General features: G+C 43.7%; 1 long non-coding RNA gene across 1 annotated transcript; it reads right to left on the bottom strand.

Annotated features, from left to right (window-relative positions):
- Window positions 1–18,955: 18,955 nt before the first annotated feature.
- On the bottom strand, window positions 18,956–58,340 carry LOC108583472. Its single transcript, XR_001898164.3, has 3 exons — window positions 57,509–58,340; window positions 21,480–22,189; window positions 18,956–20,626 (listed from the first exon to the last, which is right to left on the bottom strand). It is a non-coding gene; the product is annotated as an uncharacterized LOC108583472 (long non-coding RNA).
- Window positions 58,341–72,089: the final 13,749 nt, after the last annotated feature.

The raw sequence follows: 72,089 nt of genomic DNA, 5'->3' as shown, positions 1-72,089 counted from the left end.
AGTCCTGAGCTCTGCCATTCTCCACAGTCCCCGCCTGGCTGCCTCCTAGGGCCTGGACACCAGAGATAATTAAGTTTGCAACCCTTAGCATAAAGGGAAGGCCATCGGGGTCCACGTATGCTGCCTCCCAGGCTGGTTCCTTCTGAGGGCTATCAGGAAAGGAACTGGTCCAGGCCTCTCTCCTGGGTCTGCAGATGGCTGTCTTCTCTCTGTGTCTCTTTACGAGACTTTCTGTCAATGCCTCTGTCTCTCTGTCCAAATGTTCCCTTTTTATAAGGACATCAGTCATGTTGGATTAGGGCCCATCCTAATATGCTTGTTCTAACTTGAGTACTTCTGTAAAGACCATATGTCCGAACAAGGTCACACCTAGGGGACTGGGGAATAGGACTCTAACATATTTTTTTTGGAGGGGAAACAAGTTAACCTATAACAGGTGGCTTTAGGAATCGACTTTATTTGTCCAAATGAGTTATAGTTATCTTGCTTTCTCCTCCGTGACATCGAACTCTGCTGACACCCTAGGTCAGGGATGACTTGTATATCACTGCTCTCACAGCAGACATCATTAACTGATCATCGAACTTTTGCATGGAGCCTGGCTGTGACCTCACAATCCTTCTAAACACAGCGCTCCTGGTACCTACTACAAATCTGTTTATTGTGTCTGACCTGTACCTTGCTCTGTTATGTGTTGCTTCTGTCTTGATTGGTTCAATTCTGTTTCCTCTGCTTAGGAATGCTCTTAAAGCCCAGTTCAGGTGTCTACTTTCTCCCTCTGTATAGCCTTCCCTGATTATCCAAGCAAAGAATATCTCTCCTTCCACATGCACCAATGCACTGGTTCTGAAATTTTCCCTGTAGGAAGGGTCCTCACTAGAAGAAAGAGACTTGGAGATGGGTTTGCATAACTTTGCCCAGGAGTCAGAAAAGCCCAATTATTTACATCAAAGTAAGGGGGATGGGCTGGTGGAAATGGGAAGGAGGACCAACCCCCTGCCCCCAGCCCCTTACGCTCAGTCCTTAGTACTCACCCCACTTGTCTCATTCATTGTATCCTGCAAATTACCTGTGCAGAGAATGAGAATTTATATCATCCTGAAAAGGACCAATCAGCCTGCTTTCCCTTTGAAGGAGGGTTTTGGCCTATTCCTGGAGTGGTTTGAGGGGAGGGTGGACCTTCCCCAGATACATATAAATTACCCTCTCCTTCAGAGAGTGGAGACCTAGCAGTTGTGTTTTCCTAAGACAAGGCCTTCCCTGCTCTTAAGAAATGGGAAATTCAGTTTTTGGCTTTCTAATAATTTGAGCTCTGGGTTCTAGTATCACATGGAGATTTTTTCTGATTGGTTACTTACGGGAGGGAGGGGAGGTAAACCAGGAGGGAGGAGCTGATCCCTCCAAGCCATTCTCCAAAAGTAGAGCCTGGATGAGATTCAACAGCAGCCTCCCCAAAGATATTCTGAACCTAAGAAGTGGTCTTATCTGGAATAAGGATTTTTGCAGATGTGGTTAAGACTAGGGCCTCAAGGTGATGTTACACCTGGATTAGGGCCCTAAAGCCAATGACGAGTATCCTGATAAGACAGAAAAGGAGGCACACAGGCCAGGCGCGATGGCTCACACCTGTAATCCCAGCATTTTGGCGGATGAGGCAGGTGGATCACCTGAGGTCAGGAGTTCAAGACTTGCCTGGCCAATATGGTGAAACCCCATCTCTACTAAAATTACAAAAATTAGCTGGGCATGGTGGTGGGTGCCTGTCATCCCAGCTACTTGGGAGGGGGAGGCAGGAGAATCACTTGAACCCAGGAGGCGAAGGTTGCAGTGAGCTGAGATCGCGCCATTGCACTCCAGCCTGGGCAACAAGAACGAAACTCCATCTCAAAGTAAATAAATAAATAAAAATTAAAGAAAAGAAAAGGAGACACACAGGAGAGAAATCGATGTGAAATGGAGACAAAGATGGGAGCGCTGAGTCTGCCATCCAAGGGACGCCCAGGGCTGCCAGCAGGCATCAGGAGCCAGAGAAACAGGAACCGTTAACACTTAGGGAACCTGTCCGAGTCACGTAGCATCAAAGTGTGTTACTGGCAGCAAATCCATATGGATCTGTAGCAGCCTCATTTCTTGCCTCCTCTGAAGAAAGAATTCAACTGAGGGGCATAAGGCAGAGTGAGAGACCAAGGCAAATTTTAGTGCAGGAGTGAAAGTTTATTAAAAAGTTTTAGGGCAGGAATGAAAGGAAGTAAAGTACACTTGGAAGAGGGTCACGCGGGTGGGTAGAGAGTCAAGTGTGTGATTTGACCTTTGACTTAGGGTTTCATACTTCCGGGGTCTTGTGTCCCTTCTCCCCTGATTCTTCCACTGGGGTGGGCTGTCCGCGCGTGCAGTGGCCTGACAGCACTTGGGAGGGGCCGCATGTGTGTGTGTTTACTGAAGTTGTGTGCATGCTTAGTTGAGGCGTGTTCCTAGAAGGTCATATACCAGGTAAACTCTGCCATTTTGCGTCTGAGTGCTCATGCTTGAGCCAACTCGCCCACTCCTGAGATCTTATTGGGAAGCCGCTGATCACCAGTTTCAGGTGTTTCTGTCTATTGGGAGACAGCCTTTCCCTGGTGCCGGCTGTCACCAATTATTATTTTAGAAAGACAGCTTAGTAACCATCTGACCATCACCTGATGGTCGCCTGACACTCCTGGTGGGGGTGACCCTCTCCTGCTCTGCTCGTATCTGACTAACTACCGACTGTGACAACAGATTTTCCCGCCAAGCCTCAGAAGGAGTGTGGTCTTGCCAATGCCTTGATTTCAGGTTTCTGGCCTCCAGAAATGTAAGAGAATACATTTCTGTTGTATTAAGCCACTAAGTTTGTGGTCATTTGTTACAGCAACCCAAGGAAACGAACACACTGGGTCACCATTTTTATTGACCTCACGGTAGTGAACACACTGATTAAAAGACTCGGGGTGAGACAGAACTGTGAGGTCCACAGCAGGGGTTAAAAAACGATGGTGTGTTTTTGTGCCCTTCACAGCTTCTCAAGCCCCATGTGCTGTCTTCTCCAGGTATCCTCCAGGTTTGCTGTCTGCCCTGTCAGATCCTGAGAGGGCAAAGGAAGATAGCTTTTGGAGGAGGGAGAGGGAGTGGGGCAGAGTGGGCACTGGCGGGAAGGAGAAGAATGGGGGTTTGGGGAAAAAGGAAGGAGAGGGCTGCGTGCAGAAGCTCATGCCTGTAATACCAGCACTTTGGGAGGCCGAGGCAGGAGGATCACTTGAGGCCAGGAGTTCTGAAGCCTGGGCAACATAGTGAGACTTCCATCTCTAAATAAAATAAAATAAAATAAAATAAAACAAAATAAAATAAAATAAAAAATTAACTGCACATGGTGGTGCACACCTGTAGTCCCAGCTACTTGGGACGCTGAGGCAGCAGGATCGCTTGAGTCCAGGGAGGCAATGAGCTGTGACTGTGTTACTACACTCCAGCCTGGGCAACAGAGTGAGATGCTGTCTCTAAAAATAAAAAAGGAAAAAAAAGGGTGACAGGAGCTGTGAAGTCTGAGACCCCCCAAAATGAGGCTGTTGTTCAGGTCAGGGTTGGTGGTTGTGAGGGGTACTGCAGGGTGCCCCAAGACCAGTTGGGTCTGAGTCCTTGCCCATCTGATTCCAAATAGCTCCTTTGTGCCCATTGCAGACCCTGAAATTCTACTATTAAATCCCCTTGGAAGACCTGGGGTGGAGGTGAGTTCTATAGCAATTACAACTCAGTGTTGTCTTCCTTTTTAAATCACATCTGCAATGCAGGTTGGCTACATCCAATTCCGGCATTTTAAAGCCTGAGTGACAAAGACACATGTGAAGCAATCTGAATACATAAGCCTGGATTTCTATGACATTTTCTCCTAACATTTATACTTGTCTTGTTCATCTCTATTTCCATGACAATATTTTTTTGTCTACTGCTTTCATTAGGGAACACAACATTTTAAAAGCAAATTACCATTATGGAATCTTTTACAAACATTCAAATTAGTTTTAAAAATGTTCATATTTCATTGGTTGAATATTATTTAATTAATGCTATAGAAACTCCAAAGAACTAAAAATAGAACTAGCATTTGACCCAATAAATACTACCTGTGGATATCTACCCAACGGAAAAGAAATCATTTTATCAAAATGATATCTGCACTTGTATGTTTATTGTAGCACTATTCACAATAGCATAGTTATACAGTCAACCTAGGCACCCATCAACGGTGGATTGGATTTAAAAAATGTGGTACATATACACCTTTGAATACTTTACAACCATTGAAAATGAATTCATGTCCTTTGCAGCAACATGGATGCAGCTGGAGGTTATTGTCCTAAGTGAATTAATGAAGAAACAAAAAATCAAATACTACATGTTCTCACTTATAAGTGGGAGCTCAAAAATGGGTATACATGGACACAAAGAAGGGAACAATAGATACTGGGGTCTCCAAAAGTGGAGAGAGAGGGAAGAGGGCAAGGGTTGAAAAACTGCCTATTGGATACTATGTTCATTGTTTCAGTGATGGGTTCAATAGAAGCCTGAACCCCAGAATTATGCAATATGCTCTGTAACAAACCTGCACATGTACCCCTGAATATAAAATTTTTTAAAAAGCCACAGAAACTCAGTAAGAAACGCTGGCATCACATGGGTCTGGGAACATATACAATTGATATTGGTCAACTTCCAACTCAAATGGCGGGTGGGGACAGAAGTGAGTTTGTGACTAGACCAGAGCTTCTCAACCTTTGATTTGAATGATGAGAGTGTATCTGGGGAGTTGGGGAGGGGGTTTTATATATATAGGAACACATCTGGGGAAAATATCATGGGAACAATTGGGGGGTCTGATTGAAAATGCAGATTCGGAGTCATCTGGCCTGAGGTGGGGTGTGCAAGGCTGCATTGATGAAGCCCCCCAGGCTGTGCTGGTCCTGCTGGTCTGGAGATCACACTTTGAGGAAAAAGGGGGAAGAGCAACTTCTCAGCCTTAGTGGTCAGTACGCTCCGGGTGGGGAGGGAGAATGAGTCAGTTTGCAGTGGCCGTCAGGAGGACTCCTGCGCTGAGCCCACTTCTGCTTTCCCATCCATTCCCCATTCATTGCTTTCAGTCCTGGTCTTGGAACCATATGCAGGATAAATCACTAAATCACATAAGCTTCATGAGAATAGGGTCAGCTTAGAGCCTTGCAGGTAGCTAGAATGCCTTAAAAGTTGTATTTTTTCAGGTTTATTAAGGTGTAATTCACATACAGTAAAAATCGCTTTTTAAATGTGTACAGTTCAATGAGTTTTAACAATATATATAGCCATGTAACAGCCACAATTGAGAGATAAAACATCTCCTGCAAGCAAGAAAAGTTCCTCTTGTCCCTTTTTTGTTCAGTCCCCTTTCTTCACCCACAGTCCTTGGCAACCACTGATTTGATTTCTGTTCTTACAGTCTTGCCTTTTCCTGAACATCATATTCATGAAATCATACAAATTGGGTCTGGCTTCTTTTACTTACCATAATGTTTTTGAGATTTATTCATATTGTTGCATAGATCAGTAGTTCATTCTTTTTATTGCTAAGCAGTATTTCATCATATCCATTAATTAATGGGTTTGGGGGTTATTTCTACTGTAAGCTAATATAAATAATGCTGTCATGAACATTTGACCACAGAACTTTGTGTGGACACAGGTTTTCATTCCTCCTGGTAAAAGCCTGGAAGTGGAACCACTGGGCCATGAGGTCAGGGTATGCATCACTTTACCAAAGACTGGCAAAATGGTTTCCAAGAGAGTTCCAGTTGCTTCACATTCTTACCACAGCTAATATTGTCAGTCTTTTTCATTTTAGCTATTTTAGTATGTGTGTTATAATATCTCACTGTGGTTTTCATTTACATTTCTTTAATGACTAACAGTGTTGAGCATCTTTTCATGGGTTTATTTGCCATTCCTACATCTTTCTTGGTGTAGTATCTGTTCATATTTTTGCCTAATTTTTAAATCAAATTCTTTGTCTTTTTGCATGGTAAAGAGTTCTATATATTATTCTAGATACAAGCCCTTTCTTTATCCAGACTTTCTCATTATATTTTAAAATGTTGCCCCTCAAGAGCCTTTTTAGACACTTTTTCCTAATGTTTCCCTCCATCCACTATGAAATTTAATATAACAGACATACCACATATCTATTTATATACCATGATCCTTTGCAGGCACACATATCATTATGATATCTAAAATTTTTAGCCCCCAAGAACAAATTTTTGCCCCCTCAATGGTATTGCCTCCATTGAGAATGCATACAATTATCAGATATGTGTTTTGCAAACATTTGCTCCCAATTTGTGACTTGTTTTTTCATTTTTCTTAATATCTTTTGGAGAGCACAGTTTTACATTTTTATGAGGTCCAATTTATCAACTTTTTTATGACTTACGCTTGTTGTTTTCTATCCAGGAATTATTGGTCAAAACCCAGGTCACGTATATTTTCTCCTAGAAGTTTTAAATCTTTAGTTCTTACATTTAGTTACTTACATTTAAGTAACCATTTCAAGTTACTTTCTGTATATGCTGCAACAAAAGGGTTAAGGTTCCATTTCTTTTGAAATGGATGCCCCATTTTCTAGCACTATTATTGAAAATACAATATTTCCCCATTCAATTGCCTTGGTACTTTGTCAAAAATAAATTGATCATGGAGGTGTGGTTCTATTTCTGGACTCTTCATTCCATTCCATTGATCTATATGACTTTCATTATGCAAACACTACACCATCTCATCCGCAATTAGATAGCATGAATCCTCTAGCTTTGCTGTTCTTTTTTGAAATTGTTTTGGCTATTCTAGGTCATTCATTGTTTTATGTAAATTTAGAATCAGCTTGACAATGTCCACAAAAAGCTAGCTAGAATTTGGACTGGGATTACATTGGATGTACAGAAATATTTGGGGAGTGTATTAGTCAAGGTTTTCCAGAGAAACAGAACCAATAGGATGTGTGTGTGTGTGTGTGTGTGTGTGTGTATAACATATATCTTTATATTTATTATAAGGAATTGGCTCACATGATTATGGAGGCTGGAAATTGCAAATTTGAAGTGTGGTCTGGCAGGCTGAGACCCAAGAGGGCTGTTGGTGCAGATGAGGTCTGGAGGCAGTCTGCTGCAGAATTCCTTCTTGCTAGGGTAGGTCGAACTTTTTGTTCTATTAGGGCTCCAACTGATTGAATGAGATCCACCCCCATGAAGAAATGCAATCCACTTATCAAACTCTACCCATTTAAATGTTAATCTCATCCAAAAACATCCTCCAAGTTGACACCTAGAATTAATTATCACAGGGAGGATTGACATTTTAACAATACTGAGTTTTTTTATCCATGAACCTGGTTTATCTGCATTTATTTTGGTCTTTTATAAAATTTTTTTTCAGCAATGTTTTATAGTTTTCAGCATATAAATCCCACATACATATCATTAGGTTTATCCATAATTATTTCATGCTTTTTGAAGCAACTGTAATTTTTTAAAATTTAAATATTCAATTGTTCGTTTCTAGTATGCAGAAATGTCATTGATTTTTGTATAGTGATCTTGCAACTTGTGACCATGCTAAACTCACATAGATTTCTTTAAATGTATATGATCATATTGATTATAAATAAAGACAGTTTTATTTCTTCTTTTTGAATACACGTATTTTTTATTTCTTTTGTTTTCCTTATTGCACTGACTAGAACCTTTAGTACGATGTTGAACAGAAGTGGTGAAAATGGGAATTTTTTTCTTTAGTTTTTGACTTTTTAAAATATTAACCAGGTCCTCACCAGACAGATAATGAGAATTTTTTGAATCTCTATTATTAGATCTTTTGAGATGATCATTTCATTTTCTTCCCAGCCTATTGATGTGGCGAATTTACACATTTTTGGATGTTAATCCAACCTTGTATTTCTGGGATAAACCCCACTTAGTCATGATGTAGTATCCTTTCTATATATTGCTGAGTTTTATTTGCTATGTTTTAATAAACATTTTTGAGTCTATGTTCATGCGTGACATTGTCTGTAGTTTTCTTGTGGTATCTTTGTCTGGTTTTGATATCAGGGCAATATTGACCTCAAAATGAGTTGAAAAGTATTACCTTCTCTTCTACTTTATAGAAAAGTAGTGTTTCTTCATTGAAAGTTTGGTAGATTTCACCAGTGAGACCATCTGAGCTTGAAGTTTTGTTTGTGAGAAGGTTTTAAACAATGAATCAAATTTCTTTAAAAGTTATATGAAAAGCTATTTCTTGTCAGATAAACACTGGTAGTTTGTCTCTTTTAAGGCTTTTTTCCATTTCATCTAAATTGTCAAATTTGTTGGCAAAGTCACCCTTAGTATTACCTCTTTAACATTTTAATTTCCATAGGGTCTATCATTGTGTACCTGCTTTCTTTCCTAATATTGGCAATTTGTGTTTTCTCTCTTCTATCTTGATCACTCTGTCTAAAGGTTTGTTGATTTTATTGATCTTTTCAAAGAACCAGGTTTTTGCTTTATTGATTTTTCCTATTTTCCTATGTTTTATCTTATTGATTTCTGTCCTAATTTTTATTTGCTTTCTTCCATTTTGGTTTAATTTGCTCACTTTCTCTCTCCTTCCTTCCTTCCTTCCTTCCTTCCTTCCTTCCTTCCTTCCTTCCTTCCTTCCTTCCTTCCTTTCTTTCTTTCTTTCTTTCTTTCTTTCTTTCTTTCTTTCTTTCTTTCTTTCTTTCTTTCTTTCTTTCTTTCTTTCTTTCTTTCTTTCTTTCTTTCTTCTCTTTCTCTTCTCTCTCTCTCTCTTTCTTTCTTTCTCTCTCTCTCTTTCTTTCCTTCCTTCTTTCTTTCTCTCCTTCTTTCCTTCTTTCTTTCTCTCCTCTTTCTTTTCTTCTTCTTCTTTTTTTTTTTTTTTTTGGACAGAGTTTTGCTCTGTCACCCAGACTGGAGCACAGTCGTGCGATATCAGCTCACTGCAACCTCTACTTCCTGTGTTCAAGTGATTTTCCTGCCTCAGCCTCCCAATAGCTGGGATTACAGGTGCATGTCACCATACCTGGCTAATTTTTGTAGTTTTAGTAGAAACAGGTTTCACCATATTGGCCAGGCTGGTCTCAAACTCCTGACCTCGTGATCCACCTGCCTCAACCTCCCAAAGTGTTGAGACTACAGGCGTGAACCACATTTTTCTAGTTTCCTAAGGTGGAGGCTGAAGTTATTAATTCGAGATCTTACTTCTTTTCTAATGCCAGTACCAGGGGGTCTATGGAGTCACATGGTCCAAGCTACAGGACTTGTAGCACAACCTAGACCTGCTGCAGAGCCCTCTCTTGCTTTGAGCCTCACTTAAGACTGGCATCTTTCCTCATAAGTCATTGAATGGGCAAGAGCGGTATTCCCAAGTGTGGGAGTATGCATCCTTCAATTCAGACTGGTCTACCAAGCACTGGGGTTTTTTCCTTAGTGGTAAGAGTTGCACAGAACAATAACTTTACTTTATTTTGGAGGGGATTGATATTGTTTGGATGCATGTGCCCACCCAAATCTCACGTCAAATTAGAAATTAGAGATTTCTAATGTCGGAGGTGGGGCCTGGTGGATCATGGGAGCATATTTCTCATGAATGGTTTAGCACCATCCCCTTGGTGCTGTCTTGGTGACAGTGAGTGAATTCTCCCAAGATATGATTGTTTAAAAGTCTGTGGCACCTTCTCTCTCTCTCTTCCTCCCTGCTCTGGCCATGTGATATGCCTGCTCCCCCTTCTCCTGCCATGATTGTAAGCTTCCTGAGGCCTCCCCAGAAGCAGAGCAGATGCTAGCACCATGCTTCCTGTACAGCCTGCAGAACCATGAGCCAATTATACCTCTTTTCTTTGTAAATGACCTAGGCTCAGCTATTTCTTTGCAGCAATGCAAGAATCACATAATACAGAGATGCTCCACTGCTGCAGACCACTGGACCCTAGAAACTTTGCTGATCTATGCCTGGGATTTCTTACTTCCCATCCTTTGGACAGCATGTATCTTACCCAGGCATCCTGATGACTTGTCTCTTCTTGCTCATCTGATCCAATTAACATATCACTGATACAGAGAAGTAATTTCAGGTTCTTTGTGAAGTGTCCAGATGGCCTAGGTCACATTATGGACTACATTATGGCAGAAATCAGAACTACCATAGTCCAGGGCAAGATTATCGATGTATGCTATTATCCATTGGATATAGATGCAAACAGTTTCTGATCCTCATTTGTGATGGGCACGTATAGGGGGTTAAATGATGCACCTCCCCCCACCCCACCAAAGAAAAGATATGCCCACCTGGAACCTAGAACTGTGGACTTATTTGGAATGAAGGTCTTGGCAGATATAATTAAATAAAGGGTCTCAAGATAAGATCATCTTGAATTAGGGTAGGCCCTAAATCCAATGATAAATTTCCTTATAAGAGAAGAGAGAGGAATACATACAGGAGAGGACAGAGATTGGAGTGATGTGTCTACAAGCCAAGAAATGCCAAGGGCAGTCGGCAGCCACCAGGAGAGGAAGGACTCTTCCCTAGAGCCTCCAGAGGCAGCCTGCTGACCCCTTGACTTCAGACTGCTGGCCTCTAGAACTGTAAGAGAATAAATTTCTGTTGTTTTAAGTCATTAACTTTGTGGTAATTTGTTATGGCAGCCCCAGGAAACAAACATAGTATTGGAAAGAACACGTTTGGCAGATCAGAAATAAATAGCCACATAGCCAAGGTTGTGTTACTCTGCTGTAGTAAACAGACCTCCTTTGGCATAGGAACTGCAATTCAGCTACCACTTGGTTGATCCTTTCGTCCATCATCTGCAGTGAGAGCTCTGGCATCTCAGCTTCATTTAATGAGGGCCAATGTGAGCTTTTTCCAAGATTCTAAGAGCCATCCCAGCTATGTATTAGACCCATCCTTGGAAGCCTCGCCAGGGTGTTAAATTCCATGTCAAAGGAGAGCGCTCCCTTGTCAACAAATGTTCCCTTATTCAGTGATAAATTCTGTCCACCTTGACCCAGCATCCCCAGGATCCACTCCTGGGCATGCCCTCCCAGTCCTGCCAGGGCATGTCCACTAGTACCTGCAGAATCTTTTACTTAGAAACGTTCCCATTTCCCATTCCTAGGCAGGCCTCACACAGTTGACTCATGCTGAGACTTGGCCCTACAAATTAGCCTGGTGGCTGGGAGAGGAGGTGACAGCAGATACTGAGGAGGCTCAGTGCTGCTTTATAATAATCCTCATTTGAGACTTCTTGGATAGTCTCCTAACAGGGGGGATGGGCGACTTCTGCAGACCCAGAAGACCCAAAGTTCTCAAGTGCAGGTATTCAAATGTTCTTACTCCAAGTTCCAGATTCCTGCACCTTCTCCATCAGAGGCCTGACTTTGGTGTAGAAAACTTGCTTAGGCTGAGAATCAGAATTTAAATTTCCCAAAAGTTGCCACTCTCATCCTTAAGTCCTTTCCTCATATCCCTAAGGCCAGGGCCTGGGAGTCAGCTGACTGCCTCCAGCTGTGGGAGATGAGAGTTCCTATAATGCTGCCAAGGGACTCTCAGACCCTCGTGTTTTGCTTCACATTGTGATTCACATTGTGATTGATGGCCCTGAGTCTGTCTTTTCCTCTTCTTAAGGCAAGATTGGCATTCACTGGTGGGCACCCAATTCTACAGTCTTTATAAGAACTCTTTTTTTCCACACCTCTCAAACATCAAAGCTCTTGCACAGGGCAGTGAACCTCTTCCACCTGTGTCCCACGCCCTGGGTGTGGTAGAATCTTAGCAACAATCACTGCCTGCCATTTACCACTGTACATTAAGCACCGGTGATGGGGCTGTGATTTCTAGCCATCTAGGAACTTCAGAATCCTACCCTTCTCATCTATTTCCTAGGATCACTCCTGGTACCAAATATATTAGCTTAGATTCCCTAGAAGCAGAGCTTGAGAAAAGGATTCAAGGAGCACATGATTAATCAGGAGAATTCTTTTCAGGAAAATCCTCTATGGGAGGGAATTAGGCACAATAAGACAAGGGAGAGAGCAGAGCAAGGAAGCAAACCTTAAGCAAAGCCCAGTCTTGGTCTGAGCCATGGTGATAAGAGCCCTGAGCTCTAAATCACACTGATCAGTCAGTCATTAGCTGTGGGCTGCCCTTGCTGTGTTTTGGGGTCCAACTTCCAGGTCATGGTCCCTCTCATGAGCTGAAGGCAATTCTCCAGGGAAGGGTGCAGCTGGTGCAAACTCACTGGAGTCCAGAAAGACAATCTGGGAGCGGAAAAACAGCATCCTACAGACCCCATGTAATTCATAGCCTCCATAATTCACAAGTTCTTTCTCCATGAGGTGGTAAGTGGCAATTTTGTATTCTTGGAATGCCACATACCTATAATGATAGTAATTTTTTTTCAGTAATGTTTCTGACATTTTTACAGAGCATGCACTTTGGCCTTCTTCAAAATAACTTTATCCTTTCCCTTCTCTGGCCCAGAGTTATTGATTTTTAGGTGGTTATTTTATTTTATTCATATTTTTTTTTTGAGATGGAGTCTCTCTCTGTTACCCAGGCTAGAGTGCAGTGGTGCAATCTCGGCTCACTGCAACCTCCACCTCCTGGGTTCAAGCGATTCTTCTGCCTCAGCCTCCCGAATAGCTGGGATGATAGGCATGTGCCACCACACCCAGCTAATTTTTTGTACTTTTAGTAGAGACAGGGTTTTACTGTGTTAGCTAGGATGGTCTCCATCTGCTGATCTTGTGATCCACCCACCTCAGCATTCCAAAGTCCTGGGATTATAGGTGTGAGCCACTATGCCTGGGCTATTTTATTCTTTTTTTTTTTTTTTTTTTTTTTTTTTTAGCACAAACTCTAGCACAACCACCACCCTTTAATCAGTGCTTGGATAATGTTCCTACAAGATTACAAAATATTTTGAATCACAAGATCGGTTAATGTTAAAGATAATATGCACTAGTCACTACAGGTACTGTTGGAAGTTGTGATAGGGGAACAATAGCAAGGGTCACACAATAATGACAAAGGACAGCATGTCCTTCTTTTCACCAGCTAGCGGCATTGCCATGTTGCACTAATGGAAATGCAGTTTCAACTCACTGGCCTACCAGTTTGAAAATTATGGAATTATCAATGAGTTGTCAATTCCCCGTTTGGGAGGATTTCACATTTTGTATGTAACATGGAGACATTATTATTTTTATATTACATAGTTTCAAAATTACATCATTCAAATGCACATGTGGTGTTGTGTTCTAATACTTTTCTGGATTTGTCTTTTATATTTAGCTTCCTAATCCAGTAGGAACTTACTTTTATATATGATGTGAGGTAGGGATCTGATGTTTTCTTTCTGTTTTCCAATGGGACTCTAGATGTCACAATTTCATGTATCTGAAACGCCATCATTTTCTTGATTTTTCCTGTAAATAGGCTTCCATTCTAGGCTTTATATTCTGCTTCTTTGATTTCTTTGCCTGGTCTTATCAGCTTCATGTTCTTGTACCCACTTAATGGTCTGTTTTAATATTTGGTAGAATATGCAAACACTTGTTTTTCTTTTTCAAATTTTTCTTGTCTATTCTCTTGCATTTTCTTTTTCAATTGAATTTTAGCATTCGCTTGCCCAGTTTCATAAACAATTCTGTAGGGATAGTGATTGGGATGGTATTGAATTTATAGTTTAATTTCAGGGGATTTGACATTTTTACAATATTGAGTGTTTCCATCCAGGTCTATGGTTATGTCTTTCCATTTATTCAGGTCTTCTTTTATGTCCCACAGTAAATTTTTATAGTTTTCTTCACATAGGTCCTGAACGTTTCTTGGTAGGTTTATCTCTAGGTATTTTATATATATTTTTTGTTTCATTGTGAATGAGACTAGAGGGTTTCTGGCATTGTACTTACACCATAACAGGATTGTTTAGGCTTGTAGAAAAAGAAATGTTTCTTGATGCTGAATGAAGGTGCCTGTACTTCACTGTGGCAAATCAGTGGATAAAACTGATTGCAGATGTGGGTTCCCCTTTTTTTTTTTTTTTTTTTTTTTACTGTGCAATCCTTCAGTTTTGACCTAGAGCTAAATGCTGCTGCAATCTCCTGTTTGGGTATGGGGGTGGGTGTTGGCTCCATTGGTTCTAATGAAAACCAATTCTGAACACAGTTATTTTGCTAATTTCTCTGCTGATCACTCCACCCCCTCTTCTTTGTATTTGTTTACTCTGAACCCAAGTACCCTGGATCTTCTCTTACTTTCTCAGCAGCTCTGGCCGTGGTGGTTGGCTGTGGTTTCCTCCAAGCCTGCCAACCCAGTTCCATCTGCTTTCCATCTTCCAGGAATTGCGGACAAGTTCTTGTTTTTCCACATGTGGTTATAGATTCATTTTGTCTTTTAAATATGGCTTTTCTTTTGAGGAATTGGAGTGAGAGGACAGGTAGCTGGCTAGGCCTGGGTTGTCCTCCTGAGTCTATCTTGTGTATTCATTTTTCTTAAGTCAGGAGAGTCTTAGCCGTGTTTCCATGGTGATGCGGTGGCCAGTAGGGGAGAAGATGCAGAGAATAGGTGACAATGGCTGCAGCGAAGTCCCTGGGAGAACATGAGGAGCCGGGCTTGAAGGTCGGGTGCTGGGCTAGCTTTGGACAGGCAGGACAGGTCAAGAGCAGGCATAGCTGTAGGTGTGTTCCCAGGTGTGGTGGCAGGAAATGAACTGTGCTTCCGTTTGTTCCTTCTGTGTTCCCTGTGAGATGGAACTCGAGGTTGTCATAAGCAGAGGGAGAGAGTTGAAGAGTAGAGCCAAGGAGCTCTAGACAAGGGAGGATGTTTGAAATCACCCCCTTGGAGAGTGTGACAGAGAGCCGCTTAGGGACACAGAGGCTTCCTGGGTCACCCTGAGGCCACCCCTAGGATCAGGTGCCCAGCCCAGAGAGGCTGCCCTGGCCAGTCCAGAGCTACTCTTAGGAGAGTGCTGGTTGGGATGTTGAGAAACTTGACAAGGTTCTGCTTAACCTTTACTACCAGGAATTCTCTTCACAAAGCCCAAGTGGACCAGAACTCAGCGGACTGGGTTCAAGTCCTCATGCTGCCGCGTAGCAGCTGTGGGATGCTGGGATGCCATGGCCCTCTCTAAGTCTCTCGTTCTCTCCTTTATTGAGGCAGTGGGGGCATTGACCTCATGGGGCAGCTGTGAATAATTCACTGTGAACGACACTGGGACACAGCAGGGCGAGAATGTTGAAAAATTTGGTGGGGGGCATTGTTATGAACTGGGTGGGGATACTTATGTCCTTATCATTTCTTTCTACTTATCATCGAAAAACATTACTGGTAAAATCTGGAAAGAGAGTGATTGAGATGGGTAATACCATCACCCTCCGGGTAAGCTATGAAGCTGCCTCTTTTTTCCACCACACTATGGGGGCCCTTTCCCCCAGTGCCTTGGTGTACCCTCAATGCCAGCATGTCCAATTTCTCTTCCGTCCTCTGCTCACAGATACGGATCTGGTATCAGGCATCTACATCTTAGGGGCCATTTCTTAAACAGTTGGGGGTCTGGAGGGGACACAGAAGCTCTTCCTACTGATATTGCAAACTACTCTCCCGTCCCCAAGCATCCAGTTTTGACATGGAAACCTCTTGAGGCCAGGTTGCTTTGCAAGGTAAGCCCAGAACATTCAAGTCCGAGCAGAAGACCATGCTCCTTTGAAACTGCATTTCGGCCATTTGGTTGGGGATTGGACAGAGGTGGTGTTTGAGATTGGGTGCCTTCTCCCCGCAGGCTCACCAGGCAACCACAGATTCCACTTGCCCCTGAAATAGATGGGTTGCTGGGGGGTGCCCAGGCTTATCCCTGTGTGCCCTCCCTGACAGGTGAGCTGTGACAGGGCCTCTCTGTTTGGGCATAACCAACCTTATCCACAGAAGTTCCCAAGCATTGCTGGCTATGTCTGTACCTCACTCCTAGAAAGCAGGAGCTGCTCAAATACAAGTTGGTGTAATCACAGGGAAAGTCGAGCTTTGGTCGGCACAATCTGAAGTTTCTGCTGCCTGGGCTGTCAGCTCAGAGACAGCGCTGTTTGTCAGCACCAAGCTCAACCACTGAGTGGGACTTTCTGGAGCGTCCCAAGAGAAAACCGAGACTTCAGTAGAGGACACAGAAACCTGTGCCCAGTGGGGGCAATCGGGAAACTTCAATGTGTGACTCGTTCTTTTCCAAAATTCCTCTTTTCCCCTTATTTAATTTTTTTTTTTTCAGAAAAACGTGTGATTTTATATGCTTTTCTCTGCATGTATTAAACAAATTGCACAGCTGAATAGCTTTTCTTAAAACCTGGACATTCACCAAAAAGAAGTTTGCCAGCACAGACAATTAAGCTTTCTTCTTTGAACAATGGAGTGACTGACTGGCACATTTGAAATGCAAGCGTGTTTTTTTATTCCACTGTTCATCCTTCAAGCTGATAAACAGCAACAATGGGAAACAGCTGGGACAGGAAAACATTTGAGTTTGTATTTTCAAAGCAAGCAAGAAAGAAACCCGTCAGTGTGGGCCAGATCCCGTCTTCCGCCTGAGGGCGAGCCGGCATTTGGGGAGGGAAAAAATACTATACATATTTCTAATCAAACATTACATATTTATTAATGTGCAGCTGGTGCATTGTATTCCGAGGGTTGGTGGTGGGGGTGTCTCTCCCCCCACCCCCACGCCACCCGCCTTGTTCCTCTAATGTGTCTTGCCTGGCAGGCTGGTATTGTTCTATAACTGACATTACTTTATAAGAATCAGAGCTGCGCACATTTAATAGGAGTTACGGAGACAATTGCTCTCTGAGCGGTTGGGGTCTCTGTGACGTAGGTGCCATCTGAGCCTCAGTTTCTGTTCTGGGAGTGAAGGGATGGGCAACGGAGGTATTTTTAGGCAGATGCACCTGGGATACTGTGTATGGGAAAGTCCCCAGCACCTTCACTGCCACCCCCACACCACACACTGGGTCCCGTCCACGAAGACCATGGCTCCTGCCCACGTGTCTGTGCTGTCTCTAAATGTGGGAACAAATTTATTTTGATGCTTATTGAGATTAAACTTGCTGTGCATTTCATCGGGAGCAGGGGTTGGATCTGTTCATTAGGTGGGGAGGCTCACCTTGTCAATTTCCATTGAGCGCTGGCACAAGCGATCACTTTATCATCATTTGTCAGCAGCCTCGACAGGTTTTACTCAGCTCTGATTCCTCCCGGGCCCTGCTGTCATAACTTCATTGGCTTTATGGTAGCAGCTGAGTTCCCTTAGGTAATTGTCTAATAGATCTATTTTGCCTTAATATTAGTAATTCACTAAATGTAAAAGAACGCAGAAGAGAGGCTGAAACATTAAACACCAGACATGCCACACACTCCTGCAACAACCCCAGCCCCACCCTAAACTACTATCTCCATCCATCTTTGGAAATCCCATTACATTGAGTAGGAGGGGATTGGTCTTTTTCAGTTTTGAAAAATCAGAGCTGAGACTTCAGCCTCCCTCTGGTCTTGTGGGCCAAAGGAATTTAGCATGGGAGCGTGGAAAGGGCTCCGGGCCAGGGCTTGGGGGCATGTGGCTCCTGGGGCCCAGAGCTGGAAGCACCTTTTTCCTTTTTGGGCCTCAGTCTTCCCATCTGTTTACCAGCAGGACACCAAGGTTCTCACCCTCAGGATCACGTGGGGGCCAGGCGGCAATAGAGATGGGCGACTGAGCTGGATGGGGACGGTGGCAAGCTGGAGGGCACATGCCTCTCTGCCTGGAGGGGCAGCCACTACAAGTTGTCTTGGGCCAATGCAGGCCTGGTGGACCCAGAGGCTTGAGTTTTTATTTTATTTTACTTTTTTTTTCTTTTCCTGTTTTTTTTTTTTTTTTTGAGATACGATCTCACTCTGTTGCCCAGGCTGCAGTGCAGTGGTTCGATCACAGCTCACTGCAGCAATTGTAGTCCTCCTAGGCTTAAGCAATCTCATGACCTTAGCCTCTCAGTAGCTGGGACTACAGGTGCGTGCCACCATACCCAGTTTTTTTTTTTTTTTTTTTTAAGAGATGGAGTCTCACTATGTTGCCCAGGCTGGCCTTGAACTCCTGGACACAAGTAATCCTCCCTCCTTGGCCTCCCAAAGTGCTGGGATTATAGGCGTGAGCCACTGTGCCCCACTGAGGTTCGGATTTTTAAACAATAACTAGGATTCTAAATTTTATGTCTAGTGTTTTAGTACTGGCACTGAATTTAAAAAAGCATTCTTAATAAAATAAAATGTCTGCTGGCAATGATGAGTTATGATGATGACAATGGTGATTAATGATAGCTAACATTAGTGAGTGCTCATCATGTATCAGAGTCAGTTTTGGACTGGTTTCATCCTTACAACAATGCTAAAAGACATGTCCTGGTGTTGTCCCTGTTTCACAGGTGAGGAAATGGAAGCACAGTGAGTAACGTGCCCAAGGTCACTGTCTTTGCTGCTCAGTTGATCAGGTAATTGACTTCCAGGAAATTAGAGATCTACTAACAAGGTATCCTGGGCCTGCATGGAAAATATGATGTCAAGATAGATTTCCTGGCAAAGGCCAACTTATTACAACATTCCACTTAGAAAAAAAAATCTATGCACTTAAAAAAAACCACTGCCAGGCACAGTGACTCATGCCTATAATCCTAGCATTTTGGGAGGCTGAGGCAGGAGGATTGCATTAAACCAGGAGTTTGAGACCAGCCTTGGTAACACAGCAAGACTGTCTCTACAAAAAATATTTAAAAAAACAGCCATGCACGGCGGTGCACACCTGTAGTTCTAGCTACTTGGGAGGCTGAGGTGGGAGGATAGTTTGAGCCCGGGAGTTCGAGGCTTCAGTGAGCCTCGAAACATTGCACTCCAGCCTGGGTGACAGAGTGAGACCCTGTATCAAAAAACAAAAACAAAAAAACCAATTCACTTGTTTTCTGGAAGGTTTTACCTCTATACTACCACTGTCCTTCAGAACCATGGGTTTTCCTTAAGTAGCAGGGAATAACCATGTTGATTACTAAGTCGTAGGCCAGAAGGAAAGAACTTGACTTGGGATTTCCTGAATTTATCACAGTGTACCTTCTTTCATAGACTAAAACTGTGTCTTAGGTTTAATGAACTGTGTGAAAACTCTGGCTGGTCCATTCCCCATAACTCAGCCCTTTGACCTCCTGACTGGACATTTCCCTGAAATATATTAGGTCCGGCCGGGCATGGTGGCTCACACCTGTAATCCCAGCACTTTGGAAGGCCAGAGGATCACCTGAGTCCAGGAGTTTGAGAACAGCCTGTGTAACATAGTGAGACCCTGCCTCTAAAAAGAAAAAAAAAAATTAGGTCCTTCATAATCATTTGTGGGATGAATGCTTTAATTAAAAATTTGAATATAGGGTGTTTTAAACAGAATTTCTTTCTTTCTTTTTTTCTTTGTTAAATGGCCACTGTGTTTATTTCCTGTCATTATCTCTGGATGTCTTTTTTTGCACAGACTGTCATAGACCAACATAATGTGTGCATACATTTACATGTGGTTCGATATACACATATGCACCTGCAATGCTTCTGTGTGAGTCAACATACATGTATGCACACACTTACATGTAGTTCAATACACATGTGCATGTGCAATGCACACACCTACATGTGGTTTAATGTACACGTGTGCATACACTCACGTGGATCAACACACGTGCACACACATGTGACTTACACATATGCACACTTACATGTGGTAGAACATACACACATGTAAATCCTTGCATATGGCTTAACACACATGGGCAATGTGCACATTTACACATAGTCCAATGTATACATGTGCACATGCTTACATGTGATTTGACATATATGGGGTACTTCATTTGGTTCAGATATACCTGCAGGGTGGGGATTTTATTGCATCCCTGAGTGATTCCTGTCCCAGGCTTAGCAGTGATGAAATGAGTTCCTCTCACCCTAGCACCAGGGAGAAGGATTGGGAGCTATTTCTTTTCCTCACTTGAGCCAGGATCTGCGACTGTCCTAGTGAATGTTTGACATTGGCCAACACTCAGCATTACCAGGAGGTGGTGGACGATGTTCACTGGTCAGCATCACCATTCCGGGAAGAACCCTTTGACTGTGCACTGTTCTATGCATAGAGTGTATCAGGAAAGTCCAGTTCCAACGTTGCTGATGGGCCAATGAAGGGAGGCAGGGTTTTCTGGGCTGCGATGTGGAGGTCAGCCACACAGTGAGCCAGTGTCCCGTGTGTACATACAGCATGTGTACATGCATACAATGCAGTGGATGCTGATGAGGGTGTGCAGGCCATTATAGGATGGCTCTGGGAAGAAAGGAGCATCTCTCATGCACCTGTGCAGGTGCAACGTGTCCTCTGCTGGCTTGACGTGGGCACTCCCCAGTACCAGAGAAAGGCAGCAGCCTTGTGGCCCTGCAAGCCCTGGTTCAGGAGGAGGCTGGAAGTGTGCTCTCTCCGGCTGAGGATGGAGGTATCTCCCTAGGGGAAGCAGGGAGTGGTCAGTACCTTGGGGAGTGGGAGCTATTAACCCTTCAACCTGGCTTGCATTTCTTTCCAGGATGCCCTGTCCTTTTGTAAAGGAACTGGCAGATCTTCAGGCAGGGGGTAGCAGATTCTGTTAGACTACCACAGTGGCAGTAGGCAGGGTCGGAGCAGGAGGTCCTGTCCCTCAAACCCACTACAGATGCAAAGGTAGAAAGATCAAAGCATGTGCAGTTGAGGAGTGGGGCATGGTCATCCTAGAAGATAACTGAGTATAATAATAATTGTTGATGTCACCCCAGCCCTCGCTATATATCCATTTCTGTTCTAGGTGCTTTTCATAGATAATTTCTAAACCTGCCAACGACTCTTTGAGTTGATATCTTTAATATCTGGGTACATTTCTCCATTAAGGTAACCAAGAAGTTAAATAAATCCATGCACATACAAGTCCATGGCATGTATGTGCAGACTCCGTTTTGGAAGCCAGAAGACCACCACGTCCAGTCCTCCCCGTTCCTCCAGGACCTGCCACTCTGGTGTCCTGGTTCTTAAGGCTGGTGGAAAAGTAAGCTGGGTTCAGGGACCAGCCTGTCTTGCTCAGGACCTCCAAGGAGGCCGGAGTTGTTTCTCCCGTTTGGAGAGGAAGAGCCTAGCCTTTCTCAGTCCTTTTTGATTTCTGGGAAAGAAGTCGGAAGGCGGCCTCGCCGCCTATCTCGGTGGCGTTCAAGGTTATCCAGACAGCGGTCCGCGGGCCTCATTTGCAAGGCGCTGCGCGGCGCATGCAGAAGCAGCCGCGGGCCGGCGGGGCGCGCAGATAAGGTCTGGGGGCGCGGGTTTCGGGCTGTACCTGTATTATCGCGGCTTCCTTAAGCTCGGATGAATATGTAAATCTCCCGCCACCGCCTCCTGGTGCCGCAGCCGCAGCCGTGGGGGCCGCCTCCGCTGTAGCAATTCCGAGGGTAAAATTGATTAATATTTGTTTTCAAAATGACACGCGGTGATGTATGGGCCCTTTTACAACTTAAATTAATACTTTAAAGAGATGAATGGTCTCTACCGAGGGTGTTAAAGTTCAAGCCCAGAGAATTTGCATATTTATATTACAGCCAACTGATAGTAATTGTGGGAACAGCCTGTAATGCTGTTCGTTTGTCATTTTCAGCGGGGTGTGCGTCTGCCGGGGACCTCATTAACTCAGGAGGCCTCAGCCCCTCCGCCCTGCAGGACACGGGCTGGCGGCCCGGCGCCCAGGGCCTGTGGTCAGGGCACAGTCCTGCCTCGTGGGCTCCCGGAGGCTGAGTGCCTTCAGGCCTGGGCACCTGGCTTGGGAGGTGAAGACAGGTGCCTTGAGTCTGCCGACACCACCTCCTGCTCGTCGGTAAATCCCTTCTTAATGTAGCCAGAATCCCTTCTTACTATGTGAGATGCCAACCACCCTCTGAGCTACCTTCGAGTCACTTAAGTTACTTCCCTCTTAGCGAAGGTTCTCCCAGAAGCACATCTTCAGACAAGTTCCCCCCAAGTGCTTTCTCCCGGAGGCAGTCCCAGGAAGCAGTGCTAGAGGAGAGAAGGAGCACACACAGGGTACGTCATCAAGCAGGTGACAGCTATGGGCAGCTGGGGTGCAGTCCTGCTAGGGAGCCTGCGGCGGCACTGTGGGACACACTTTGGGATTGTCCCACCTGGAGGTGGGGAAGTTGCGGTCTTCTCTTCAACTCCATTTGTCACTGGCTGAGGGCTGTTCCCTGGGGGTGTTAATTCCCAGCACCTCCTGCTGCCTGAGAACCTGCTGCAAAAGCCCAGGGGTGGAGAGTCCCGGGTGCTGCCACCAGGCAGATGGCCTGTGCGGGATGGCGGGTGGTGGGGAAGGCCAGCATCTCCTAGCGGGCCTCTCCGTGTCCCCCATCCCCACTTGTCCTCCACTCAATAGCCAGGCTGATCCTTTAGAAACAGGAGTCAGGCCAGGTCACTCTTCTGCTCAAAACTCTTCCCTGGCTTCCTCTTTCTCTTTGGAGTAAAAACCAGATTCCTTGCCGTGGCCGGCAAGGCGCCATGTGGTCTGGCCCCGCCTTCCTCACCGACCTCGCCTCCCCCTCCAACCCTCTCTCTCCCTCCCCTGGGTCCACAGCAGCCTCCTTGCAGTTCACTGAACACTCCAGCCATGCTGCTGCCTCAGAGCCTTTGCTTCCACTCTTCTCTTTCTCGGGAACCTGCCTCTGCCTCCCAGTCACTGGGCATGACTCAGTCCCCCACTTCTACTCAATGGTCACCTTCTCAGTGATATTTCCTCTAACCTCTGCAGTTATGATTTCACCCCCTCACCCCCTGGGCCCCTGCCCCACACTGCATACATCTTCTCTGCCCTGCTCACTGTCGAACTGATGATATATTGATTTATCTTGTTTATTGTTTGTCTCTCCCTCTGGAATTTGAGCTCTGTGAGGGCAGGGACTTATATTTTCACTATGTCCCCAGCACTGAGCACAGTCCCTGGAGTGTCATAGACACGCAGTAAATCTGTGTTGAATGAATAAATGAATGAATGAAAGTGGGCCCAGTAGTGACTGTGTGGTGGCTCCCACTGCCTGGGTGTGATGGCCAGGGTCAGGCCAGGTGAGGAGACCCAGCAGACAGGACTGGCTTCGTGTGAGTGTGACCCATGCAGGCACCATGCTTAGTTTAATGCCCTTAGTTTAATGTAACTGTCTAGAAAGTTTTTAGAGACTGTATTTTTAGAGCAGTTTTAGGTTTCAACAAAACAGAGCAGAAGGTACAGAGATTTCCCGTATACACCCCACCCTACACCACCCTAGACATGCACTGCCTCTCCCATTAGCATCCCCATCAGAGGAGTCCATTTGTGTCAGTGAACCTACATTGATGCATCATTATCACCGGACTCCGTAGTTTACATGAGGTTCACTTTGGGTGTTATACATTCTATGAGTTTGGACAAATATATAATGACAAGCATTCATCGTTATAACATAGAGAGGAGTTTCACTGCCCTAAAAATCCTCCGTGCTCTGAGTATTCATCCATCCTTACCCCAACTCCTGACAATCACTGAGCTGTTTACTGTCTCCACATTTTTGCCTTTTCCAGTGTGTCGCAGAGTTGAAATCATACCATATGGAGCCTGTTCAGATTGGCTTCTTTCAGTTAGTCACACGCATTTACAGTTTTTCCATGCTGTTTCGTGGCTTGGGAAGTCATTGCTTTTCAGTGCTGAGTAATATTCTGTTGTCTGGATGTACCATAGTTTATTTATCCATTTGCTACTGATGGACACCTGGCTTGCTTCCAAATTTTGGCAATTATGAATAAAGCTGGTATAAACATCTGTGTGCAGGTTTTGGACAGACATAGTTTTTCAACTTTTTTTTTGGTAAATACCAAGTAGTACTATGGATTGCTGTATGGTAATGGTATGCTTAGTTTTCTAAGAAACTGCCAGACTGTCTCCCACAGTGTCTGGACATTTTGCATTCCCAACAGCAGTGAAGGAGAGTCCCTATTGACTCCATCCTCGCCAGTATTTGGAGCTATCACTGTTCTGGATTTTGGCCATTCTAACAGGCGCATAGTGGTATCTCGTATTTTAATTTGCATTTCCCTGAGGATATATGATGCGGAGCATCTTTTCATATGCTAGTTGCCATCTGTGTATCTTCTTTGACGAGGTGTCTGGTAGAGTCTTTGGCTAATTTTTTAATTGAATTGTTCATTTCTTATTTTTGAGTTTTAAGAGTCCTTTGCATATTTTGGATACTAGTCTTTTATCAGACATGTCTTTTTCATTTTCTCCCAGTCGGTGGCTTGCCTTCTTATATTCTTGATGGTTGTCTTGAAATTTTTAACAATTTTAGAATAAAGGACTTTGCATTTTCATTTTGCACTGGGCCTCACAAATTATTAGCCAGTCTGGCATGCAGGGTTACTAGAGGTTAATTCATTCTACAACTGTGCTAAGCACTGGATCTGGGAGGAAACTTTGCAAGGAGTTTCTAGCTAGTGCTGACATTAATGAGAGTAGTTTCCCTCTTAGAGGTATTTGTGGGGACAGAAGAGCCCATTTGTTATCTAATGTGTTCATATTCAAATTTTGTCAATTATTTCAGTAAAGACCTCTAAGGCATTTTCCTCCCAAATATAGATATATATTTGAGACAGGGTCCGACTCTCTTGCCCAGGCTGGAGTGCAGTGGTGTGATCATAGCTCACTGCAGCCTTGAACTTTTGGGCTCAAGTGATCCTCCTGCCTTAGTTTCCTGAGTAGCTGGCAGGTGCCACCACACCCCACTAATTAACTTTTTTTTTTTTTTTTTTGTAGAGACAGGGTCTTGCTATCTTGCCCAGGCTGGATCCACCCCCACCCCAGATATAACATGCAGCTGAGAGCCAAGAGTGGCATTCACACCCCTTTCACCTGGAACAGTGCCTGAGCCCCCAGGTCCTGCCCTCCCCTTTGTCATTCATAACATTGGAATTGCTAGTGGTTCAGGGCAGTGGCTTTGGAGGATGTTCCTCCGCCTGGATCTGTCTGATAGTTTCCTTGTGATTATATTCAGGGAATGCACTTTTGGTAGAATGCTGGACGCATCTTGGGTGAGAGCATCCTTTAAGATGGCTGAGTGTGTGTCCTGACCGTGGTGAGGCTTTGTGACCTCTGGCTCCAATATACCTCTCCAGATCACCTTCCTGCCCTGAGGCCAAGAGGTCGTCTTCTCCTGAGTCCATCTGATAGAGTGACATGGGTCTGGAGCTTGAGTCCCAGGTTCAAATTCCAGCTGTGACACGTCTCTGTGACCTTGGGTACATTACTTAATGTTGATTACACTGGACCTCCCTTTGCTTAACTGTGTGATGGGGATATAGTCCCTGCCTCCTATGATTGTTATCTGAATGAAATCAACTGATTTATGTAACATATTTGGGTGGTACCTGAAGTAGCAAATGTAGATGATAGTTATTAATGCAATTTCCTAAATATTTCTTGTTCCCTGACTTGCACAAATGCGGTAGAATTGCACTTTCTACTCCCCTTGAAGCTAGGGGAATGGTACTAGCCCTGGCCAATGAATTATTTGCAGAAATTATGGATGTCACTTCCTAGACCAGATTATTTAACTGCAGTTATAAGATACCCTCTGAGTTCTCTTTCTTTGTGGCACAGTGACCATCAGCTTTTGAGACGGTGGCTGCTTCACTTGCCCTGGTCTTTGAGTAACTATAACAGGCAGCATTTCCTCCCTCCCTTCCTCCAATGCCAACCTGCAATGAACAAGTAGCATGAGCAAGAAATAAAACTTGGCTGTTTTAAGCCACGAAAATTGTGGGCTTGTTACTGCATCATAACCTGTTTTATCCTGCCTCATACAGCACTGCAAGAGTGTTGGACATTGTTACCATCACTGTCATTCTTAACATTATCCTTCCTATTTTCTATGACCATCTTGCTCAAAGCCTTTCTACTACGTTGTGATGATCTGTTCAGGTTCTACCTCCTCTTCCCATCCCTTACTGTGAGTTCCTTAAGCACAGGATCCATGTCCTTTTCTCTCTCTCTCTCCTTTTAAATTAGAGACAGAGTATTTCTCTGTCACCCAGGCTGGAGTGCAGTGGTGTGATTGCTCATTGAAACCTTGAACTCCTGGGCTTAAGTGATCCTTCCACCTCAGCCTTCTGAGTAGCTGGGTCTATAGTAGGTGTGTGCCACCACGCCTGGCTGTTTTTTCTTTCTTTTTTTTTTTTTTTTTTTTTTTTTTCAGAGACAGGATCTCACTCTGCTTCCCAGGCTGGTCTTGAACTCCTGGGCTCAAGCAATCCTTCTGCCTTGGCCTTCCATAGTGTTGGGATACAGGCGTGAGCCACTGCGCTCAGCCTCTTTTTGTCTCTGGAATCCTAAAACCCCAGAATAGGGCCAGTCACAGACTTGATGGTCCGTGCTCAGTAAGTGATTGTTTAAATGTCACTGGAGAAATCTGAGTTATAACTATCCTTAAATGGCTTGGCTTTGATTTCAGCATTTTTAATTGTGCAAACAATATTGTAGCAACAGCCATAAAAATAAAAGGCAAAAAAAAAAGTCGTTTGCAATTTTTCTAAAATTAAGGCCTTGTCCCATGCTTTTGTGTCTGTCTTCCCGAATGTATGGTTTTGCAGTTGCGTTTTCAGCCAGACAGCACTTTGTATCCTGTTTTTTTCTCCACTTCAAATACTGCCAGGGCCAGGCATGATGGCTCATGCCTATAATCCCAGCACTTTGGGAGGCTGAGTTGGGGGGATCACTCGAGCCTAGGAGTTTGAGACCAGTCTGGGCAACATAATAAGACCCCATCTCTAAAAATAATACTTTCAAGAGGACACATTTCTATCTAATACGTAAGACCTTTATTTTAGAGGCTGCATATATTCTGTGGGGTAGATGCAACCCTCATGACTTAGAGGGGCTCTGAGTTTTTGAACATTTGAATGTTTTCCAATTCTTTGCTGCTTCAGCCAACACTGCTGTGAATATCTGTTCATCAGGTGTTTTCACTGACCCCATACCTCTTCAGGAAGGATGGATCTGAAGACACTCTCAGACCCCCCACTTTGAATACAACATTCTAGTGTATCATGTCTTCTTCCCCCATCTCCCATGCACAAGGAGAAAAATATTAGGGGGTTGTCTAAGTACCTGCTCCCATCACTAAAAGATTTAATCGTGTTATTAAAATAAGTTCTGTCACTTTTAAACTTTGCCTAAAGTTTTCCTTCTTATTTGATGAGTCATCTGCTCATCTTTGGAGCCCTTTCTGAAACAGTCTCATGATTTGCTTTTCCTGGTTTCCATTTCAAGCGATGTGGACATAACATTGCTCAAGCCCAGGTTAACATAGGTTGTAGTTTTTAATTTATCCCATTGTTTACTTTCTTAAACTGCTTCTCTTTGTATTCTTTCTTGTATTCTCTTTGTTCCTACCATCAGCATTAGCAGTTGGCATTTTTTCTTGGGACTTTTTGTCATGGAGAAACAAGCTTTCAACTTTTCACGAGAATGGTCCTGTATGGATAAATGAGTATTGAACAACTAAGACAGGTGTGGTCCTGGGGTTGTTGGGAAGTCCACTCTGCTCCCTCCTAACTGGGTGGCACAGGAGGCCTCTTTGGACCTCAGTCAAATGGCAAATCAGCCACTTTATTGATTACTCCAGTAGGAGGTGGTGTGCGGTGCCTCCCCAAAAGTTCAGAGCAGAGCATGTACGTGGGAGGAAAGGTCAAGGCTCCGGTCCATGGCCCCTGTGCAACTGTGAGTGCTGTAAGCTTAGGGCCCACATCTGTACTGCTGTTTGTTGCCAGGACCCAGCTCAGGGCCTGGCTTAGAGCAGATGCCCAGTGATTGCTGAGTGAATCACTGATTGATAGGAGAAGGCTTCCAGAAAGAGCGGGCATCTGTACTGGGTCTTGTCAGGTAGAGTCTGTGGAAGGGAGTAGGGAGGGAGGATGAAGAGAGAAATGGATTTCAGCAGGACCTTATTCAGCCCATAGCACAGACTGTGTGTGTGTGTGTGTGCGTGCGTGTGCGTGTGCGTGCATGTGCACGTGTGTGTGTGGCTTGGCTTCAGTTCCACTTGGGGTTGGGTACAGAAGTCATTCACTAATTCATTCAACAAATGTATTTAACCCAACAAATGTTGGGAAAACCAACGTTGTCTCCTCTCAGTTCTCACCATGTGCCATGTACTGTGCCAGGGCACAGTTGTCACAGGGCCTTCCTTGACACTGAGAAGGGTCAGGCATTGCCAGATCCAAGGTCATGAATATTTACTCCTATGTTTCTTCTTAGAGTTTTATAGTTTTAGCTCTTACATTGAGGTCTTTGATCCATCTTAATTTTTTTTTTTTGGAGATGGAGTCTCGCTCCGTTGCCCAGGCTGGAATGAAGTGGCACTATCTCAGCTCACTGGAACCTCCACCTCCTGGGTTCCAGTGATTCTCCTGCTTCAGCCTCCCTGGTAGCTGGGATTACAGGTGCCCACCACCATGCTTGGCTAATTTTTTGTATTTTTAGTGGAGACGGAGTTTAACTATGTCAGCCAGGCTGATCTCAAACTCCTGACCTCGGGAGGTGATCTGCCCGCCTCGGCCTCCCAAAGTGCTGGGGTTACAGGTGTGAGCCATATAAAGTGTGAGGTAAGTGTCCAACTTCCCTCTTTTTTATGTAGCTATCCAGTTGTCCCAGTACCATTCGTTGAAAAGACTGTTCTTTCCCCATTGGATGGTATTGGCACCCTCATTAAAAATCAGTTGACCATAGATATATAAGTTTACTTATAGATTCTCAGTTCTCTTCCATTGGTCTGTATGTCTGTCCTTACACCAGGAGTCCACTGTCTCGATTACTGTTGCTTGTAATAAGTTTTGAAGTCAGGAAGCGTGAGTCTACCTTCTTTCTTCTTTTTCAAGATTGTTTCAGCTGTCTGTGGTCCTTTGAAATTCTATATGAAGTTTAGAATCCCCTTGTCAATTTCTGTAAAGAAGTTATCCGGGATTCTGAAGGGGATTGTGTTGAATCTGTCCATCAGTTTGGGGAGTATCATCATCTAAGTAATGTTAAGTCTTCTGATCATGACCATGGGATATTTTCCCAATTATTTAGATCTTCTTTAATTTCTTTCAACAATGTTTTGTAGTTTTCAGGTACAAATCTTGTACTTCTTTTATTACATTCATTCCTAAGCATTTTATTCTTTTTGGTGCTGTTGTTAATACAATTGTTTTTAAAATGTCATTTATTAACTTGTTCTTTACAAGTGCAATACAAATTGATTTTTATGTATTGATCTTCTGTCCTGCAACTTGCTGAATTCATTTATTCATTTTAATAGCTTTTTAGTGAATTCCTTAGGATTTTCTGTATACAAGATCATGTCATCTGTGCATAGAGATAGCTTTACTTTTTCATTACCATTCTGAATGTTTTCTATTTCTTTTACGTCTAATGCCCTGGCTAAAAACTCCAGTACAATGTTGAATAGAAGTATTGAAAGCAGAAATCCTTGTCTGGGTCCTGATCTTAGGGGAAAGCATATTGTCTTTCACCATTAAGTATGGAATTAACTGTGGATTTTTGGGTAGATACCCTGTAACAGGTTGAGGGAGTTTCCTTCCATTCCTAATCTCTTGAGTGTTTTTCTATCATGAAAGAGTGTTGGATTTTGTTAAAAGGCTTTACTGTGTTATTCGAGAGGATCTTGTGATTTTTGTTTTATTATATGATGTATTATGTTAATTGATTTTCAGATGCTGAAAATCAACTTAGCATTCCTGAATAAATCCCACTTGATCATGGTATATAATTTTTCTTATATGTTGTGTATTTGGTTTGCTAATATTTTTGTTGAAGATTTTTACATGCATATTTGTAAGAGATATTGGTCTGTAGTTTTTTTTTTGTTTGTTTGTTTTTTCTTGTGATGTTCCCTCTGCCTATAATCTTCCTAGATTCCCCACCAAGAGTTCAGATGAGCCATCTAGGCTCCCATGTGCTACAATAGCCTAGGCCAAATTACCAGCTGCCCCCACTGGGAAGAGCACCAAAGCATCTTTGCAAACATCTACCCAAGTGTCTGGGGAGGCAGGACTGACTGGCATTGGCTGACTGTTGGGTGTTTTTACATGTATTATCTCCTTTGACCCTCTCAGCAACTTGTGAATGTAATCATGTATGTTCATGGTACAGGTGGGGAAGCTGTACATGGTAGATCCATGGACTGCCCCGAGAACAAATGCTTTTGATGATCTCTCACTATACAACAGATCTGTAGTCAGTTTTATTTCAGTTCATTGTTATTTCAGAGAATAACGTAACAAACATCCCTACTTGCACCATTCAGCCACTAACATTTCTCATATTTGCTTGCAGTATTTTTTCCTTCAATGATATAAAGTATTATAAATAAAGCTAAAGGTCATTTAACTACTCGCCCGCTCCAATTCTCTACAGACCATGATTCTTCCATTTTGGTGGTTATCCTTCTAGATAGACCATTTTTGTACTTTTATATATGTAAATATGTATTTAAAACAGCAGACACTGTTTTTTGCATTTATGTTGTTCATAATTTTTGTTTCATGCACACAAATATTTACATATCTTTATGAATTTGGAGTTTTTAGGTTGTTGTTTCTTTTACAAAAATGGATCATTTTGTACATACTTTTCTGCTTTTTGCTTTTCTTACTCATCAGTATCTTGAGGAAATTCTCTTCTGTTTGGCATAGCTCTAATACATTCTTTTTAGTGTCTGTATAACATTAATATTATGCATCCATTTGCCTTTTGATAGGCATCTCCTAGTCTGGTGAACAACTGTATGACAAGCACATGTCTATTCCCAGGTACCAGGGTTTTAATTTTTATAAGATACATTTCTAGGAGAGAGAGTTTCAAGTCAAAGGATATATGTATTTTTACATTGGCTGTTGCTGGAATGCATTCCAAAAAGCCTAAAATACTTCCCATTTACCCTGGTTTTGAACAAGGGTACTCATTTTCCCACATCTCCTTGGGAGTAGATATTACTTAATATTTTTGCCAGTCTGGCAGATGAAAAATGATCTCTCACTGTTATTTCAATTTGTAAGCCCTGTATTTGAACATCTTTTCATGTGCTTTTTGACCTTTTGAATTTGGTTTTCTGTGATTTGCTAATTCATGACCTTATCTCAATTTAAAATTAAAAAATAATTTCTCTATTGGTAACAGTTCATTAATACATTATAAATATTAACCTTTTTTCTTTGTCTTGCACACATTTTCTTGGCTCTTTTATGGTCTAAATTGACTGTGTGATCTGGATGCTGTATAAAAGTTTTAATTTTTATATTATAAAATTTTTTGATCATAGAAAAATTATTTTTCTTCTGAGCTTTGGGATTTTTCTAAGAAAATCACCTATATTTATTCTCGGAATTGTTGAAAGACCAAAGGAGTAGTATACTGCTGGCTCTGTTATGTAAAACTGTAGTGATTCATTTTGGTGTGTAAGGGCCAATTCAATGACGATGATGATGGTGATTCACTCAGTAAATATTTATTCATGCTTTACTATTAATTAATGAGGTTCCTTATATAAGCACAATATATGTATTATTTCATTGATTTCTCATAACATTCTGTGAGGTGGATGCCATTATTACTTATTTCCAATTTATAAGTAGGAAAACTGAGGCCTTTTGAATCCTCACTCCCTCTCTCTACAACCCATACTCATAACCACTGGGTGTTTAGTTAAAGAGGAGGGTGGGGGTCTGCACAGCCTCAGAAACAGGCTTTGACAGAAAAAAAAAACAGGCTGTTGATGGAAACAGAAACTCAAAGGGTGGTTGGTATGGGCTCATTAGAAAGGGCTGCACTTCCAGGGGATGAAAGCTCTACCAGGATGGGGATCCTGCTAATCCCAGATTGACATCTACCCCATGTTATGTACAGCTCCTGGTTTTATGGGCCCAGAGGCAGGGCTGGTGATTAGGGGCACTCCATGTGCCATATTGTCAGCTTGATCAATGTCAGTGTCTTGGATGGCTGGCAACCCATGCTCTACCTACTTGCCGTGGTTAACTTTATGTGTCAACTTGACTGGGCTATGGGGTGCCTAGATATTCAGTCAAACGTTATTCTGGATACTTCTGTGAGGGTGTTTCTTGATGAGATTAACATTTAAATTGGTAGACTGAGTACAGTCAACTGGCCTCTATAAATGTAGATGAGCCTCATCCAGTCAGTTGAAGACTGAAATGGAAATAAAGGCTGATCCTCTGCCACGTAAGAAAGAATTGTCCAGCAGATTACCTAAGGACTTCATCTGCACAATTGGCTGCACCTGCTTGCCCACACTGCAGATTTGGAGTTGCCCATTTCCATAATTGTATGAGACAATTCCTTATAATAAATTACTTTATCTATCTACACACACATACACACACACACACAATTGCTTCTTTCTCAGGAGAGCCCTAATACACTGCTGAACTGAAGATATTTGCTATGCTCCTCAGGTGGTGTGCATGGAACAGGCTCTAGTTCTAATGGGAAGGACATCTGTAAAGTTTCTTTTCTGCTAGGTAGGGGCCACTAGTTTACAAAGGCAAAGACTTTCTTTGGGCAGCAGCATGAGAGATTTGGACTAGACACTGTGAAGAACTTCCAGGAAGTAAAAAGTACTATGGCACAGTCAAAGGGAAGAGTAAAAGGAATTCTGTTTGTTTGTGGTTGAGGGCATCGGGGCAAGAGAACAGAAGGATGAGTGATATGATCTTTTTAGAGCTTTTCTGGGTTTTTGGGAATGATCCAGAAGGCAGCAATTTTTGCCCCTCACAATGTGACCACTAATAATGTGACCACCTAGAAAGGGTCATGTTTTCATTCCCCATACTTAAGAATGAACACTCCTGCTAAATTGCAGAGATGCTGAGAGGTTCCCAGGGTCATGATCAGATGGGATTACCAGGCTTGGGCTGGGTCTCCCGGGATGCGGACAGTGAGATGGACAGCTCCAGCCTCAACCCTCTGGTGGGCTTTTCTGTAAAGCGTGCACATTCTCAGGACAGAAAAAAAGGAAGGGAAGGGATTTTTATATTTTTCATGTGAGAACTCCACTCCAGGCCTGGGTAGGTGCTTTTCTTACAGTGAGAATGTTTTTTATTTTAATTTAATTAATTAATTTATTTTTGAGATGGAGTCTTGCTCTGTTGCCAGGCTGGAGTGCAATGGCGTGGTCTCAGCTCACTGCATGCAACCTCCACCTCCTGGGTTCAAGCGATTCTCCTGCCTCAGCCTCCCAAGTAGCTGGGACTACAAGCCCGCACCACCACATCCGGCTAATTTTTGTATTTTTAGTAGAGATGGGGTTTTGCTATGTTGGCCAGGCTGGTCTTGAACTCCCGACCTTGTGATCCACCTGCCTTGACCTCCCAAAGTGCTGGGATTACAGGAGTGAGCCACCGTGCCTGGCCTACAGTGAGAATGTTAATCCTCATATTATCTCTTTGAGGTGGGTGTTGCTGTCACCATTGAAAAATACACATTGGTTTATATGATTATTGCAAATTTAATGCTTGTTTCTTGTAAGATGGTTAGAGAGCGTCTAGGTATATAAAGTAAAAAGTAGAATCTCTGCCTCCTGTTCCATGCCCCTACCCCTTATAGTGACTATCTTGAGTAATGTTGAAGGCATCCTTTTCAACTTTCTACAATACAGATACAAACAATATGTGCACATAAGGGTTTTAAAAAATAGTGTGGGAGAATAGACATAACATACAATTTACTATTTTTACCATTACTGCCATCCTTCTCCAGAATGTTTTCATCTTTCCCAACTGAAACTCTGTTTCTATTAAATAATAACTCCCCATTCTCCTCTCTCCCAGCCCCGGCAACAACCATCTACTTTCTACATCTATAAATTTGATTACTCTCAGTACCTCCTGTAAGTGGAATCATATAATATTTGTCCTTTTGTGTCTAGCTTATTAACTTGGCATAATGTTTTCGAGATTCATCCATGTTATTGCATGTATCAGAATTTTATTCATTTACAGGGCTGAATAATATTCCATTGTCTGGATATACCACATTTTAAAAAACCCATTCATTCATCAATGGACATTTGAGTTGTTTCCACCTTTTGGCTACTGTAACAATGCTGCTGTGAACATGGGGGTATTAGATATCTGTTTGAGTTCCTGCTTTCAATTCTTTTGGGTATATGCCCAGAAGTGGAATGAATAAATCCACATAATTCTATGTTTTATATCTTTGGAACCTGTGTACCATGTTCCACAGTAGTCAAACCATTTCTCATTGTCACTAGCAAGGTGCAAAGGTTCTAATTTCTCCAATGCTTCTTATTTTCTACTTTTTTGATAATAGCTATCCTAATGGGTGTGAAGTGGTTTCTCATTGTGGCAACGAAGGCTTTTCATTTCACAAAATGGAATCGTATGACGTACGTTGGTCATCAACCCTTCACTTAAAAAGTCCAGCCTGGTGCCTTTTTTTTTTTTTTTTGAGACAGAGTCTCGCTCTGTCACCCAGGCTGGAGTGCAGTGGCCGGATCTCGGCTCACTGCAAGTTTCGCCGCCTGGGTTCACGCCATTCTCCTGCCTCAGCCTCCCGGGTAGCTGGGACTACAGGCACCCGCCACCTCACCCGGCTAGGTTTTTTGTATTTTTTTTTTTAGTAGAGATGGGGTTTCACCGTGTTAGCCAGGATGGTCTCAATCTCCTGACCTCGTGATCCACCCGTCTCAGCCTCCCAAAGTGCTGGGATTACAGGCTTGAGCCACTGCGCCCGGCCGCCTGGTGCCTTTTTATAGCAGCACATACAAGTTGCCTCTTTTATGGTCCATATTGTTATTTTACAGATGAAGAAACTGTGGCTTGGTGATTTCAGAAGACACAGCAGTTCCTTCTGGGAAAGGGGCTGGAAGCCCCCCTATTCAGCTACTAGAGCTGCGTAATACCTGAATTGGCGGCAGAAAACAGCCATTCGTTCACCTCCTCTGCAGGTCAGGAGTGGGAAGAGAGCTTGTCTCTATTCCCTGATGTCGAGGGCCTCAGAAGGAAACCTTGATGGCTGCTGTATTTTTGACTGCTGCTGTGACAAATTACCACAAATGTGGAGACTTGTGTCCTGTGGGCTTGCGTGGGTATCTGCTTAGAGTCTCACAAGGCTAAACTCAGAGCATGGCAGGGGAGAGTGCATTTCCTTGTTCATTCAGGCTGTTGGGAAACTTAATTTCCTTGCAATTGCTGGGCTGTTTCCTTGCTGGCAGTACTCCAATGAAGAGGCAGCCTGCATCCCTTAGCTTGGAGCCCCATTCCTCTGTTTTCAAAGGTAGCCACAGCAGGTCGAGCCTCTCTTCCTTTTAAGTCTCTTCTGCCCTTCCTGATTACATCTCTCTGCCACTCCAATTCTGCTTGCCAGCTGTCTGGCAGCTGAGGAAAGGTTCTTTGCTTTTATAAGGGCTCATGTGCTTAGATCGGGCCCACCTGTGTAATCCAGGCTGCCCTCCCCACCTCAAGGTCCACACCCTAAATTCCATCTGCCAGTTCTGCTTGCCATGTGATGCAGCAGATTCACAGGTTCCAGGAATTAGGGCATGGTGATCTTTGTGAAATGGCGGGGGGGGGGGGGGGCATTATTCTGCTGGGTGCTGGACTCATTTGAAGGCTCATTCATACACGTGGCTGTGGTTAATCTTGGCTGTTGGCTGAAACCTTGGCTGGGACAGCCAGCTGGAACTCCCCATATGGTCTGTCCATGTGACTGGGCTTTCTTACAATGTGGAGCCTGGGTTCCAAGGGTAAGAAGAAGGGGAGAAAAAGTGAGGGAAAGAGAAAGAGAAAGAGAAAGAGAGAGAGAGGGAGAGAGAGAGAGAGAGACAGAGACAGAGAGAAGCTCTATGTCCTAGCCTTAGAAGTCACATAGCATGACTTCTTTCTTAGTGAGTTTTAAGGAAATAGAAATAGACTGTAACTCCTTCAATTCTTTTTCCTTTTTTATGTTTTTGTAGAGATGGGATCTTCCCATGTTGCTCAGGCTGGTCTCGAACTCCTGGTCTCAAGCAATTCTCTCGCCTCAGCCTCTCAAAGTGCTGGGAACAGGACCTTTCCAATCCTTGATGGGATGTGATGATGTTCTCTTCAAGAGCACATGGGACTGAAAATATTTTGGAAAATACAGCTTGCCATATCCTCCTAGATAGCACTAATGACAACAACACAACATTCACTGAGTTCTTACCAAGTCCCAGGCTCTGTTCTAAACATTTTACCTGTGTTCTCTAATTGTAACCCTCACTGCCACCTTGCAATGTAAATACTCGCCTTGTTCACCTATGCAGATGTGGGAACTGAAGCACAAAAGGGGAGCCCTAGCAGGCTTGGTTGATGGCTGGGTGTAGGGGAACAGATTCCTGAAGAAGTAGAGCTGGGGGAAGTGAGGCTGGGGAACGTGAGGGAGAGGAAGCATGCAGGGAGGAGTCTGGGGTAAGAGTGGTGGGCAAGCCTAGGCAGCTCCACACTGGAGCCAGGCTTTGAAGGACAGATCAGACTTGGGGCAGTGGTGGTGGGAAGGGTGTTCTGTGTGTAGGGCCTGGACTGAATCAAAGTATGCATCGGGGGGGAGTGGGCACATTGGCTGAGTATAGAGTAAGTGGTGGGGTATTAAGGAGAAGCAGTGGAGGCTGGGAATGTTGGCTGGGATGTGCAGATGTTCTGCTGGGGGCCCGGGAGCCAGAGCAGGTGTCAGAGCAGCACTGATGACAAGAAGGGCTTTTCTGTTCTGGAAGGGCAGTCTTGGGGTCAGGGACAGCAACTGAAGTTGGGGTCATGTTTGGTATGAGGCCATATCTTTATCTCCAAGCAATGCCCGCTCCCCATTCTCTTCCGTCCTGGAGGGAAGAAAGTTTTGTGCATCCCCTAAAGTCTCCACACAATGTGCTGAAGGCCAGCTGGGCAGGGGGTCAGGGGGAATGCACAGTGAGCTGGGCTGCTGAAGCCTCGGGCTGCCTCCCTCTCCTGCCCAGCTGGCAGACTTGCCTCATCGTGCTCTGGCGGTGGTGGCAGGGCTGCCTGTGTCCCCCAGGTTCTGCAGGGCTGTCTCTCCTCTGCATGCCTCTCTCTGCCTCTGTGTCTCTGTTTTCCTCTGCAGTTCTCATCCCCTCCTCCCACGGGCAGTAATGTGTCTCTGTCCCAAGTCTGAGCCCCCTTTGAAGATGAAGAGATGGAGGCCCAGAGAATCTTGGTCCCAGGCCTCTTCAGGAAAGCTGACTTCAGGGCTTTCGGGCAGTCAGTGTGCTGAATTCCCTGTAGAACCTTCTGTGCTAGACCGAAAGCCATTCAGCACAGCTCATAGTACTTGCCGGGATAGCTCTGAACTCAGAGGGGCATCAGAGGCACCCCCACCCCTGAGGAGCATGGTCGAGCACTGGTAAAGGTTCAGGCTCTGCATCCACATGCCTAGGTGCCAGAGCTCTGCCACTCACTAGCTGTATGACCTTGTGCCAGTCACTTGATTTCTCTGTGCCTCAGTTTCCTTATCTGTAAAATGGGGGTTACAATAGTATCGACCTCATGGAATTATGTGAGGATGAAAAGGCTTGATGCATATAAAGTGCTTTGGAGAGTTCCTGGCCCCTGGTAAGAACTACAAAAATATTTCTAGGCGGGTAAATGTAAACATATTTTTTAAAATATACTATAAAGCCTAGTAGTTTAGAGCATAGGCTCTTCAGTTTGATGCATTCAGCACTTCCTGTGAGATCTCAGGCAGGTTATTTAGCCTCTCTTAACATCTCTGAGCCTCCATTTCCTTATCTGCAAAATGGGAATTAAACAGTTGGAATAAGGATCGAATGAGATCATGCAACTGAAGTGCCTAGCAGACAATGAGCGCTCAGTGAACAGGTTCATCAGGTCCTCCTCCCACACCAGGCCAAGGGCAGGAAGAGCTGCCGCTTTGGCCAGTAGAGGATGGGTGGAGGTGGGTGGTATCTAATTGGAGCATCGGGGCAAGCCTGGTGGGAGCCTGACCCTTCCTCATCTACCTCATCAAGATGGGCGACAGGTGCTGGGGACCTGAGAACTAGGGCTTTCCATACTGACCTGGTCAACAGAGCTCCACTGGCCTTCCTCTGGGACATCTGAGCCAGGAGCCGGAACCCGGGAGCTGGCTGGGGCATGACTCCGACCTCTGAACTATGAGGTGCACTTGGGGTCTCTGCTCCTTTTGCACTGTGTTTTCTTCCTGCATGGCCTCCAGACTGGCTGTGCCTCATCCTCAAACTCCAACCCACATCCCCAGGGGCTGCCAAAGGTCTCTGCTGCTTGTCCCACTGTCGGTTCAGCCTATGCAGGCTTTGCCCTCCTTCTCCAGACCTCATTTCCAAATTGAAAATCTTGGCATTGGACGTGACTTTCAGGTATTTGTCCCTTATTCCCTTCGCCTCTTTTGGGGAATCTCCTTCCCACCTCCATGGGGGCTGCCAACCAAGGGTCCTGCCTCCCTTCCCCGGGGCAGATCATGTGACTTTTGTGGGCCAATCAGGAGACCTCTCCTGCCTGGAAACAGGGATTGGTCCGGAACTGAACATGTGATTCCAGGACGGCCAATTTGAGTTCCTTCTGGGGAGATTGCTAGGGATGCGGGGAGGGAGAGGGTCTTCTGAAATCAGCAGCTGAAGAACCATCCTTCCTGTGATTCCTGCTGGTGTGAGAGCTGATGCAGAGGAGAGCTGAGACGTGGAGAGAGAGGTGGGTTGTTGAGGACACTGCTTGAACCTTCAGCCATACCTGAAGGTGGTGTTTGGCTCCCAGTTACATAAGCCAATCAATTAATTCTCTCTGGCTCGCTCGCTCTCTCTGTTTTTTTTTTTTTTTTTTTTTTTAACCCAGAGCCACATTTGGTGCCCCTTCTTCTACCATCCATCTGCCCATGTCCCTTCCTAATCTTGTTCTTTTTCATCTCCTGATCCTTCACTGTGGTTTGCGCTTTTAGACTACTTCTTGCCAATGGTCATCAAGAGTAGGAGAGGAGATGAGGGAAGGGAAGACAGAGTGGAAGGACGGAGGTGATGGAATGGGGAGGCAGAGGTGTGTCATGCGAGTCCAGGGAGGCTGAAAACCAAGGATGTGGCTGCAGCAACCTCACAGATGTGCCCAGCTCCCATCAGCCTGCTCATTTTAGAGAGAAGAAAGTAGACACAGAGAGGTCGAGTGACTTGTTAAAGGACACACAGCTAGGAAGTGGAAGAAGCGGGATTAGAATCTGGGCTTTTGACTTTAAACTCTGTTAACACAGAACCTCAGGCTGTCAGAGGGAAAGGGCCCTCACTCAAACTTCTCATTAGGCAGATTAGAAAACCTGAAGCCCAGATGGAATAGAGGCTGGGTCACTGTCCCGCAGTGGTGATTTTTGGGATGCATGGCAGAGGTGCAAATGTGTATACATCCACACATAGGCACACACACAGGCACGCCCTCCTATCTGAGTTCTCAGGTAGTCAGTAAAACCATTCAGGGTGATGGGAATGGGCGATTTGGAGGCACAGTCAGGAGCATAAACAAAAGCTCTTTAATAAAATATTAAACAAAGGCCAGACCCCTTTCTCACCCATCCCCACCGATGTCTACTCCCCAGAGGCCTCTACATTAACTCCCAGCCTTGTGTCCACACCAGTGCCCCATATCTCTAAATAATGCATGTCTGCCACTATTTCCTGATTCATCAGTTTTGGACATTATCTATTGACTTTCCAAGATGATGGATGAGAATTTCTCTCCCACTCATACCCCCTCCACTCCGCCACATTATCCCATTGTTAATTTTCAGTGCTTCTAGTGGTTACTTTTCTAACTTGGAGGACTAGACCTGCCCCTTGGTTTCTGGGTCATGCAATGCTAGAAGCATCTCGTGAAGCTTTCAAAGCTCTTCTTGGTAAGATGAGGCTCTCCAGGCCCTTGCCCTCCCTGCAGCTCTGCAAGCCCTCTCTCCTGGTGGCCAATCACATGCCTGCAGGGACCAGCCAGTCCTAGCGTCATAGGACTCTGGGCCTTGGGTCTCTGAGCTCACGTTCCATCACTCGCCTGAGTCTTTCCTCTCGTGTTCTGTCCCCCATCCCGGGCTCTGCCACAGGCCCCTGCAAGGAGAGGGAGTATCAGCCTGGTCAGAAATCCTGCGGCTTTCCTGGGGACATTCTGCTTCTTGGGGTCTTATGGCCCAAGGGTTTCTAATGTTACCTCCCCACTCCTTCCGCATCATCACTTTGAAATAGAAATGAAGGTCTCCAGTGGGCTTGCTCTTCTTATGAAATTATCTGGCTTCATTATGTCATTGGAAAAAGAGAGAACCAAAACACCTCAAAGACTGACAGGCAGTTTGACAAGTGTCAGCAGTCAAAGTCTGAATCCGTCCTCTGAGTTTGCAATCACTTAGCTCCCTCCCCTTTACCTTTAAAATACGAACAATGAGGTCTTTTGTGGGGTTTGTTGCTTCTGCTGGGCCCTTCTGAGTCACTGCATATTTTTATGTGTTCAGTAATATACAGTGTGAGTCATTCTGCAGCTTGGGGGTATTTTGGGACTTGTGGTGTTTTACTAAAAATTGCACAAAAAATCAAATATTACAGAGGTGATAAAAAATACAGCAAATTCATATGACCCAGCTCAGTGTGTGTACAATTCCAGGATGGGAAAGAGAACTGGGGCATGAGGTCACTGTCAAGGGTTCTTTGGGGTGTGTGGTTACGATACAACCCATTTTTTGCTGAAGTCAAATAAGGGGGTGATTTTAACATCCCTAAGAAATCTTCTTAGGCCAAAGGTGGAAGGCGCCAGTCTTCCTCCCATTCGCAAGAGTTCAGAGAGGAAAGGAAGTTCCTCCCTCAATGAGAGCTGTTTCTTCCAGATTTTCCAGTTTCTAGACTAGGGTGTTGGCTGTGGGAAGGGGGTCGGGTGGAAGCGGGGATGGAGAGGATGGTGCTGAAGCTGTTTCCCCGAATGAGCCATGGCTTCAGCTCACCCGGCTCTGACAGAGCCCCCATCTCAAGAAGCTGGGGCGACAGTGGCTGAGTCAGGCTGGTCTGAAAGGGCTGAGGCGGGTGCATTTGCCTTGAGAAACTTTAGGGGGAGATGAAGGAATGCTGAGTGGGGATTCCATCATAATGGAGAAACTGAGTCACAGTTGAGCAGCTCCTGACGGGTGATGTGTCATGGAACCAGGCACTAAAGCAGGGATGAATATCACTTTCCCCCCACCAGAATGTCCTCCTTACTGCCCTGCTCCCTCTATTATACTACACATCCTGGATAAGCCACTTCGCCACTGTGGGCCTCAGTTTCCCCATCCACAACAGTGAACTGGATTATTGACAAGGCTGACCCAGCTGGATGCTCTGCTTTTCTGACATGATCTAGGCTGCCGAGACCAGAACCCTTGTTCCTCCGGGAGCCCAAGTGTGCAGGGCACTGGGGCAGGTCCTAGGTTGTGAGGTGTGGCCCAGGTATTGGGGTTTCAGCATTAATTGCATTCTGAGCACATGTCCACCTCTCAGAGCTGCGGGGCCTGTCTCTTTCTATTAGTTTAACAAGCCCTGGTATTAATGAGATTGCTCTATAATTGAACCTTTTCACGGGTCCCTCGGTAATGAAATTATGCTAATTTGCATTCAGCACCACCAGGCATCCATCACGCGGGACCAGCCGGGAGCGGCCGGTGAGGCGGCGTGAATGCGCCGCTAATTATCACCGAAATGAACAAACCCAGCAGTATTATTATTTCATCTTCTGCCCCTTCCCTTCCTCACTACCCACCTCCCCCACTCCATCTATATTTTTGTCTTTTCATTCACATGACTGCCCGAGCAGGGGTGGGAGAGGGTGGGAGAGGGTGCCGGGGAGGATGCCGCCTCTCCACTGTGTGGCAGCATGGACCAGGGAACAGCACAGGCCCGGGGCCGCCTGCGGGCTCCGTGGGTGCAGGCGTGGGGCATGTGTGCACGTGTGTGCGAGAACCCATGCTGTTTCTCAGCCTGTGTGCAGCGTGTGCTGGTGTCCGGGTGTGCAAACCATCTGCATTTGTTCGTGAGGCTATGTATGTCAGAATGTGAACCTAACCTTGGATGTGTGTCTGTGCTGTCGCGATGCAGGCATGCTTCTGTCTGGGCAGGTCTGTCTGCTTGTGTGGGAGTGTGTGTGTGTCCTTGTGAATGCAGTGTGTGTGTCACTCTCCTGGCTGGGGGTCACAGTGTGTGTCTCTGATGAGGGCCTGAGTGCGTGTGTGTGTGTTTTTGCCAATGTGCATATCTGTTTCAGTGGGAATCTCAGCAAATATCTGTGCTAGTGTCATTGTGTGTGAGTGTGCGGTATAGACGTTAGTACGTTTGTGCATGAGGCCTGGCACATCAGTGTGTCTTATAAGATGTGTGTTTTGGGATGACTGTTGTGGTGTCTGTGTGGTGTGTCGAGGTGTGGCGTGTCTGTGTTGGTGTGAGTAGGTTCTCAGTGTGTGTCTCTGTGTGCCTATGTCAGTGTTCAGATGTGTGTGAACATGTGTGTAAGCATCTGGCTTTGTGTTCGGGAACATCCACTTACCTGGCCTCGGAAGGGTGACTGGGAAACCCAATGGCCTGGGAATGATGGCTCACTGAAACTGCTACACCCAGAATGGATCTTGGTGAAGGGACTGGGCCACCATGACAAGGGGGCAACTACAGTGCCCTCCTTCCCATTTGCTGTGCCCCAAGGAATCCTCCTGGTCTCTCAGGTGAACCAAGAATAGTTCAGACTGATTTTCTGGCCAGGCCTGCTGGATGGAGGCTTGGAAGAGACATTTTATTTGATTCAGAGAAAATATTTTGATATTCCTTTCTAACCTGAGTATGTGCAGTAAGATTCACTCTGGCTTCGTTGGGTAAACATTTCTTGGGTGCCCCTCTGTGCCAGACCTGCTGGGTGCTTGGGGCTAATGGACTGGGAGGGGAAGAGGCCATTGAAATCCTCTCTGGGTGTCTATTAGGGCAGAGGCGAAGCTCCTGATAAGAATGTGTCCTGGCTCTGCCAGCAACCAGGTATTGACTTTGGGCGAAACTCTCTCCCTTCTCAGAGACTCAGTTTTCCTGGCTATAAAATGGGAGTGGGAGAGACACTGGCTAAGATGAATTCTGAGATCCCTTCTAGCAATGGAATGCCATGGCTCTGAGAGTTGTTGTATTGGGGGAGCTACTTTTACTGTGTGGTGAATAAAAGTCTGGACTTTGGAGACAGTCAGCTCTGAGCTTGAGCAAGTTAATTAATTTTTCTGATTCTTCATTTCCTTTCCACAAAACATTTGTAATAATATATGTTATATGTTTGTGTTGTGGCTAAATCAATAATGTGCTGGTAAATGTATAACAACCAGCTTGATAAAAAAGTTGCATGTATATATGTAAGTTAATTATAAAACTTACCGATATAAATGAATGTAATACCGAATTTACAAATAATAAAGCATATAGTTCTTTTTATGATAAATTCCATATGGCCAATTGATTCTCCAAGAATGCTTTTGTTGATTTTTGTCAAACTCTCCTATTCATAGACAACCTACAGTTGCAATTGACAAATGAGTATAGTTCTGACATAAATATTTGTTGGTAATTTTGTTTTTTTTTTTAATGAGGAAGATATAAGTGAAACAACTAAAATATCTATTAAAAATTTCATTTTTTGTCATTGGCATAAGAGACTTCTTGTTGAATTGATGATTAACATAATTTTCCTTTTTTTTTTCCTTTTCTTTTCTTTTTTTTTGTCCAGAGACGCAGCCTTACTCTGTTCCCCAAGCTGGGGTGCAGTGGTGTGATCATAGCTCACTGCCACCTTGAATTCCTGAGATCAAGCGATCCTCCTGTCTCGGCTTCCAAGTAGCTAGAACTATACACGTGTCACCCTATATGGCTAATTTTTTAAATTTTTTTAAGAGCTGGAGTCTTGTTATGTTGCCCAGGCTGGTCTCCTGCTTCAGTCTCCCAAAGTGGTGGGATTATAGTTGTGGACCACTGCTCCCAGCTCTCATCAGTTTCTTAAAGTCCAGATCATCAATAAATCAATAAATCAAGCCCTGCTTTGTGGTGTTTGCTGATTTCCACCGTGTAAAGACTTCTACTATGGCCAGTTTAAAACAACACGATGTCACTAACCCTGAAGTGGGGAAGAGATGCACAGGAGCACACAAGCACATACTATTTTCACTATAAAGATACAACAGATATAAATAACCCCAGGAGCACGGATCATAGGATAATAATTAGAAAGTGATGAGTTTAAGAATTACTAACTTTTGTTTTTAATATAATTTATTTGATTGTAAATTTAAATGATTTAATTTTTAATGGTGGATATATTTAACAACCCACTGACTTTTTTTTTTGTTTTTGGAAAATTGAACTATTGACTCTTGCAAGCTGGTATGAACGAGCTCTAGCATAGACACTGAATGGAATAAAATAATGCAAGACCTAATACATTTTAGTTACTCAAAATAATTTAGCTATTATTATTAGTAGTAGTAGTAGTAATAGTGACACTACATAAGTAGTATTTTACAGGAAGTAACACTACTTCTTATCAACTAAGAGATATCTGCCCTGTAACATGTTGATTTAGTTATAATTTGTGACTAATCTTCTTCATTTGTGAAATGGAGTTCACAATCCTTTCCCTATTTCCTAGAAGTCTCAGTGAAATGTATGGAAACGCTTTGGAAATGCTATGTGTCTGGAAACTGGGTAGGGCCAGGTAGAGCCACAGAGAGAACAGCAAGTATAGGTAGCTTATACTTGTGTGTGTGTGTGTGTGTGTGTGTGTGTACAAATACTTTTAAGATACTGAGATAAAATGTCAAACACTGGAGTGCACATGTCTGAAGTCTACAATTTGGGCTTTGACAAGTGTGTGACTGATAACATTTCCATCACTGTAGGGGGTTCCTTAATGCCCTTTTTCAGTTCAGGCCTTCCACTCCCACCATAGGCTATGAATGTTCGCATTTTTGTCAACATAGATCCATTTTGCCTGTTTTTGAACTTCATGTACAATTCCATCATTTAACAATGGAGAATTGCTCTGGGCAATACATTGGTAGGTGATTTTGTTATTGTGTGAACATCACAAAGTGTACTTACACAAACCTGGATGGTATAGCCTACTACATACACACCTAGGCTATCTGGTATAGCCTATTGTTTCTAGGTTACAAACATGTAGTGCATGTTACTGTACTGAACGCCATAGGCAATTGTAACACAGTGATATTTGTGCATCCAAACATAGATAAATATAGGAAAGGTACAGTGAAAATACGAAATAATCTTAGGAAACCAGTATCATTGACTGAGACATCATTATATAGCGCATGACTGTAAATGCAATCATACATGTGTAATCTTTTATGACTGGCTTAGTTTGCCCAACATTATGTTATTGAATCTATCCATATTTAGCATGTATCAGTAGTTCATTAGTTTTGCTTGCTGAGCATCCCATTTGTAATTCACTTATTAATGGACATTGGGGTGGTTTCCAGTTTGGGGCTATTATAACTAAAACTTCTGTGAGCATTCTTGCACATGTATTTTGGGGGCATGTATCTTTTCATCTCCCTTGGGTAAATACTACCTTGGAGTAGAATTGCTTGGTCATTGGTAAAGTATATGTTTACTTCAGACACCTACCTAGAGTGGTTGTACTAATTTATACCCCTACTATCAATGTGTGGGACTTCTGGCTGCTCCAGATTTCTGCCAATATTTAGTGTTGTCAGTGTTTTTAATTTTAGTTATTATGGTGGGTGTGTAGGTGTATCTCATGTGGTTATAATTTGTATTTCCTTGAAGATCAATAACATTGAGCAGTTTTTTGTATGTGTATTCTATGCCATTTACATATGTTCCTTCATTAAGTGCCTTTTCAAATTTGTGCTTGTTGTTTATTGAATTATTTATATCTGTTATTATTGAGTTGTAGAAATTCCTTATATATCATGATTTTTAGCCCTTCATCAAGGATTTGCTTTGCAAATATTTTCTCCCAGACCATGGCTTGCCTATTAATATCATTAACAAAGCCTTTTGATGACCATTTTAAAAAGTTGATGGAGTCTAAGTTATTATTTTTTCTCTATTGTTATTGTTGTTTATATCTTGTCTAATGAATTTTTGCCTACTCCCCAGGTAGTGAAGATAGTCTTCTATGCTTTTTTTCTACATTTTAATAGTTTTAGCTTTTACATTTAAGTCTATGATCTAGCTCAATTTGTGTGTAGTGTGAGGTAGGGGTTAAAATTCCTTCTCTACCATCCATTTATACAGTTGTTTCAGCACTATTTGTTGAGAAAACTTCTTTCTTTAAGTTGCCTTGATGACTTCCTTGAGAATCAAATGGTTGTATATGTTTGAATCTTCTTCTGGGCTCTCTATTCTATTCTATTGATTGATTTGTCATAGTTTTCATTACTATACTATTTTGGTTATTATGGTTTTATAGGAAATCTTGAAATCAAATCATATGAATGCTTCAATTTTGTCTTTTTTTCTCTCTCAAAATTGTTTTGGCTACTCAAGCTCCTTTGAATATTGATGTAAATTTAGGAATCAACTTGTGCATTTATACAAAAATAAACTTTCTGGGATTTTGATTGAGATTGTCTTGAATATTTATATTAATTTTGGGACAATGGACATCTTAACAACATTGAACTTTCAATCTATGAACATGGTATATCTGTTTATTTAGGCCTGATTTCATTCCCCACAGCAAAGGTTTTTAGTTTTTGTTGTGGAGTTTTGTTCATATGTTGTTACATTTATTCCTAATTATATTATGTTTTATATATTATGGCAATGGTATAATTTTTCAATTTATTTTACAATTGTAGTATTTTATTTACTATTATATACAAATATAATTGTTTTTTGTATATTAACCTTGTTTCCTGTAACCTTACTCAATCCACCTCTTAGTTTGAATAGTATTTTTGGTAGATTGCTTAGGATTTTTCTATGTAAACAATCATTATCTAAGGCAGCTCAGGCTGTTAAAACAAAATACCATAAACTGGGTGGCTCAAACAACAAACATTGGCTGGGCACCATGGCTCATGCCTGCAATGCCAGCACTTTGGGAGGCCAAGGTGGGTGGATCACCTGATGTCAGGAGTTCAAGACCAGCCTGGTCAACATGTTGAAACCCTGTCTCTACTAAAAATGCAAAAATTAGCCTGGCGTGGTAGTGCACCCCTGTAATTCCAGCTACTTGGGAAGCTGAGTGGGAGAATTGCTTGAACCTGGCAGGCAGAAGTTTCAGTGAGCCAAGATTGTGCCACTGCACTCCAGCCTGGACAACAGAGCAAAACCCCGTCTCAAAACAAAAAACAAAACAAAACAAACAAACAAAAAACCAAAACCACTAGACATTTATTTCTCAGTTCTGGAGGCTGGTAACTGTATCACCAGATTTGGTTCTTGGTGAGGGCTCTCTTTCTGGCTTGCAAATGGCTACCTTCTCTTAGTATCTCCACATGGTGGAGAGAGGACACTCAGATGTTTCTTCTTCTAAGAAGTCGTGGCACTACTTATCAGGGCACTGATCCCATCATGAGGGCTTCACCGTCCTGACCTCACATAGATCTAATTACCTCACAAAAGTCCCACCTAATACTATGTTAAAGCTTCAACATAGCCTCCTCCTCCTGAGGAGGAGACACAAACATTTAGTCCATAATAATAATGTAATCTAGAAATAAATGTAACTATTTATTTTTGATATTTATGACTTTCAATTAGTTTTCCTCTTCTTTAAAAAATAATTTTTTTTTTAAGCCTACAGCATCCGGTATTCCCTTGAAGTCTCCCTTCCAAGCACTAATCAGGCCTGACCCTGCTTACGTTCATAAGATCAGATGAGATAGGGCGCATTCATGGTGATATGGCTAACAGACACACACACACACACACACACACACACACACACACACGCACACAAGATCTTTTAAGATGAAAGATGTTGCTAAAAAAATTCTTTTTCTTACCTCCATTGCACTGAGAAAAATCTCCAATACATATGGAATAGAAATACAGAGAAGAGACATACTTGCCTTGTTCTTGATCTCTGGGAGGAAGTATTAAACATTTTGTCATAAGTATGATGCTTATGGTAGGTTGGTTTGTTTGTATGTTTTTAGTTTCCTTTTATTACGTAGAGGAAAGTTTTCTTCTATTTCTAGCTTCCTGCTAGCTTTTGAGTGGGTATTAAATTTGTCAAATGATTTTTATGAATCTATTAAGATGATCATATAGTTTTTCCTCTATTTTGTTAATGTGGTAAATTACATTGCTTGCCTTTCAAATATTAAATCAATCTTGCATGCAGAGATACATTTCATTTTGTTGACGTAATGTATTATCCTTTTTATATATTGCTGTATTCTATTTGTTAATATTTTGTTAATTATTTGAACTTATGGATATGAGGGAGATTGTACATATTGTGTAATTTTCTTTTATTATAATATCAGCATCTAGATTTTTTGTGGTATCTTATCTTTTTATTGTGGTAAAATAAATGTAACATAAAATTCACCATTTTAACTATCTTAAAGTGTACAATTCAGTGGCACTTACAATTTGCATAATGTTTTGCAACCATCACCATGATCTAGTTCCAGAATATTTTCACCAACCCCAGAGAAAATTCTGTATAACAACTTCTCATCCTTTTCTGCCTTTTGTCCCGTAGCAACCAGTAATGTGTTTTCTGAACCTATGGATCTGTCTTTCTATCCTGGATGTTTCATATAAATGAATTATACAGTATATTGCCTTTGTGCCTGGCTCTCTCACTTAGCATCATAATGTTTAAAACATGCATCAATGTTGTAGCTTGTACCAGAACTGTATTACCTTTTACGGCTGAATAATATCCCATTATATGAATATCCCATCTTTTGCTTATTTATTCATCAACTGATGAACACTTGGGTATTTTTCCCTTTTGTCTATTGTGAATATTGTTACTATGAACATTTGTGTACAAGCTTTTGTTTGAACACCTATTTCCAGTTCTCTTGGGTATATACCTAGGACCGGAATTGCTGGGTCAGATGGTAATTCTATGTTTAACTTATTGAGGAACTGCCAAACTGCTTTCCAAAGTGGCTGCACCATTTTACATTTCCACCAGCAGTGCATGAGGGCTTCACATTCTCCATATTCTCACCAAAACTTGTTATTTTCCATTTGTTTTATTATAGCCAACCTAGTGTTAACTCATTGTAGTTTTGATTTGCATTTTGTTTATGATTAATGCCATTGAACACTATTTCATATGCTTCTTGGGATTTTCCATATCCTCCTAAGAAAATGACTATTCAAGTCGTTTTCCCACATTTTGATTGAATTGTCTTTTGCTTGCTGAGTTATAAGATAATACATATTGGATACCAGATTTAGCAGATATAGTATTTGCAAATATTATCTTTCATTTTTTAGATTTTTATTGCTGTCTTGATAGTGTTATTTGATGCAGAAAAGTTTCTCATTTTGATTAATTCCAATTTATCCATTTTTTTCTTTTGTTACTTGTGTTTTCGGTATTATATCTGAAAAGCCATTGCCAAATTCAGAGTCATGAAGACTTAGCCTTACGTTTTCTTCTAAGAGTATTATTGTTTTAGCCTTTACATTTAGGTCTTTGGTCTATTTTGAGGTAATTTTTGTATAACGTGTGAAGCAAGGGTCCAAGTGAATTCCTTTGCATGCAGATATATAGTCATTCAGCATACTTGTTGAAAACTCTATAAAACTTTTTCCCATTGAATGATCTTGGTTGGCACCCTTGTCAAAACAATTTACCATAGATGTAGTGGTTTTATTTTCATGTTTTGACTATAGACCATTCTCAATTCTATTTTATTGATCTATACATGTATCCTATGGCAGTACCCCTCTATTTTGATCTATGGCTTTGTGGTGAGTTTTGAAAACAGGAAACATGAGTATTCCAGATGTATTATTCTTTTTCAAGATTTTCTGGTTATTCGGGGTTCCTTGCGATTCCACATGAATTTTAAGTCAGATTTTTCATTTTTTGCATAAAAGGCCATTGGGGTTTTGATAGGGATTGCATTGAATCTGTAGATTGCTTTGGGTAATATTGACATTTTAACAATTTTAACTCTTCTGATCTATAATCACAAGGTGTTTTTTCATTTATTTAGGGCTTCTTTTATTTTTCAGCAATGTTTTACAGTTTTTAAGTGTCCAAGTCTTGCATCTCCTTGGTTAAATTTATTACTAGGTATTCTTTTTCACACTATTAAAAATGGAATTGTTTCTTTTTTTTTCTTTTTTTTTTTTTTGAGACACAGTCTCACTCTGTTGCCCAGGCTGGGGTGCAGTGGTGCAATCTCAGCTCACTGCAATCTCTGCCTCCCGGGTTCAAGCGATTCTTCTGCCTCCGTCTCCCGAGTAGCTGGGATTACAGGTGCGTGCCACCACGCCTGACCAATTTTTTTGTATTTTTAGTAGAGACAGGTTTCACTGTATTAGCCAGGATGGTCTCCATCTCCTGACCTTGTGATCCACCCACCTTGGCCTCCCAAAGTGCTGGGATTACAGGCATGAGCCACTGTGCCCTGCCGTAATTGTTTCTTAACTTTACAGATTATTCATTGCTAGTGTATAGAAATACCACTTATTTTTGTGTGTTGATCTCGTATACTACAACTTTGCTGAATTTATTAGCTTCACTTGATTATTTTTGTAGATTCTTTCAAGTTTTCTATACATAAGATCATGCCATTTGTGAACAGAGTTAGTTTTACTCCTTTCCAATTTTGGTGACTTCATTTCTTTTTCTTGCCTAATTGCTCTGGCTAAAACTATTTTCAATTTTGAATATAAGTGATGAAAGCAAGAATCTTTTTCTTCTTCTTGATCTTAGGGGGACAGCTATTAATTTTTCACCTTTGACTATGATATAAGCTGTGGGTTTTTCATAGATGCCCCTTAACAGATTGAAAAACTTCTCTTCTTTTCCTAGTTGTATTATGAAAGGATGTTGGATTATGTCAAATACTTTTTCTGTATAAGTTGAGAAGACTGTGTGGGGTTTTTTTCCCCCTGCATTCTGTTGATGTGATATATTACATTGATTTTCATATATTGAGCCATTCTTTCATTCCAGGAATAAATATCACTTGGTCCAAATCCAAATATACTGTTGGATTTACATATACATTCATAAGGTATATTACCTGGAGCTTCCTTTTTGTTGTGATATTTTCATCTGGATCAGGTGTCAGGGAAATGCTGACCTCATAGAATAAATAAGAAGTGTTTCCTCCTTTTCAAATTTCTGGAAGAATTTGAGAAGGACTGGTATTGATTCTTCCTTTAATGTTTGCTAGAATTTACCAGTGCATATGTCTGGTTCTAGGCTTTTCTTTCTTGGGAGATTTTGATTAACTGATTTCATCTCTTTACTTGTTATAGGTCTGTTGAGATTTCTATTTCTTCTTGAGTCAGTTTAGGTAATTTGTATGCTTCTAGGAATTTGTCCATTTAATCTGGGTTACATGTTTGGCATATAATTGTTTACTTAATCTATTTTAAATTCCTTTATTTCCCAGTAAGGTCAGTAACAATGCCCTTATTTTCATTCCTGTGATTTCTTCTTTGATTCATGCGTTATTCAGAAGTGTGTTGTACAATTTCCAAATATTTGGGGATTATTAAATTTTGTTATTGATTGCTAGATTAATTTCATTGTTGTCACAGATTATACTCTGTAAAATTTCAATCATTTGAAATTGATTGGATTTATTTTCTGGTCAAACATATAGTCTATTTTGGTAACTGTGTCATGTGCACTCACAAAGCATGTTTATTATGCAGTTATTGGGTGTAATACTTTCATAAATTTCTAGTAAATCAAATTGGTTGATATTATTTTTCACATATTCTTATATTTTGTCTGACTAGTATGATAGGGGTTTTATAATAAGTTATTATGATTGTGGATTTATCTATTTTTTCCTAGTTATGTCAGCTTTTGTTTCATGTATTTTAAAATTTATTTTTAGGCTTACAGGCATTTACAATTGTCATGTCTTTCTAATGAATTCTCCTTTTATAATTGTGAAATGTGCTCACTTATTTTTAGAAATACTCTGTCTTAAAGTCTTTTTTTCTGATAATATAGCTTTTTCTGATAAATCAGCTTTGTTATGTTTATTGTTTACATAGCATATATCTTTTCCCTTTCATTTTAATTGTTGTATTAATATTTAAAATATTTCTTTTGTAGGAATAGAGTTGGTCTTGTTTGTCTGATTCAGAGTGACAACAGCTGTCTTTTAATTGCAGTGTTTAAAGCATTTACACTTAAAGTAATTATTGCTATGACTGGGTTTAAACCTATTATCTTATATTTGTTTTCTATTTCACTAATTTTTTCCTTCTGTCTTCCCTTTCTGCTTCATTTTGGGCATACAGCACACTTTTATATTCTATTTTATTTTATTTTGTTTATTCTCTTTTTAGCTCTCTATTTTTAGCTATCGTATTCATCATAGCCTATTAGAATTAATACTCTATAAATTCACTTAAGATTTAAGTGAAATTTTAACTATGATTCACTTTAAATTTAAGTGAAACCCTATAAAACTACAATTCCATTTATCTTTCTTGTTCTTCCTGCTGTTTTCATATATACTATTTCTACATATGTTATAATTCCACAAAACAGTGCTATTATTTTTGTTTTAAATAGTCAGTTGTCTGTTACAAAACTAAAGAGAGGAAAAGATAATCATTTATGCTTGGCCGCTTATTTACTATTTCCAGTGCTCTTTATTTTTTCCTCAAGAACTGAATTTCCATCTGATTTAATTACCCCCAAGCCTAAATTATGTTTAAAAGCATTTGTGTGCGTGTTTGTGTGTGTGTGTGTTGCAAGTCTGTTGACAATGAATTCTCTCAGCTTTTGTTTATCTGAAAATGTCTATTTCACCCTTATTTTGAGCAATATTTTTGCTAGATATACAATTCTGAATATATATATATATACATATATATTCTTTTTTTTTCATTCACCATCTTAAAATATGTCCTCTAAAAATATTCATTGTATTTACTCTTGGGGTCTGCTGAGTTCTTGGATCTTTCAGCAGATGCTTTTCATGAAATTTGGGAAATAATCCTTCAACCATTTTTCCTGTCCTATTCTTTCTCATCACTCTGGGACTCCAATAGCATGTGTCTAACTATTCAGTAAACTACTTAATATTATCCCAGTTGATAAGGCTCTGTTAATTTTTTAAGTGTTTTCTTTCTGTTCTTCAAATTGGATATTTTCACTGATGTAGCCTCAAGTTCATTGACTTTTTCTACAATATCTAATATGATTCTAAATATTCACTAATTTTAGTGAATATTTCATTTCATTATATTATGTTTCTTAGTTCTAGAATTTCATTTGGTTCTTTTGCAGTTTGTATTTGAGTCCTTATTTGTCATTCATCATGTCCACGTTTTCATTTAAATTGTTAAACGTATTTATAATAGCTGTTTTCAAGTCCTTGGATGTTAATTCCAACTTCTGAACCTCTCAAAGTTGTCTTTTTTTTGTTGATTTTGGGTCACTTTTGCCTACTTTTTTGCATGTGTAGTAATTTTTATTGTGTTCTGGATATTCTGAATTTTGTTGTTATCCTTTAAATGATGTTGATTTTATTATGGAAGGCAGTTAATTTACTGGTAGAGTCTTTTGATTTTATTGAGCTGCATTTTATTTTTTGTTAGAGTACATCGATTTAGGTTTTGTCCTTAGTGTTAGGACATGGTTCTTACTCTAGGATGTGGTCCTTACCTTTTATGCATAGACTTTCTGATTGCTCAGCTGAATGACTGAGGTGTTCAGCGAGGGTTTCTTCATTCTGGCTAGGCCAGAACCCCCTACACTTTGTAGCCTCTGATATCACCATTCAGCTCTCAGCCTTCAGCAGCAGCTCTCAACTAGGCTTGCAGAGGCTCACTGTGTATATCCATAGCACATCTATTGGTCAAGGATCTTCAGGGAGTGTGTCCCAACAGAAACTTCAGGGTCCCATATTAACACATACCCCCCATACTCTAATGCCCTGCCTTGAAAACCTGGAGTCATTCAGGCTGGTGAAATGCCCAAGGGAAGAACTTGGGAAAGGGAAAAGTCTTCTACAATGTGCTTCCTACCACTTTCCAGCTATGTGAACAGGACAACTTGCCTAATTTCCCCATGACTCAGTTTAATCACTTGCAAAATGAGGATAATAGTAGTACCCAACTGATGGGGTCATACTGAAAGCTAAATGAGATAATACATATGTGATGCTTAGAACAGGGTCTAGCACATAGTAGGTGCTGTCTAGGAATTATCTGCTATTTTTCTTCCTGGCCCTGCAGAGCTTGTCTGTAGCTCATGCAAGTAGTGGCAGCATTTGAAAGATGAGGCTTCATGGTAAGAGAAGCTCATTTGTACCCTTGTGCTGAACAGCATTAGAAGCTTTCTGGGGCATTTATAGGCTAGGAAGGTGTCTTAGTTCATTTGTGCTGCTATTACAGAATACATAAGACAGTGTTTTACCCAGCATACCCAAGAGAATGCTGGATTTGTGTACAACGATAACAAAAATTGTCATTTACTGGGAATTTTTCGTGGGCCAGGAACCTTGATAACAGCTTCTGTGTATTGTCTCCAGTCCTTAAAGCATTTCTGTAGGTGGCTTTGATGAGCCCGTGTGTGTGTTGCTATTTAATCCTTTCATTTCCAACATACAATTCCCTGTTAGTTCCTTAGGGCAAAGAGCGTTTAGCTGACTTCTTGTGATTTTTATTCTGCAGCATTGAGGACAGGCCTGCACATATAGGAGTAAACACAAATATATTATTTGGAAGAGAAAAGTGGACCCAAACTGCCTTGGCTTCCCTCACACTTCAGCACTCTCAGGGTGCCAAGCTCTAGATTAATCCCAGTTTGAAGGAAACTTAAAACCAGAGGTCCTTAGAGGCCACTGTGTATATGCTTTCATTTTAGAAAATGGGGAAACTGAGGCCCAGAGAGGGGAAGCCTTGTACTAGGCCGAGCAGAATCATAAATACTTTCAATGTTCAGGTGTCAGGGCATGTAGAGCAGGGCTTCTCAAGCCTGGCTGCGTTTTTGAATCATCAGGAAGAATTTAAAAAACCCTGATGACCAGGTCACAGCCCAGACCAAAGAAAACAACTTCTGGAGTGAAACCTGGTCATCAGCCGTTTTAAAATCTGCCCAGGTGATTCCAATGTGGGGCCAACTTTGAGAACCAGTGCTTCAGAGAGCACAGGCACCAGCAGTTTCCAATCTGTCTCCCAGGAAACCCAAGGTTTTGCAGAGTTATTTCAGAGGGTGCTGGCAGATAGGATAAGGACAGGGAGTCTCCAGACTTCTTGTTTTGCCTTAATCAAAGGCTCTGCTTGCATCTGTTTTGTTTATTGCTGCCTTATAAAGTATCACTTGATACTTTACAAAGTGGCCCCTGCAGCGCATCCCTTGGTCCATTCCTCCAACTTTGCAGATGGAGAAAAAGGTGATCTGTTCAACACCACATCAAGACCCTGACAGAACCAGAACTTAGACCCCATCTCTTGACTCTCAGCCTGAGTTTTTCAGCCACCTCTGATCCCAAATTCTTTTCTTTTGAAATGATGCAACACCCTGCAAGTCCCTTCCGAGCATCCACATGTTCCCTCTTAATCCCGCTGGCATATCCACGCTCTCCTGTGGACCAAATTGTTTGTTTTGGGGTCTGCAGATTAATCAAGGATAGCTGGTGGTCATGGGGCATTTTGGATATAGAGATTATGTAGGAGGCTGTGAGTTGAGGGGGTAGCAACTGACATCTAATTAGCCTTCATTTTAAGTCTCGATGCAGCAATTATGACTTCTGAATAGCAGTGGTTGTTACTGAGGATGGTCGCCTAAGCAGTGCACATAATTATTATAATTACTGTGTACCTAATGATGCCTAATAAGGAGCAACATTGCACAGAGGCGCGGTTGCTGCTCAGCCTGGTGGTCTGGGCTCTGGAGGGGGAGCAGCCGGGGTTCCGATGCTTGTGTGGGACCGTTTTGTAGGGACGCCAGGCTGCCTATTGGAGAGTAGGAGCTGCAGAGTACACAGGAAGGGGAAGCTCCCAGAGTGCACAAGAAGGGAAAGCTGTGTTGGCATCAGCTCAGAAGCAATGAGTGTGGAAGTTGCTAAGCTGGAGCTGTCCTCCTTCACCATTGATTCCAAGGTTTTACTTAGATCCATGCTAATTCTGCCTTACAGGAACTCTGCTTGGGGAAGGCACAAATGGATAGCCTTTATGGACAGAGTGTGTGTGTGTGTGTGTGTATTGGATAGCCTTTATGGACAGAGTGTGTGTGTGTGTGTGTGTGTGTGTGTGTGTGTGTATTAATGAAAAATAACCACAAATTTTTATAGAGGGCGCACTACATGCAAAGCACTTTACATTCATTATTTCATTTAATTCTTACAAGAACCCCATTTCACAGATGGGGTAATTGGGGTCCAAGGATAAACACAGTTAGCATTTGTTAAACACTCGAATATGTGCCAGGCATTGTACATACATGATTTCACCTGATTCCCACAACAATGCCATGAGATAGATATTATTATCATTGCTTTCTTATTTATTCCTGTCCTACAGACGAGGAAGCTGAGACACAGAGAGTGAAGACTTCCAAGGTCATTCAGCTGATACGTGGCAGAGCCAAGATTTAAATCCAAGCAGCTGAACCTTCGCTCCCTCCCTAACCAATACTGTATTTATTAACTAGCATATGCCAGGCACAGGCCAAACAAAATCAGATAAGCAAGTAAATATATATTATCAATTATAGCAGGATATATAGCAAGATAGCAGGATGAGGTGGACAGGAAGAGAGATGAGAGGAGGGGTCTACCGTAAGGAGGATATACAGTGAAGAACTCACTAATCACGCGACATTTGAGCAGAGGCTTGAATGTAGAGAGGAACAGCTGCGTGTTAGGTTGGTGCAAAAGTTGGAGCCTGATCCTGTAAGGCCTTCTAGACCAGGATAATCTCCTGGTATTTTATTCTAAACGTGTTGGGAAGCCCTAGCAGGGAATTGAGCAGGAAGTTGTGTCTCAGAAGATGGCATGAGCATTTTCCCAATGATCTGGCTAAAAATCTGGTGTAGCTCACCCCATCAGTGCCCCGCCCATATCCCCTGGGCACTCACCTTTAGACCTGAAGGCTGCTTACTGCAAAGTCCAGCAGATCTGCACAGTGTGACAGAGGGGGACCCAGCTCCTTAGCCGCTCAGGTCTGAGATGGTTGCTCTCCTCTGTCTCCCCAAAGTTCTCAGCAGGAGTAAGCTGCTCTCCACGTGGAAGTCCCATGCCTTCTCCACAGACAGAACGCTTCTGCAACGTTTGCAGAGCTTGTCCTTTTCTCACCTCCACCTGCCCCTGGCTTTGGGCACCCATCAGACAAGGGTGCTGCTCCCTCAAGACCTTTCCTCCCCTGCCCACCACCATCTATCTGGCCCAAACACTGTTCTAATTTCCAGTTCCTTGAAGAGAGATTCTGATTGGCTTATCTCGGCTTGGAGGGCCCCACCCCTTCTGCACAGTCCAATCAATGGCTCTGGGGGCGGAGCCTGGTGGTAGAAAGGGGCCTCTTCTGCACTGTGGGTGGGGCTGACGCTCAGAGTAGACCGGCTGGGGTTTCATCAGGTTCTGAGGTTCCGGGACCCTCCTTTGCCCAGTTTACAAACTCCCCATCTGGTACTTTCACTGCGCCTGGCACAGAATGAGTGCTTAATACAAACCATAATTCAGATAATCCGAGTTCCTGCCTCTACTTCTCCATCTACCAGCTGGGTGACCTTGGGTAAATCGCCTGGGATTTCTGTCAGTTTCCTCTTATATTAAGTGGGAACAAGGACTATACCCCTGAGATTGGCAGGTGGAGGCATCTTATCAGGGATGTAAATAAGCATGAGCCCTCATGTACTAGGCATCTAGGAGGAGATGCTGATATTCATGTTGTGCTAATTATAACCATTAGTACTAAGGACTCCCGCCCCCCACCTAGGACGGCTCTGGAGCTGCCCTTTTTCTCCCCGCCCCCCTCCACGCCCCTCCCCAATCTATGCTCTGCGCTGCTGTGCCGGGACCTTGCCTCCCAGTTAATGGGGGTATTGTCCCCGCCCTGCGGGAACAAGGCGAGCTCAGCTGGCCTTAGTCACAGGTCAATTGCTTCATACAAATCCGCAGGGATCCGCGGATGCTGTGACAAGGGGCGGGCGAGGGAGGGCTTCGCGTCAGGGGCAGACAGCTCCAGGTGCTGGAGGCTGCCGCGCGCGTAGAGGCCCTCCCAGCCAGGATGTGCGTTGTCCTGAGAATCGAATTACCCGGAACCCCAGGGCTCACCCTTTCTGAAGGAGAGCAGGTGCCTCCTGAGAGCAGGGCTTCTCTACCTTGGGGCACTATGAACATTCTGAGTGGGTGTTTACTGTGGGAGACCCTATTCATGGTAGGAGGTTAGCAGCCTCTTTGGCCTCTACTCACTAGATGACAGTAGCACCCCTGCCACCCCCACTCTGTAACAACCAAAAACGTCTCCAGACATTGCCAAATGCCCCCTCAGTCAGGGACGAGGGGGCAAAAGCAGCCCCAGTTGGGAGCCACTGCTTTAGAGAATGAAGTTTGGAGCTGATTTCTGGGACAAATTCCATGGAACAGCCAGGAAGTGCACCTAGGTAAGGCTGGAGGAGGGTATGAGAAAGCAGAGGGCTTAGGTTCTGACCAGAAAGCATCCCAGTGCCGGGTAGAGATGAGGACCCCAAGTAGTGCTAAGTGGCAGCACTGCAAATGCAGGTTGGAGCATGGCTGCATGGGAGGTGGTGATCCTGGAGGAGGTGAGAAGTAGGCTGGCCTCAGGCAAGGAGGACTGGGGGTGCAGTGGGGTGCAGTGGGGTGTTGGAAACAGCTTGAGCAAGGGCCCTGGGGGATGAAGTGAGCATGAGACCCTATGAAAATCGGGCACAGGCTGGGATCTCTCAGGACAGGGAATGGGAATAATATTAATAGCAATAAACTGTGACCTTGACTTTTGAGTACTGGCCATGTGCCACATTCTGTTCTGAGCAGGTTACTTGTGTCATCTCATTTAGTCCTCAAAAATCTCTACAAGGTAGATTTGATTATTATTCTCATCTGGCAGGTGAGGAAACTAGGGCTTCAGATGTTTCAGGGTTCACCAGTGCCACACAACCGATAAAGGCAGGTTCACACTTCAAAGCCAGGCTATTGACCCTCTGGCTTCACTCCTTGCCCACAGAGCCACGGGTGGGCTTGGGAGGGTGAACACAGCAGCCTTCCCCTAATTCCCTGAAGGTGGGATCAGGGCTAATCCATCAAGTGAATGAATGAACACATGAATAAGTGAATGAACACATGAATAAGTGAATGCACGAATAGAGGAAGGCTCTGGTCTGCTGTGTGTCCTGCTCCTCAGGCAGAAATCACCTTCCCACCCTACTCTTGGCCCCACCCAGCACCCCCAGCTCTCTCCCTGGGTACTCCTTCACTTTGGAAATATTCACAGGGCACTTCCTGCTTGGAGCATGCTCTGGCATGAATGCCCCATGAAATACGGGTTTTCTTTGATCCCCCAGCTAGGGCATGTAGAAAGAAGAGAAGGAGAGAAAGATCTAGACACCAAGAAGAACTTCTAAGTGATGTAAACACCATAGCAGCCGCCAAGAGCGCTCACTGCTTGTGTTGGTCTGCAGGGGCTGCCACAACAAAATGCCACAGCCTGGGTGGCTTAGGACAGAAATGCGTGTTCTCAGAGTCCTGGAGGCTGGAAGTCTGAGATGGAGGAATCAACAGGGGTGGTTTCCTCTGAGCCTTCTTTCCTAGGCTTGCAGATGGCTGTCTTCTCACTGTGACCTCACATGGTCATCCCTCTGTCTGAGTGTCTGTGTCCTAATCTCCTTTTCTTCTAAGGACGCTTGTCAGATTGGATTATGGCCCACCCCAATGACCTCATTTAACCTGAATTACTTCTTTAAAGGCCTTATCTCCAAATACAGCCACCTTCTGAGGTCCTGAGGGTTAGGACTTCAACCTATGAAGTATGGGGGGTACAATTCAGTTCAGAATGTTGATCTGTTTCACAGGGACCCTGAACGAGTGCTCGGATGCTTGTGAGGCCCAGAGCTTGGGGTGTGCAGCAAGGAAGGACTCTGCTAGCTTTCTCACCTCCCTCCTGACCTCCTCTGCCCCTCGCTGGACCCAGCCCATTGGCTTCAGGATGGGCCCCACGGGACATGCTGTCATTGGAACCTGAGGAAAGAATGCACTCACAACAGCGCTGGGAGCACAGAGGCCTCCCACTACCCTTTCCAAGAAGCACGTCTATTTTCTCCTAATTTATTCAGTGCCGCCGTGTGTGTGTGGCCTCTCAGGTGCAGAGTGATTTCAGCTAACATGCGCCATGCCTGCCACCTACCTCTACTGGAGATTTCAGCCTGATGCCTCCCTTGGGTCTCCAGGGGACTTTCCGATTCAAATTCCATTTGATGCAGATTCTGAAAGTGTGCCTTGTGAGGGCTCCAGCCTACCATCCTCATTATCCTCAGAAGCCCAGAAGTAGCAGTGGTGGGGGCACCCTGGAAGCCCCGGGGGTCTCATTAGGTGACAGATGCCACTATGGGCCTCTGCCATGTGCCAAGCTTCCTATTACAAGCCACCTGGGAACGTTCACTCAGGGCTTTTTCAGACAGAGCTGCACATCTGGCACGATCCTGAGTCTGTGCCTCTAGGGGCCCCGTCTGTCCTCAGTTTCCCTATCTGCAAAACGAAAAACAATACGTATCTCTCAGGGATGAACAGAGATAATTCAGTGTGTTTTCCAGATTTCAGTGTGTGGTCTGCGCCCTCATGAGTTTTGCTATGACCACATGCCACCTGTACCCTTACGTTTATTTTATTTTTAGAGGTGGAGGGTCTCATTCTGTTTCCCAGGCTGGAGTGCAGTGGTGTTATCCATACTTCACTACATCCTCAAACTCTTGGGCTCAAGGGATCCTCTCACCTTAGCCTCTAGTACTATAGGTGCACACTACCACACCTGGCTGACTTCTTTATTTATGTAGAGATGAGGTCTTGTTATGTTGCCTAGGCTGGCCTGAAACTCCTGGTCTCAAGCCATCCTCCCCCCATCTTGGCCTCCCAAACTGTTGGGATTACAGACATAAGGCACCACACCCGCCCTCGTTATTTATTTAATTAATATATCCTTGAATGAATCCATGTCGAGAGACTTGAACTGATCTATTTCAAAAGGAAATTTTTATATTATTAGCGTTAGAGGAAAATTGATATCACTTATCACAAATGCAAAACAATAAGAAAAAACAAAGAAGACGACATCATAACTGTTTATCTGTGTACCAGCTAAACTCATGATGAAGAGCTGTGCTGTGCCTCCTGTGCTCTTGGAAGCACATGAATGTAGAGGACGCCTAGGGTCTGGCATACAGTAAATACTCAATGGATGATCACTGTTATGAAAAAAATGAGGCCAATGTGGTGTCTGCCCTTGGGAACGTTTCTCTGAGTTGGTCAAGGGGAATGATTTTGCTCCAAGAAACTGCCATATTTATTCTTCTTTGATCATTAGAGCTCCACAATTTATCATGGTGGCAGGTTGCAAAAATGGCAATAACCTTCACTCTTTCCAATAAGAAGTGAAGTCCATTGCCTGCCCCTAAAATCTGGTCTGGCCTTGTGGCTTGCTTCAGCCAGTGCAACATAGCAGCAGTGCTGGTGTGCCAGTTCTAAGCCTAGAGGAAGAGGCTTTCCAAGGGGCCTGACAGCTTCTGCTTTCCCGGACCCCTGCTATCACCATGTGAACAAGCCTGCACTGGCCTGCTGCTGCATGAGAGGCCATGTAGAATCCAGCCAAGGTGTCCCAGTTAAGGCCATCTCAGAGCAGCCAGCATCCAGCGGCCTGCCATTGGTCTCCAGATGCACACATGAGCCCAACCAAGATCAGCCAACCCTGGCTCAGACAAGCAGAACTGTGCAGCCCAGCCTGAGATTTGTGAGGAGTGACAAATGATGTTTTCAGCTTCTAGATGTTGGGGAGATTTGTTATGCAGCAACAGCTGGCCTTCTCATTTTGTCTTGTTTGTTGCCATGGTGCCCAGTCATGGCAGCTCCGTTTTTTCTAGAATTATTTATCTGTTTCCTCTTCTTAATTGTCTTCCCTTCCTTTTTCACTCCTTTGTGTGTGTTTTTGAAAGACACCTCAAGTATCTTTGGAAAGGAGCTGGTTATAGATAATAAATTGAAAATCGAGCTGAGAGTTGGTCTGAGAGTCCCTGCCATTCTTGAGGCTAGCCTGTGGGGACACAAGGAGGCATGGAAGATGGACAGCGGTGCTGTTGGTGACAAGGGGATCATTTCTCTGCAGTACCCACTTTGCTCCCCTCTGCTCATTGGGGGAGCCAGAACTCGGATCCAGGTTTTCTGACTCCGGGTCTCAGGCTTGCTCCATAGCGCCACCTGCTGGTGACGGCAATTGGTGGGGCGGGATGGGCTGGGGGAGGCGGAATGGGGGTTTGCCCCTGTCATTACCACTGGGTTCTTTCTGTTTGCTGGGCACAGGTAGGCACCCAAATCAAGATTCAGATGTCCTGATCTCAGAAGTTGTCCACTTCCTTTCCGACTTCCACGGTAACTCGGAACCACACCGTGGAGTTATCCCTGTGTCCTCTTTCTCAGAAGTTCCACATCCAACCCCTCAGCAAGTCTCAGAGGCACTCTCACCACCTCCTCTGCTCTGTTCCTGTTTCTCTTGGATGGCTGAATGTTTCCTAAGGAGTTTCTGCTGCTTCACGCTTGCCCCCTGGAGTGGCATCTAAAAGGTGCAGGTCAGATGAATCTTCTGCCAGGGCTCCTGGCTTAGCCAAGGAAAAGGGCAAGTCCCTGACTGTATCCTGCGAAATTCCACATCTGGGAACTCAGGCATATCAGGCCTGGTCTCCTTTTCTTCTTCCTTTTAAAATAACAAATACATTGACATGCCCCTCATTACACTATGCTGAAATGAAATTCATAGGCAATATCACCTATCAATAGACACAATTTAAATAAATCCATGTAAGCCACATAATGCCCTAACTGTATTCTAGAGGAGAATTAAAAGGAAACTAATTTATATTAAAATAATAGTTATCTCAGCATGTAAATATTCCAGCCCAACTCTTCTGAAGAACACAACGAAGGTGTCAAAACCCCCTCTGCAAGTAGACTTTCTAAGAATGGGGCACAACAAATACAGTTTGGCACCCACTCAGTGATTCAAACTCCATGAAGGGCATGGCTTTCACTGATGGGGTCCCCGTGAAGGTGATCAACTCCTGATAAAGCCCCCAGAAAAACAGAGCATAACCTCCTCTTGATCCACACACAAGCAGCAGCCCCAGAAAGCTCAGTGTTTAATGAAATTGAGCAAAACGTGAACACAAAACCAAAAATAACCCCACATTCCTTTGGGTTAAATATGAAATCAAGTTAGGTTCCAGGCTCCAAATTCTATCTAGGTTTTTTACCTGCCTTGATATATGGTGGATAACTCTTTGTGTGAGGAGCTGTCCACACATCACAAGGGGTCTAGCATGTGGGTCCCTACCCACTAAATGCCATTAACACCCCCAATCTTTGTGATGACCAAAAACAGGCCTACAAATTTATAACCTCCCCACCACTCACCTATAATCTGGCTGTTCCAGGCTCCACCCCGACTTCTTTCCTGCTATATTCCTCCTCACCTACTGCATTCCAGGCATACTGGCCTCCTGACCTATGAGTTTATCTGGGAGAAGAATGTTCTAGGCAGAGGGAATATTCAGTGCAAATGTCCTGGGGTGGAAATGTGCCTGTCTTGGTCCAAGAACAGTAAAGAAGCCAGTGTGGCCTTAGCTGGGTGAGTGAAAGGTAGAGAAGTCAGAGATGAAATTAGAGGCAGCAGGACCCAGAATGAGGGACACGTGAGGTTGTTAAAGGGACTGACATTTTAAATTCAAATTGATGGCTTATTTTGAAATGTCAGGAGATTTTGCAAAACTGAGCCTGCATTCCTGCATAGCAACCACTGGTGAGGCTTGTTCCCTATGGGAGGGGTGTCTCCTCTTCAATTTGCCACAAGTCCCACCCGTCCCTATTGCCTCATACATCCACCTGCTTTGCTCATGTACATTGCCTGTCTGCCCCATAGGGATTTGAGCTTACAAACTCTCCCCACAGGGGAAAGAGTGTGGGGAAAGGTAGTGAATATGGGTGTGGAGGGAGAAGGCAGTTTTCCCCCTTCCCTCCTCTGGAGAGCACAAGCCCAGGCTTCTCTGGGAAGGAACTCTGGGAGGCTGTGGGTGAGGCCTCCTTTCTGCCACTGCTCTGCATGCTGCACTCTCAGGCCACCTGCTGAGAAAGCATCTCAGCAGGGGAGGCCGAGGCAAGGGCACCCATGGGGACGCCTCAAGGAAATAGTGAAAATATTTTCCCAGGGAAAGCCAACACTGCCATTTGTTTTAGTTGCTTAAATTATATGTGTTATTTATTTTTTAAGTGGTCTGTCATTATTGGTGAATGGGGAAGCCACCCGGCCTCACAATGCAACCAAAATTTTAGATATTGCTATGTAGTTATTAACGAATGAGCTTTTCATCTTTGGAAAATGTGCTGTGCGTGAAGCCCCAGGGGCTGGGTTTCTTGTTATTGGGTAATTACAGCCCATAAGAAGGGGGTGGCCTGGGTCTTCAGCAGCAGGCGGGGCGGGACTTTTCAGGTTCTCTGCATGGTGGCTCAGCCATCCATTCGTATATTTATTCAAACATGCGTATTGGGCGCCTACTGTGTATGAGGTGCTGCTCCAGAGACTGAGGGCAATGATATTAATATAAAGAATAAAGCCACCACTTTCATGGTGCTTACTGTGTGCCAGGCACTGTTCTGAGTGCTGTACCTGTATTAACTCATTTCATTATCCCAGCAGCCCAGCAGGTAGCATTTTCCCTATTTTACAGATGTGGAAACTGAGGCAGAGAAAGAGACACAGGCTTCATGTGTGCCTAAGACATTTCCATGCAATGGAGAAAAATCCAGCAGTATTATATGACAGAGAGGGTCTGGAAGGGGCTAACTGCAGATAGGGTGGTCAGGGAAGGCCTCCCTGGGGGAGGTCGTGGGGAGAAGGAGCCAACTATAGAGAGATGTTAGTGCTACCCGCGGCGAATCCCTACGGGTCTGCAGAACCTCAGTTCTTGCCTCCTCAGAAGAAACAATCCCACCGAGTGGCATAAGACAGATGGAGAGACCGAGGCAAGTTTTTAGAGCAGGAATGAAAGTTTATTAAAAAGCTTTAGAGTAGGAACAGAATGAAGACAAGCACACTTGGAAGAGGGCCCCCATGGACAACTTGAAAGACAAGTGCCCTGTTTGACCTTTGACTTGGGGTCTTATATGTGAGCATACTTACGGGGTCGGGCGTCGCTTCTCCCCTGTCTTCCCTTGGGGTGGGCTGTCTGCATGCACAGCAGCCTACCAGCGCTTGGGATGGGAGCATGCGCAGTGTGTTTACTGAAGTTGTGTGTGTGCTCACTTGAGGCGTTCTTCCTTTACCAGTCAAATATCCCTGGAAGGTCATATACCAAGTAAACGCTGCCATTTTGCCTCTTAGCACGCATGCTTGAGTCCACTTGCCTAACTCCTGGATCTTACCAAGAAGCTGCTGATCACCAGTTTCAGATGTTTTCAGCTATTGGGAGACTGCCTTTCTCTGGCGCTGGCTGAGACCGGTTATTACTTTAGAGAAACAGAAAGAAGGAATCTTAGGCCGAAGGAATGTGGTTTTGCTGTAGAAATCTGACTGCATTCAGAGCCTGGGGCTTTCTAATGGGCTTGTGATGGTCCCGGGTGGGGGACCTCAGCTGCCACGCAGGAGGCTGGAGTCAGGGCATGGCTGGGGATATCGGCCTCTCAGGGTGCAGAGAGGACACTCAGGCACTTGAGTTGACCCTTTCGTGCGGATGGCTGGACAAGGAGGTGCTGAGGCCTCAGGCGGGGTTTCTCAAGGCATAATTAAGGTGCACCTCCCCCATTCCCCACTCGCACCCTCTCCACTTAGGAATTCCCTGTGGTGTTTTTTTTTTTGTTTGTTTTATTTTTAACATATGCAGGTTTATGGGCTTCACCAGATCCTTCTAATGCTAAATGTCTGCGTGTGGAGCCCAGAAATCTGCACGTGTGCCCAGTGACCTAGAGGATTCTGGAGCATGGGGAAATTTCAGAACTGTGTAGTCAAGAATTCCCGATGAGAGGCTGGGCATCTGGAAGGGTAGAGATGATGTTCCCCTCCCTTTGCTGCCATCAGAGCTTGTTCTGAGGCTTCTGTTTAAAGGGTGGTCCAGAGGAGAATGGCTGGGCAAGGGAGCTCTTTACCTCATGGCCCATGAGCTACGGTTAATGGCATTTGCAGTCTGGAGTTGAGGAGCTGGGTGGGGGCACTGGGAGCTGAAGGCATCCCTGGACATGGCTGTCTCACTGGAGGGGGTTGAGTTCTGCAGAGAGAATCCTAAATGCAGAACCATGACCAAGGGGCACAAGTTCCAGGAAGAAGATTTTAATTCCAATTACTGAAGGATTTTGTAATGGCCGGAGCTGTCCAAAAGCTGGAAGACGTGGACTTTAGGGTCAGGCAGATCAGATTGAGTCTTTGCTCGACCACTCTTGGTTGTCAGACCAAGGGCCTTAACTTCCTGTTGCCTGAGCTGTCTCAGCAATAGAATGGGGACAAACACGGCAGTCACTCATAAGGGTGAAGTGAGTTAACACATGGACAGTGCCTAGAACATTGCACACAGTAAGTGCTCAATAAATGCCAGCTGTTGTCATCAGCACATTCTTGTTACTGGCAACAGAAGGACTTGCCTTTACAGGCAGATCAACCTCTTGTGAGGATGGAAACAGACTCTAAGGCCCCTTGTTGCTGATTCAAGGGGCCTCTGGAAGACCCTTGCACCCCAAAGTGATGTTTCCAACTGTCTGCTATTTCCATGGGCTAAAATGGCAATGGCTTTTGCTTCCCAGCCCTGGGGAAGGCTGGGATGCTCTAGGGAACGGGGAGAATAAACAGATCCAGACTGGCCACAAGGGACTGTCTCACCATCAGATGCTGTTAGCCAATGGAGTGTCCTTCCCCGTCACTTGGACATCACAAAGTCACTAGAGTTCTTATGCCTTTGAGCAAGGGTGTGCCATGCCGGTCGGTAGTGTGACTTATACTGGATCAAAGTCTCTCTCTGGAGGAAGCTGGGCCCGGGGACTTTGCTCACTGCCAGTGAGCATTTCAGCCTTCCCTCTGAGACTGGGTTCTGTCTGCTGAGAGCCTGTGAAGGCTGAGATGGCCAGGTGGGGAGTGATGATCGATGATGGTGATGATGATGATGATAATGATGATGATGGTGATAGCAAAGATGAAAAAGAAGAGAAAATCATAAAGATGGCAACTATTACTATTGTTCTTTCTCCACTGAGCACTCACAATGTGTCAGACACAGCATTCAGGACTCTTCCCCATTCATTATCTCAGCTAATCCTTGCAGCAACTTTATGAGGTAGGTGCTGTCATCTCTACTTTATTTATGAGAGAAACTGAGGCTCCTGGAGTTGAAGCTCCATGTTCGAGGCTACCAGGCAAGCAGGAGGTGGAGTCAGATTGGATCCTAGTTATGGGCATCCATGCCCTTACACTGAGCCATGCTGTCTGAATGCAGCCACCCCGGTAACCTTGGCCCAATGGGTCAGTAAGGCTGGCTTGTTGAGAAAGGGACACTGGTGTAGGGCATACCCTTGTGTCAATGGGGTGAGTTTGAGAGATGGGACCCTTGAGGACTGAGGATTGTGAAAGGCAAGACTTTTTAGCAGAAGCTGCCTGTATGGAGAGGCCTCCTTCATCACCCTGCTCAGACCCCACTACACCCTTGGCATTCCACACTCCCTTGGTATTGCAAGACAAGGCAGTGACAACCACTCGATTTCAACTGAAATCACTTGTTTTTTCCCTCCTTCCCAACTGGGCTCTCCCCTGAGACCCAGGTGTTAATGAAATCAAACAAATGAAAATGGGTAAATTATTGCAAAGCTATGAACACCTCCGCAGGGCCACGCCTCACTAGTTTCCAATACCACCTCATTCCGGAGGCTGCCGGAGGAGCCGAAGCAATTTCGTCCCTTGGGTGAGGTGGTGGAAGGAAGGGACAAAAGAGACAAGATATTGCAATCAGAAGGTCGCTGACCCAGGCTTTTGTATAATTATAGAATTTCATTTCGGGCCAACTGGATGGACGACTGAGCTTGTTGGCAAATTAGTGGTGAAAAATAAAGCAATTTTTAGCGTCCTCAAAAGAGTTGCCACTCCAGTGGAGTGTCAGCGCCCCAGAGTCGGGGAGGAAGGGATGGGTGGAGAAGAGGGGATTAGGTTGGAAGCAGCTAATCATTTAAACTCATGAGGCAGAGACGTTTTAGTTGGGGATCTGGGTGAACGTGCCCCTTGCTGCCCAAGGGGATGATCCCAACTACCTTTGGGGTGTGTCTTCAGGATAGAAGGTGCTGGGACAAGAATCTGGCCCGAACCGCACTCTTCCTAGAATGATTCTCCCAGAATCAGGTGCGGAGATTTTTCTTTTTTCTAAGTAGTGTCCAGACCAGTCTGATATATAACCCTGGCTTTGCCTTGACACGACCAAGGACAAGCCTCATAGTCTTTCTGAACCTCAGTTTTAATTAGTTTGTTAAAATGGAGAGCAGGAACATTCACCGCATGAGATTAGCCCAGTAGATCATAGATGAGAAAGTACTTTACACATTAAAATGAAATATGGTTTTGCTTGATATTATTCTTTCCAAACTTTTATTATGAACATTGCTTTTCATTTTTAGGAAATAGATTTGGCTTCTTGCCCTTATCACCAATTACCTTTATTATTATTGTTGTTGTTGCTATATCTGCCCATGCATCCACTCTAATTATTTTGTTGATACTTTTTTTAAGATTGTCTTACTTTTGCAATTTTCACTTAAATATCCCTTCTAGCTTTATGTTAAGACAAAATATACATGAACATACTGGCTTCTTTACTCTCGTCTGCCTTTCTTTCTTTCTTTCTTTCCTTCCTTCCTTCTTTCTTTCTTTCTTTCTTTCTTTCTTTCTTTCTTTCTTTCTTTCTTTCTTTCTTTCTTTCTTTCTTTCTTTCTTTCTTTCTTTTCTTTCTTTCTTTCTTCTTTCTTTCATCTTTCATTCTTTCTTCCTTCTTTCTTTCTTTCTCTTTCTCTCTCTTTCTGTTTCTCTCTTTCTCTCTTTCTTTCTTTCTTTCTTCCTTTCTTTCTTTCATTCATTCTTTTTTCTGAGACAGAGTCTCTCTGTTGCTCAGACTGGAGTGTAATGGCATGGTCTTGGCTCACCGCAACCTCCGCCTCCTGGGTTCAAGGGATTCTCCTGCCTCAGCCTCCTGAGTAGCTGGGATTATAGGCATCCACCACCATGCCTGGCTAATGTTTTGTATTTTTAGTAGAGACAGGGTTTCACCATGTTGACCAGGCTGGTCTCGAACTCCTGACCTCAGGTGATCCGCTCGCCTCAGCCTCCCAAAGTGCTGGGATTACAGGCGTAAGCCACTGCGCCCAGTTCACTGACTGGATTATTAATGACCTTATTTCAGATCAAAAGTTCCCAAAGATTGGAGAGAGGGACGAGACTTGCCCGAAAACATACAGTCAGGCAGTGGTAGAGCCAGGACTTGAACTCAGAATACTGTGACCCCCAAAGTGCTGTGTCCTCTCCATGAATGGACCAGACCATAGAGGCTGGGAAGTGATGTCATTACTCTCTTCCTCTCCCCATAATTAACCAGTTGGGGAAGGTGAGATAAACCAAAGCTGAACTAGGTACCCACAAGGGTTTACATTAGCGTTAGCCCATTTGGGCTTTTCCACTGGCTGGTGAGCCAGGCCAGGTAAGCCTTGAGAAGTGATGTGGTTCTTGAGTTTTCAGGGGAAGTCAAGGGGAAATTGTGATGTCTTCGAATTTTAGGACAAGATGCAGGGAAATTGCAGCTGGGTTTATACATAGCCTCTCCAGTGAGGCCATGTGTGGGCATCTAGGGATAAGGTGGGGGGGCAGGAAGATCACCTGCTGTTAGCCCATTGATGATTTGATCACAGATAGGTACCTCTGGGAGGCTCCCAAATTAATTAGAGGCATAAGAGCATTCCCAGGAAGAGACCTAAAGAGCACCCCTGCTCTCTAGAAACTGGGAGTACAGGGAAATCATGGGACGGTTAGAGAATAGTATGAGATGGCATGTGAGAGAGTAATAGAAGATGTTACAAGATCCTAGGAGCAGTTGGCATTGTGAGGAGGGAGAGACTGGGACGTTGGGGTAACCTGGGATGGCTCCCTGGAGGAGGTGAGACTTAATCAGGGATTTGGGAAGAGAGTACGTTAGCCAGAACGTTTAGCTACAAAGATTAGAAAGTGCATCTTGACCTGGTTAAAGGAAAGTTAAGAAAAAAAAAAACAGAAAAAAAAAAACCTTTTGTTTTGTTTTGTTTGTGGCTTATATAAACAGAACGCTCAGGGTGAAGCCTATGAACCCAGGTGCTACAAAAGTGTGGTCCACACTGTGGCCGTGTGTTCATTTCTCAGCTCTGCCTCCCCTGGGTTGGGGTGGTTATTTAGCAGCTCTCTACATGGGGCTGTAAAGATGCCCCTGACAGCGCCAGTTTTCAAGGCCCTTGTATCCTGTGTCTCAAAGTGTACCTGCAGGATTTTAATATACAGAGGTGGCCATGGGATGACACAAAGGGGTCAATGACATTGAAATAAGACCTTTATTACTGAACAGCTCATGAGAGGAGGGTCATACCACAGCACACTAGGCCACAGAGAGAAGCATCAGCTTTGGTCAGGAGGCAGAGGGAGTGAGGGGAAAGCCTCTGCCTGAGCCTTGATTAGGGTTTCCTCAGGCAAGGCAAGGCATTGGCTATGGGTGTGTAGGGTAGTTAGTTTGGAATTAGCTATTCTGAATAATTCTGGCAGGCTTTGGGGCATAGGGACTTGTGCCTAGTGGTCTGGTACTTGAGCTTGGGTTGATGTGGGGCAGGGCAAATATTGCCTTGCGGCGTGAGAGTTGAATAAAGGAGGTGTTTGGTGGTATGAACTCAGGGTTGGTTGGTTTGCATATGAAAGGTGTGTAGTCAGGTTGAGTTGTTTATTATCTCTAGGAATCAGCTAGTCCTGGGAGAGGCAGTTTCTCCCCAGTTAGAGAGACCACAAATGTCAGAGCATCAATACTACAGAAAAGAAGGAAATATTGTTAATACAATTGACCCAGTGAGTAGATGCCCAGTAGATGAATACAGACTCTAAGAAAACACAGGACATCCTGCGAGCATCTTTTTCTTCCTAGCTTTGATGGGATGGAGCCCTGTGATTGGTAATGCCTGAGAGATGTGCCTACCGTGGGAAGGCCAGGCCCACCCCGTTGGGAACACAGGAACACGTTACTGCAATGGTTGGAGGGATGATGATGATGCTTGGCTGAAAACCCTGTGTCTAAGGGAGAGAAAGGATTCTGCTGTGGTGGGCTGAGGGCAGGGGCATTTCAGACATAGGAGGGAGAAGCAGGACAGAGATGTTAGCCATTTATGAAACAGTCTTCACACACTACTGCCTTCAAACTGTCTTGT

This window comes from Papio anubis, chromosome 18 (genome assembly GCF_008728515.1).
Source record: "Papio anubis isolate 15944 chromosome 18, Panubis1.0, whole genome shotgun sequence".
Lineage (NCBI taxonomy): Eukaryota > Metazoa > Chordata > Mammalia > Primates > Cercopithecidae > Papio > Papio anubis.
Note: the sequence above shows the minus strand (reverse complement) of the source record. Positions and strands in the feature narration are given on the sequence as shown.